At 35.4% G+C, this 60948-nt stretch overlaps 2 protein-coding genes and 1 long non-coding RNA gene across 3 annotated transcripts; all 3 read right to left on the bottom strand.

Moving 5' to 3' along the window:
* Positions 1–9294: 9294 nt before the first annotated feature.
* On the bottom strand, positions 9295–14084 carry LOC132638663 (uncharacterized). The gene is made up of 5 exons (XM_060355471.1): positions 13808–14084; positions 12726–12867; positions 11803–12029; positions 10046–10303; positions 9295–9847 (listed from the first exon to the last, which is right to left on the bottom strand). Exons 1-5 carry the CDS (start codon positions 14036–14038, stop codon positions 9527–9529), a joined length of 1179 nt encoding a protein of 392 aa, XP_060211454.1. The 5' UTR covers positions 14039–14084; the 3' UTR covers positions 9295–9526.
* Positions 14085–22448: 8364 nt separating this feature from the next.
* Positions 22449–25820, bottom strand: LOC132638651 (acid phosphatase 1-like). The gene is made up of 3 exons (XM_060355465.1): positions 25067–25820; positions 23845–24054; positions 22449–22754 (listed from the first exon to the last, which is right to left on the bottom strand). Exons 1-3 carry the CDS (start codon positions 25474–25476, stop codon positions 22577–22579), a joined length of 798 nt encoding a protein of 265 aa, XP_060211448.1. The 5' UTR covers positions 25477–25820; the 3' UTR covers positions 22449–22576.
* A 9377-nt stretch (positions 25821–35197) lies between these two features.
* Positions 35198–35874, bottom strand: LOC132605367 (uncharacterized). Its single transcript, XR_009569174.1, has 2 exons — positions 35660–35874; positions 35198–35557 (listed from the first exon to the last, which is right to left on the bottom strand). It is a non-coding gene; the product is annotated as an uncharacterized LOC132605367 (long non-coding RNA).
* Positions 35875–60948: the final 25074 nt, after the last annotated feature.

Below are 60948 nucleotides of genomic sequence, written 5' to 3'. Positions count from 1 at the left end.
CCCATCTTGAAATCGCTCAGCCCTTTAGTAAATCTTTACTGTTTAAAAATCAATCCATTCGACATTACGAAATTCTATTTCATGCTATTTTAAAGTGATCAAGTTTGAAAATATTGTAGGCGACTTTCCCATAATACTACGTATTTTCCTAAGTTCTAATTCCTATAGGGTTCCAATATTTCACATAGTTGTGCAATACACATACACAATATCTATAAATGCGAAAATGAAATGAGATAAGAGATTCATCAGACTGATGGGCCTACCCAAACCCATCAGTGGCCATTTTCACCCATGGCTGGGCCTTCAACATATATTAGCTTCCTTTTTTCCACGTCCTCGATCAAATGAATGGGTGTTGGCCTCAGGCCCATCAGTTTTGATCATTGTTTTAAAAGGCAGTGTCAGGACTCGCCCCGGGGCTCGCCATGGGGCAGAGTAGTGGCAAAATGCCCTGGGGCTAACGTGCGGGGCTTAGTTCCTATGAGGCTTACGCCCTAAGCGCCCAACCGTACGCACTAAACACACCTAACGCCCAACGCCCAGGGCTCGCCTAACAGTTCTTACACAAATTATATTTTAAATTCCTTAATTAAAATCATTCCCCCTCATAATTGTTTAACAAAATAATGATACCTAATAGTTTTTCATCTATAGAAATAGAAGATTGGGTGTAACTCATATAAGAAGTCGTAGTATTGGATATTTACTATTTGAGAACGTCGTGAGGGTGAATATCACTTATTTTTTTTTTAAAAAAAGACACATAGCGGAATTGTACATTTTCACTTATCATTCATTGGTCATAAGTCCTATGTATCAGAATTATCATATAATTTTATTTTTTGTTCATGAAGAAGTTATGTTTTAATTGTAATATTGATTATTTGCTTATAGGGAGATAAAATGAATAGTATGATAGTAATAGTGTTTTAAGAAACTGTGTTTTTTTCCGTGTTTGAAAGTTAAAATGTTAGAATTGTTTTGCATTTCATAATAGCTTTTATTTCATTGTATTGTTTATACTTGTAAAATTATGTTATATATAATTACAAGTTATAAGCGGTGTATAATGGGCTTTGATCATTTTTTTGTGAGGATCAAGCGCGCGCGCGCTCACACACACACACACACACACACACACACACACACACACATATATATATATATATATATATATATATATATATATATATATATATATATATATATATATATATATATATATATATATATATATATATTTCATTTATTTATAGTTTTCTTTTATTTTTTTTATGTAATTTTACCTATTTAAAAATATTTATTGTAATTATATTATTTTAAGAAATACTAAAAATTAAATACCCATGGGGCTTACGCCCCATGCCTCGAGGCTTACGCCTCGTCGAGGCGTATGTAAAACGCCCCGTCTTACGCCCCCGCCTTTTAAAACACTGGTTTTGATAAATAGGAATGGCCCAAGTGGCCCGCGATATTTCACATGCAACAAGAAAGGAGAGAAGGGAATTTAAGGTTAGAGGGTATCTCGAACTTAAACACTTACTCAAAACAAATTAAACATGACTGCAGGCACATATATGCTAATTTACACTTAATCAATTTTAACTTATATGGCACAGAAGGCCCAGTCCAAATTATAAAGACACAAAATCAAACAAGGCAAATACCTAAACGAACAGTTGGGGCGGAAGGCCCAAATGCAAATCAGACAATAGTAGAGGCAAGAAAAAAACCCAATACTTAAAGCAAAAACAAAGAAACCAGTCCAAACTAAATTCTTTGAACGTATGGGCCCAATTCTGATTATAACCGAAGGATATACCATGTATATGCTGGATATACAAGTTCATATATACCACGGGTATACAGAGCTTTTGTATATACTTAGTACATCTTGGTATATCTTCTGTATACACAGCTTGTACTCAAGTAAAACAATCATGTAGACTTCACAGAAAACCTAGTTCTATCCACTCATCATGTCATGACACATTTAGAAAGGACATAAAGGCAGTTTGAAAGACATGATACAAATGATATACAATATTCAAGAATCAGATACTAACAGGATGCAGTGACACATAAATAAAACTTAGCATGACTATATACACATAAGGTATCTGAATTACTCTAGTGAGACAAACATCAACTTTTGCTAAGTATCAACAAGTAACAAACGGGAGAAAGAAAGATGCAATATTATGTAAACCAAACAAACTAGAGGCATGAGTATTTGATAGCGCAAATTTGATGTGGTCAAGCTAATATAGGCTGAATGTTAACTATTTTTAGCATATGGCCATACATGAAGAAGGGCTGCCTTTATATGATCACAAGAAAAGGTAAAGTAGACATGATTTCATATATAAAGGTGGCAAGCAAATACCAAAGTTTAGGTCTAAACAGGGTTTTTGGGAAAATATGCACTTTCAGCATGTTCACATGATACCTGTAGAAGTGAGGAATAGGTCCAGACCCAGCAGAGGGTAACATAAGAGAATACAATTAACCATCTTGAATTCTTGACACTAGGCAGTAAACACAAAGTCTCAGGGCTCTTATGCAAATGATACTCCATATCATTGACATACAAAGGCTCAGATTGAACATTCAATTGGGATATGTGGAGATTCATGGTGGTCATACATTTAACCCAAACTCAAAGACTATGTGTAAGGTTCATGGTGATCAAACTACCAAGCTTAGAGCTCAGGCTGACTTATATTCAGACAACAAGTGAAGGCAAGCAATAATCCTCATGTGACATATTCAGTAAGCAGATAACCAAGTTCACTAAGAGCATCAAAACTATTTTAGACTCAACACAGACTCACACAAAGCAGTAGCATTCAATGGGGACATTTATATCAGCAAATGTACACATTTAACAAGTACAGAGGTGGGATATCATATCCAAATGCAGAGGCTTATCTCATTATACCATATTCAGCACAGTTCATACATGTATAACAAATTCTCAAGTTAACCACTTCCACATTTAAGCTTGAAACATGCTTATCATACTAGCAGCATATAGCCAAACCTAAGCCTTCTTTATTTAAATACTCATAAGGTACACCTAATGAGATATCAGACCCAATCTAGATAACTCAGATGTTACCTCAAGCTAATATTAAGCATATAGGGTCATGTTATAGTTTAACATATCATATGTCACTACCAGTTAACAAACTTTCAGTTTAAAACTCAAATTAGACAGAGATATAGCATATTTCATCAAGTCAACTGGTTCATTAGTAAAACAAGCCTTAACTAGACACAGGATGGCTCACAATCCCTTTAGCCATCATAACATCCAACCTATGTGAGTTATCAACCATGTGTATACTTAATATTAATCATTAAACATACAGCAACAGTCATTACTAGTGGACTAAAAACACAAATAGAGTCTAAAAGGGGAGATATTACTACTAATACCATATTCTCAACATAATAGGGATTGAATCATTAAGCACATAATAGAAAGGTGCAACTAAACATGATTTAAACTAAGAGCATGCTAAACAGAAGCTAAAGTAGGCATAATATCAATCGAACTAATTACTCAACACGTTGAATCTTGACTAAACAGGACCTAAGCTAACAAATAAGAAGGAATTAAATGCTTTTAAACATGATTAAACTTAGCAAATGATAAAAACACAACTAAACATAACTAACTTTAACATATACAATCCTAGTTTAAACTAACAAACAACATAACTATATTAACAACTTCAACATACGTACAAAGATACAAACAAACAACTAAAAAAAAAGAATATTAAAGGAAAGAAGTTTACCTTTTGTGAGTGCAGCCTCTGTCGAGAATTGGACTTGGAAGAACCCTTTACTTCCGTTCCTTGATCCCCAATACTCAGCCCCACACACAGAAACAAAGAACAACTTTTAAAACTTAAACTTTTCGAAAAAAATTAAAGGCCTTAAGCAAAATGCTAGAAACCCTAGGTATTTTCGATTTTTTGAATATGCAAGTGATATTCGATGTTGTTGGCCCTTAAAATGCAAATTGGGGGTTCTATTTATAGAAACCCAAAAATTTGAGAAACCCTAACTCAACCGATGTGGGATTTCATCAATTCTGGGAATTGCTTACTTCAAACAACGAATCAATGGTCGAGATTTGTATAAACAAACGCATCTACGACCAGAAACGACCTAGAATCCCTCAATCCTCTCAGTTCCTCACGAACCAATGAAAAGTGAAGATTCAAATGAGGGTAAGACAAAACCCATTAAGAATTTGTATCCTTTTGAACGTTAAAATGCAGAAAAGCAAAGGGAAGAGAGGAGTAATACCTTGTTTGGGAGGTGCAACAACGGATTTGGTTGAGAAATGGCAGAGCAATAAATGCTCTTGCCAATCTCGACTATACCAAGTTTAGCAGACATTGTGGCCCTCATTTTTTACTATTTCCAGCCATGTATGACGTAGGAAAGAGGGAGGGAAATGGGGCGGTTTGAGGAACGTTTTTCTATGCCCTGAGTGTCGTTTGGTATGAATGAAAGGAGGAAAAGGGGGTATTACCCCTTTATGATCAGAATGGGCTGGGTCAAGTCCCTGATGGACTGGGCCTAGCGGAGAAAAATAAAAGGGGAGGGGAGGTTTTGTATATACACGCATACACATATGATATATATATATATATATATATATATATATATATATATATATATATATATATATATATATATTGACACTATTTTAATAAATGACCATGATTAATAAAATCAATTAGTGTAAACTCCTTAATTATGGTCAAAACATAATTAATTAACCAATTAAATAATCTAATAATTAAGGTTAATTATGCAAATAGCCTTAAGCTACAAATATAGCCTTAATTGACTTTAAACCATGAAGTTGGTTATTTCAATTATGGCCATAATTAGCCAATCAAACAATTAAAGACTAGTCTTGTACTAATGACCTCAATTAAACTTAAGCCATGAGTTTGGCTATTTCAATCAAGGCCAAGGATAGCTAATTTGAGAAATTAAAGGCTAATTTTGTAATAATGACCATAATTGACTAAAACCATGAAGAATTTCTATTTCAATTAAGACCAAAATTAACCCAACAATTGATTATTTCAATTGTAGCCATATAATAAATAATTTATGGAATTAACCACAATTAAACACTTAATTAATTATGATTGACTCTAATTGAATTGTACAAATGCACAGTGGCTATGCAAAATTTTAGAATTGAGGGGTAAAATGATTAATTCATTTAATTAATCAGTTTCCTTGAATTAAATGGAGTAAAATACTGGCTAATTGATTCTTTGATAAATCTAACAATTAAATAAATAATTTTTTTAAATTACTTTCTTGATTAAAATTAGCAAATGTATCATAATTGTTGCAAATTAATTTTCAAATGATCTATAACATTGTAGAATTTATTTTACCAAATAAGTATGGTAAAATATTATCTAAATAATTTTATAAAATCATTTTGACTTCTAAAAGTACATATTCCACTCCATTTAACATTCAAGGACTCTGGGTAATAAAATAAATTATGGGAGGTCGAAAATTAAGTGTCAACACTTGATAGTTTATAAATAAGATATATGCTAAATCATTAATGGTAAGTTTGTAATATTAGTACTTTATTTTCTACGTATTAATTACCAATTATCATCACGTAATATATATTATTCTAGTTATTAAGTTAGAAGCCCAAAGAAATTTATAAGGAAGAGGGAATTTCAGCAAGCAATTTGCAGGATTGCCCTTCGCTAAGGGTGGTCTTTAATTTTTGTCCTTAAAGCCCAAATTCTGCCTTGCGATTTTTTTTTTCGGACTGGGGTTCAAACCCACAACCTCGGGGTATTAGGTGAAAGACAAAACTTAAAGACCACCAATTTGAAGGGAAAAAATTAAAGACCACCCCAAATGAAGGACAATCCGCGCAAAAAAAAAAAAAAAAAAAGAATTTCAGCCATTACACGACCCATAATAGCCCACATTTTAACTCAAATTCTATCCGAAACTCTTGTATTTTCTCTTTACTGTTTTTGCAGACTCATTTGATTCGAGGTCTGAATCTATTCATAACGAAAGAGTAGATTTGACAGTGACATGAAAGAGTAGATTTGACAGTGACACCACCAACAAAAGGTCAGATCTTGATCTCTGTCTTCCATTTTCATTTATTCATAGCCTCTTGTACGTTCGGAATGATGTGTTAAGTTTACTTTGATTTTTTCTGAAATTCAAGTGAGAAATATATGTGTTGTCGGTTTGGTAAAATTACCTTTGCTTTGTTATATTTTTATCTTCCTTTTCTTCTGTTGTAACGAGATAAGTAAGGTTTGGTTCGAATGTTGTAAAAAATGAGTTAATGGTACTATGTTTTCAAGGGACTGCTAGAAATCATGTGAGGAACTAGTGAGTTTCATAAGTTGTTGTATGTTTAAATATGGATATTACTAATGCTTTAACGCGACATACTGGAAACGTTGGAAATGAATCTATAAGTTTAGAACCTCCATTTTTTTTTTCTCATATAGAAAACCATTTTTTGATAGCTATTCAGAAGTTTGGTGAAAAAAAAAAAAACTTGAATTTGGTAAAGTCACTCTAAGTCATACCAAATAGCTTTAGTAATTAAGTAATTTAACATTACGTGAGGCACTCTGCTTTTGCTATAAATAGTCGTCCAATTAGTATAGAGTTTCTACAAGAGTCTCCTTCTATATTGATGATATGTTTTAGCATCGTTGTGGTTGTCGTGCTTTACGTTCTCGTTCTACCTTCGACTAGTTTTTGTATTTTAACAGAACCGTTAGCTTATATGGCTAATTTTTATTTCTCGCTTTTTTTACATGTACACTTTGGGAGCAAAATGGAGTCTTTATAAAAGACTCTCACTGTCCAAGCAGGTCTCGCCCTGAGACTCAACGGCATCGCCACATTGACTACTACTGCATTTCATCTCGTGTTTGAACCCATGTCTATAATGGATAAAAAACTTAACAGCCACAATTCTTGATTTCGGGAGCCTATATAAATGGCTTCTTACCTCTCTCTTTTAGCCCTTTTAATTGTTTATTTGCCTTATCTAAACTTCTTGTGTTAAATAGTTTAGTTGATCCACAGTCTGCTCATTTAGTATCATATTTAAGGTTTAAAATATAGTTTACATAACTGAACCCGTTAGAAGTAGTTAATTAAATATAGTTTACATAGCCGAACCCGTTAGAAGTAGTTAATTAATTAGTTTAGATATCACCTATTCAATGTAATACATACTCGTTTTAGCTCCTTTTTTTCCAAACAAGTTCGAAGGATTTTTTTAAAGGTGTTTGGTCCATTGCTTATATTCATTTCTTGAACTCCAAATGTTTTTGAAAACCTTTAGTCCGGGACCCAAATATGAAACGTTTTTCAAAGTGCAGATTTTGTTTTTGGCCTAACTTGGCGTGCTGGATAACTTTAATGATTTTTAAATGAAGAATTCAACACCGAAGTTGATTTTCTATACAAGACAAGATTTTAAAGTAATTTATCACCTTGCTATCCACTCTTGATTCTTAATTCCAAGGATAAAGCTATTTTAAACTCCACATCACATTTTTAATAAGGTCAAATGGACTTAAATATAAAGTTATTCACCGCTTTTCAATTTTAAGTACTAATTCCCTCTTGTTTTATAATTAACAAATTATTTTATACATTATTACTTATACTTTACAAGCCCTTTTAATTAAACATAAGTCCAGTCGGTTAACCATTATTAATGGATTTTAAAGGATGCTTAATTTATGATGCTTAATATCTTCCCTTTAGATTAATTGAACCCTTACCAATAATCTTTTGGTTTCGTAGACTTTAAAACGGAGTAACTTTAGACAATGACTTCAATTAACTTTAGGTGTCCTAATTCACCATATATAATTAGGTGGCGACTCCTTAACTTTAATTAACCTCGAAATTATCGAAATGTTGTAAACCATTTTGATCCTGGTTGAAATGGGGTCAACATGTCCCTCCACCGTCGAAAAAGGTTTAGTATTACCCTACGTTATACTATCGGTCCATATATACCCCCAACATTATACCATTAGTCAATATATACCGCTAGTGTTATAAAAGTGGCTCAAATTTGCCCCTACTCAGTTTACTCCATCCATTTTAGCTACATGGCATGCCAATTCACCACACCAACCCTTCTTCTTCTTCCACCAACACCTTTACCACCATTCGATTTATAATTAATTAAGCCGAATTTTATATAAAAATTGGGATGATCCTAAGATTGACAGAAGCAGTGCGTGCATCTAGGAAATGAAGATGAATGTGACCTGTGAACAATTCTTCCTCAATCAGGAATATATTTGGACCATCAGTAGACCTATGATATTTCAAAGTCACCATGTTATTTTACACTTGAGTAGCTACAAGCAGCACATCCCAAGATTTATTGACCAAACATAAAGAAAAACTAGCATCATTCTTTCCGGTGCCAATAACAATCATCAATTTTGATGTCAGTGGATTAATGAGCTATTCAGTTTCTAATTTGCTTCTATTGAGTTGGCCAATGTATTGAAACTTCTGTGCTTGCTAATGCTTACTTGACTCTGACTTCATAAAAGTAACTCAAATGTTATAATAGCTGCTGCAACAGCAACTCCAGCAGCACCTTGTGCCAATACCGTGCTATTCTTTACTACTGACTTGAAGCACTGAAGGTCCTGTGAATCCAAGCTCTGAGAGCTTCTCGTATAACTCTGCATAGTCGTTGAAAAGCGACTCTTCGTCTCGTCACAAATCACAAAGTATGTAGATGGGAAAGAAATGTTAATGGTGGAAGAACTAGTAGAGGGGGTAAAATGAGTTGGGACGCTGAAGTGGCATGCCACGTGGCATCCATCTCATTAAAATATCAGTGCCACGTAGGATTGACGGTCCTAACAGAGGAGGGGTATATTTGAACCATTAAAGTAACTTTGGGGGTATTTTTGTACCAATAGTATAACAGAGTAAAATCGATCCTTTCACATAGTAGAGGGGCAAATTTGACCCTTTCCATTGGCACCCTGTGGGAGGTCCAGGGGCAGGAGGACCGTTCTCAGCTTAATCTAAATTCTAAAACCTGCTTGGACTTTGGTTTAAAAAAATAAAAAAAAAACAGTAATCAGTAAAACTATTGGGTAAGGACCTTCAATCATTCGACCTGCAATTATGTAACTTAATGATACACACAGATTCTCCTAAAATCATGAGCCAAAATAAGCTAATCACGCTCAGCCAGGAAGAACCTGAAGGAGCTAGTATCTTTCACTTAAAGGCTGGAAATTGATCACAGCATCCACGCAAGTACAACACAATATTGCAACATAATGAGAAGTGAAAATTGACAAAGAATGTACAGAGGCATTTATTATGGTTCAGCTCAGACTTTAAGTCCACTATGCGCTTTCATACATTTCATGTTGGCAGTATATATAAAGTAGTATATATATATATATATATAGACACACTACTTCTCAGCACCATCTGGAATCAACACAATTGATCCAGATGTTTTCCTGCTCTCAAGGTCAGCATGTGCTTGTGCCGCCTGAGACAATGGATAAGTATGATTGACACGGACACGTAGGACACCTGATGCAGCATTTGCAAATACCTCTCCAGCAGTTTCCAGTAGTTCATCCCTCGTTATTGTGTAATGCATCATGCTAGGCCTTGTCAGAAATAGCGATTTCACTGCAAGAGCTGATAAAGGTACCACATCTGGTGAGCCAGATGACTGCCCGAAACTCACCATGTATCCACGAGTTTTTAAGCAGTCTAATGATCCCTGATCAGAGTAAAATTTCCTAATCAAAGGCTACTCAGGGACAGGAAATAAAGGCAATAAAATTCATTCAAATCCTGGTCACCCCCATCATTGTTTTCTTGTTCATCCTCAAACTTCAATAATTCTTGAAAGCATAGGTTTTCTGCAAGCTCTTATGGGACTAACTTGTTGATAAATAATGAATTTAAATGCAAATACCTGAAAGGTATCTTTCCCAACAGAATCATAGACAGCTTCAACTCCTTGGCCAGAAGTAATCTCCTTGACACGAGTGACAAAATCCTCTTCCTTATAGATTATAACATGATGACAGCCGTCATCTTTCGCTTGGGCTGCCTTCTCTTTAGTTGATACAGTCCCAATGACAGTAGCACCAAGGGCATTTGCCCATTGGCACAATAGGGACCCAATCCCACCTGCTGCAGCATGAACCAGTACTGTGTGCCCATGTTCAACCTGTAACACAATGCAACAGTGTATAAATTTGATGAAAGTAAAGAAGCTATATCCTAGTTTGCAATCAAGAAATTAAGAGACGTAAGCAATTCAACCAAAAAGGATTTGAAATATATAAAGTTCCAACTAAAAAGGAAATGACTAATGAAATTATACGAAGTCGGAAAATTCCAATTTGTTGCACAAACATTACATGCCAAAATCATAGAAAGGTCATTTCTCTTCCTGTCTGCTCGTTGATCTCTTAATTCAGTTAGTAGGGATACGAAATCACTAATCAGGGAAACGGAGCTGGTTAACGTTCAGCATGCAGGATCTATAGCACACTATTCTATAAACTCTGACTGTCTCAACCTTAAAACTTAGTTTAGAAGTTGTCCCCCTTCCCACGGTCCGGGATACCCAAGGGATTCTGTAAATCTCTAAGAATTCAATTTCTGGGGTACCTGACACTGATCAAGAGAGAGCAGAGATACTTTATGTTAACCACTTAACCTTGTAGAAACTAGAAAACAATGCACTCTTCTAATAAAATGTATTCCATAATCAAGCATTCAATTTATTTATATTTTAAATTTTCTGATTTTTTTTTTACTCCACTAACTAGCTGCAAACAATCAATTAAACCAGCAAGAAATCAAAGAATATCGGCCATTCCACAGTTCTCCAAAGTTGGTTTGCTATTCAGAATATCAGGATTTTAGAAGGAGCATAGCTATCCAGAACATAGATCTGCCTGATATCTGGAGTCAAAAATAGAGTAGGGATGGTGCTTTTGTCTTTGTAACACTGATCAGATACATAGTCTTCCATTATCTCAGAAAAAATTCATATGAAACAAATTCTCAGATGAAATTTAAAAGTTGGAAATCTTCAAAAAAGAAAGAAGAGGAAAAGATCCATAATCATCAGTGGTATGCCCATCCAGATTTCAAGCCCTCAACTTCTAAATCACACACCTAATATCACAAGCCATGATATTGGTCTTCTCAGGGCGTATCACTGGGGACTTGACTTTTACTTCTTCAAGTTGTAGTTACTCATGCAATAACTATGAGAAACGCGATGCAGATGTTCAAAATCAATCGGACCTAACAACCTGCTGGATCTCCGAGAAATAGATTGATTTACTTAATAAAAGGAGAATATGGATAAACAACGGGATATACATCTAATTGTTAATCATCCATTAGTACTGCAGTCATTATTTAAAGATTGAATTTAGTAAGAAGAGATAATCAAATAGTATTGTGTATCTTCCCTTAATGGTCCTTATATTATGATCACATTGATTAACATGTAGGCAAAAACATCATAAGTCATAAAACAGACACTCAATCATGCCCATGTAAGGGTTGAGGACTTCTTCTGCATTATATAATTCAAATCATCTAGTTTATAATATAAGCATGTCTACTTCAACAAAAGGAGGAACAGATAGGGGAAAAAAAAAAAGGACGAATGGAAACTTGGCTTCTGTAAGACTATGATTTACGTACTTTGAAGCAGCGGCGCAGTAGGAACTGAGCAGTCATGCCCTTGAGAAGTATGGATGCTGCAACAATAGGGTCAATAGAGGGAGGAACAGGCACAACTCTATCAGCAGGAAGGATCTGTTCCTCAGCATATGAACCCATTGGACTGCCAGCATATGCAACAATATCTCCAACTTTCCTCCCAGTCAATCCAGGACCAACAGCTGTTACAATCCCTACGGCCTCCATACCTGGCATAAAGAATTTAGTTCTAGCTTTGAATGCTACCTAAATAATGCTTCTATCATCTTCTATACCTTATAAGAGAAATGCTTCTATCATATTCTGTAACTCCAAAAGTTAGAATCTAGCAAGTCCCAATAGATGAGAAAAGAGGTTGAACCATAAAATACACACAGTTGATAACTTGATACACACAAAAAATCCCTCTCTAGACGAAACAAGAGCCTCACTGTGAAATGGTGATAATGAGATGTGCACAGCCCTGCCTGTTCTTTTTTGTGGAAAGTGTAAGGATCAGTCTCGTCACAAAGCAGAATCTTTGTGCATCTAATTCACTTCGCCTTTTTACTGCCTGTGAATCATTGCCTAAATTGCAGAGTTAGCTGTATTGAAAAACTAGTTTTAAGGTGGATAACAACGAGTTAGGCTGTGAGTGGTAGGGCGTAGTAATCGTTTTGCATATGATGTTCCAAAGTTAATCATAACCAGCAGAAGATAATCAAATTACATGATTCCTCAAACCAGCAGACTCTATTAGAGAAGGGTGTTTAATATATATCTTCATTTAAAAATAGGATCTTGACACATATAACACAAAATGTTTCCCCGATAAAACATCATTTCCAGCCGCTGAAGTTCATGAAGAGATCTTTAAACATCATATAGAAGAAGAGAAAATAATAGACAGAGGAAAATAAAAGCACCTGGTGTAAAAGGAAATGCAGCAGCTTTGTAAACCCCTTTTCGGAAATATACGTCAATGAAGTTGAGACCAATGGCCTTATTTTTCACCCTGATCTCTCCATCTTTTGGGTCTCCCACTTCGACGTCCTCCCATTTAAGGACCTACAAAAAAATGGCCTTGTCGTTAATTCTTTAATGTATAAAAAAGATGCCTTGTTGTCAATATTTTTTCTCTTGCTCCCTCTAAACACATAAAAACGCGAACTGCAAATTAATCACACTAAACTTTAGTCTGATTTACAAAGAATTGAAAGACCCATCAAACAAATAAGTTTAAACTGTCTTGTTGCTCCTGGCAACAAACATGCATGAACCATTTCACGAAGTATGTGTCCTGATAGTCCAAAGTCTCGATAGTAGACCAATTTAGTCACGTTTTTCATGTTCCAATTGAACATTGTCCATTTTTTATTATTCTCAAAGGATAAGATTATTCTCTTTACCAAACATATGCGGATCCAATCGAATGAATGTTACAGCAGATCCGGGGGCGTTTAAATTCACTTATCCAAGCGCAGGGGTGTTTTTGATATTAGGCACATTTCGGGGACGAAAGTAATAATCCGCGCCAAATTTTTGATACTAGAATGTAATCATGATCCTCCTTCCTATTACATAGTATCAGAATTTAAGACCGAAGAAGGTATCCTCAAAATACTATCAAGAACCCCAACTCACAGATTATCAGTGTAGAATCATGAATAAAAATCACAGACAAAAGCTTTACTATTACAGAGAATCAATGAAATACGCAGATAAAAGTCCAGTAATTGAAAGCTAAAGGACTAACCAAGACTCAATTTATGTGGCACCTTTCGGATTTCGAGAGTTTTTCTTTTGACCACCATTTTTTCATATGAATTGTCAATTATAGTGACTTATATTAAATTTTAAGTAGTGTCCGAATATATAAATTTATTTCAAAAAATTTAAGGATTTCGCGTTCAAATTCAGCGCCAAAATTGAAAAGAGTTGAACTGACAGAGGGAGTAAAATTAAAGATAAATGAAATTATAGGGAACAAGATGATAAAGAGAGAGACCTCAGGGCCACCAAGTTGATGAATTCTAATTGCTTTGACCATTTTCGGTGATACAGAGTGAGCTAATCTGTTAGCGGATGATAATAAAGGAATAAATTTTCTTTTATGGTTAGTGGTAATAGTTCTTGTTAGTCCACTAGAAAGAGAAAGGCTAGAAATGAAAGAATTTGGTAGAAGAAGAAGATTGTGAGTATGGTGACAAGTAAATGCTGCTAATCTAGAAAATCCCATAAAGCATTATTTGTCAAAGGAAATCACAGGTGGAGAGTGACACATCCGCACCAGTGGGAGGATGTAGAGGCCGCAATGAGAAAATTTTACTCTCTCCTCGCTTTTATTTTATTCACTGTAATTAAAAATAATAATTCACTTTTACTTGTTCATTATATTATATTAAAAAAATAAAATATCTCTTTTAATTCTAAACATTATCTACTCGTTTTCCAAATAATTTTTTGAGTTCATTGAAATTATACACCAATCGATGAGTATTATAATTGTTGGAAAATAGCATGCTATAAACGCGGAAGCAGTTCAAGAACAACTTACATGTAATCCAGACAACTAGTAATACCGAGATACATAAAGCATAAACTGAGATACATGTTGTAACAATCCTGCCGGTCGTTATGGAAAATCTAGGATCACCCTACCAAATAGAACTCTTCCAAGGGTAGAACGAGCTAATAGAACTCAAATGTAGAAGTCTAAGAACTTAAAATTGTTTGGTTGTGTTGAGTTCATTAGGGGGTGACGTAGGAAATTAGAACTCTGTTGGGGATTCCGAGGCCACGGGTGAGATTGTGTGATGTTTTTACATTAATGTGCATGTTTTATTTGTGTTTGTGAGGCCTCGGATGAAGTGTTGGGTGGTAGAGTGAAAAACTGTGGAAATTAGCGAGCTTACTTGCTCAGTGGTACCGTTGCAACGGGAGAAGTACCGCTACGGCGACGCCGCTATCGCGGTGGGCCTCTCGTCGCCATGGCCACTTGGGAAATGGGGTGTCCATTATGGTGGGCACTGGATCGCTGTAGCGCTTGTGCTATAGCGGGACCAGGCTTGCCACAGCAGACAGAAGGTTTTAGTGAGGTCCGCTACAGCGGGCACTTGCCCGCTATAGAGGGACCGTTGTAGCGACAGTTTGACTGCCGCAGTGGTCGACGGGGACAAAATCCTGGTTTTTAAACACTTAGTTCCGAATTCTTTATTCATAAAACTCCAAAACAGTTTCCAAGAAGCACCTACAGCGAAATTCTAAAGCTAGGGCAAGAATACTCTTGAGAGGTAAGTCTCAACCATTCCTTCCTTCATTACGCTTTCATCTTTAAAAGTATTATCTTCTTAATGGGTCAATAATGGTGAATTGGGAATAGTAACCCTAGAACTTAATAGACTTTCAATAATTGGTGGGTTATGAATGTTGTAGTGTGATTATCATCTAAAGGCTTGGGTTATCACTTCTTAATCAAGAATTGAACAATTAGAGGCATGAACTAAGTGAATAGAGACTTAGGGTTTCATAAAAATGGTAGCTTGACCATAGAAACTGCTTGTAAGAAATAACTTGATTTAATAACCTTATGAATTGATAGTTTATGGCTGCTAAGGCCAATGTTAGGATGATTTACGCCTAGTAATCATTCACCCATTAGAAAAGGGGTAAGGTGGAAGGGTGTTCATTGTATTGATATTGTATCGATATTGTTGACTAGAGTGCTTATGACTCATTTAGCATCTTAATTGCTAGACTTTGAGCGTTCCGAGGCATTACGAAAGGGAAAGGCTATAGAGGAGTAATTTGCATTGTTCCAACTCTACAGTTGAGGTAGGTTACAATCTACTTGAGTTAGACTTTGCTTAGTTGATTGTATGTGTTGTGAAATTGATAGGAGAAAGCATGTCTAGTCTTCAGGCATAATTGTGTGCGGTTGAAATTCCTGTATGCTATTGCTTGAGTGATTATGTGGGCTTAGTGCCGCCATTCGATATGTTGTGACCTACAGGTTGATGATATTTGTGGTGAGAAGTTAATATGATCTTCTTAGTGAAATTGAGGTACAAATTGATAAATCGATTATTGAAGGCGATGAGACAATAAATATGTATAGCTATGAAAAGGCACATTTAACTGGGGGTTAGGATGTGACCTACATGTATGAACAGGCACATTTGACCGGGGGTGAGGATGTGGCCTAGTTGTGAGCTCGTGGTCCGAGGTTCGTTCCGGAACGAGTGGTACATGGACACTATGGCTCTCCTGCAGTCCATGACTATTGGGTAATGACACCAATTAGCATGTATGTACACGAGTGATCAGTGACTGAGTAGTGAGAAAGTTGTCGGAGACTTATTTCTATTGACTTGATTTTTGATATCATTGGGTGACTTGATTGTTAATATCATTGGTTGACTAGTTGTTGGGCTATTTGATTATGTGTTGTTGATTGGTCTGTCTGTTTTATTGATTTTATAGTTCATGCACGATACTAATCTTAGTCGGCCTATGATATCTACCGGTACATAGTGTTTGTATTGATACTACCTTGCTGCATTCTTTTGAGTACAGATTGTGATCCAGAGACTGCTACCCGACCTCACATGTAGCATTAAGGCCATTTGCTGACAGATTGAGGGTTAGCTTCTATCAATATCAGGTCGCCCGAAGATCTTCCTCATCTAATGTCTATTTCCATTCCAGACATTGATGTTTATTTGTTTTAGATAGTACGATCTCCTTAGACATGTTTGGATTAGAGTCCTTTTACGGTGACTTTCGAATTTTGGGATTGTAATAGTTAGGACTTCCGCACTTACGTTATTATTTTATGGCATGATTATTTTGATTTATTGTGTGTTTAACTTGTTATAAATTGGTTAATTAAAAATGGACTTGAATGAGTAGATGGTTAGATGTATTGGTTCACCCACTAGGAGTTAGTGTGGGTGTCAGTCATGGCGGGTTGGGTTGTGACACATGTTGAAGCCTAAACAAAAGTCGTCAATGATATGACCCTGCAGTTCTACTGTCTTCTGTTGTGTTATCCGAATAGTTCTTGGAATATGTAGTACTTGTATGGGCAAGCACCTTTTTTTTCTCTAAAAATTCTTGTCAATTAAAGATGGAAGAAAGACCCTTTATATAGAAAAACTTTAGGGTCTTAAAACGGTTTTACAAAATATAACGGTTTCCCAAACATAACGATTTTCGTACCATATCAATTTTCCAATCGTAATCATTTTCAAAACGTAGTCGTTTTGTCTTTTCCACCCAGAAAACTAAATTTCAGTAAATTCTAATTATTCAAGCACAATAGGGACCACATAATTAATTAACGAGGCTCCCTATTATGGCATTAATTCTTTTCTTGCTGAAATAATCCTACTATAATAAATTACGAATTATTCCACTAAAAATTCATAATTGTACTCCTTAGTTCAATTTCAAATTCTCCCATTAAAACTTATTTAACTCCCCATGCTAAGATTACAGTTACCAATCAGTTAAATTAAATTACTGACAATTTAATTCATTGACTAATTAAATCCTTTATACTTCCGCTGAACTTATTTCATGTGACGGATACAAAATCCACCTGCGGGGTTTTCACATGAAAACTTATAAGCATCCATAAGGGGGTATCATCAATCTCAAAGTTGAGATATGGATTCTATCAACTAATTATTATTTCTCAAATGTATTTTGCAATTATTCAATTTGCTAGGAATACATAGACCCGCAACTGAGTCGTACCTTTTAATAAATCAAAATAATGAACAAATCACATTGATCATAATAATCATATCAAGGTTAAGAGTATAAATACATTTAATGAGCTAGAGAGGTTGTTTTATATGCACTTATCTCTACTTGGTCCGTTCAATACATACAAAATTTACTAGCACAAGAAGTCGGAACTATACCGTTCCCACAATGAAGATAATTATATTTAATCTTGTGCTACAATCATATCGATAGCTTTTTCCAGTTTCCATCTTAGATTGCGAACATAAACTTTATACTTATAAGAACCTATGATTTAATCTTATTCGTATAAGCTAAACTTTATACACTAAATCATCTACTATATAAGTAAAGGACACACAACTAGTACATGAGCTATTTAACTCTTTAGTAAAATTGAATAAATAATTGTTCTATAATAAATATTATATCCAAACACATGGTTAATAGTGTATGTGTGTGTGTGTGTATTATTTTTTAAAGTGAAAGGACAAAGTTAACTGTGGACAAGTAAAAGTGAAGAGAATGAGTAACTCTTTGGATGAAGAGTGTTTAATTTATGTCCTCATTTTCTAAAGGGCAAAGGTACAAATATACCCCTCAACTTTGCGATTTAGAGCAGATATACCCCTCATTATAAAAGTGGTGTATATATACCCCTGCCGTTACAAAATGGTGCAAATATACCCTTTTCGCTGACAGATTTTAAAAAAAATAAATAATTTAGGTTATTTTTAATTAAGAAAATGTCACGTGACTTTACAAAAAAGTCTTACCCATTTTTTTTTAGTAGACATACCCCACCTAGTAATTTTTTTCCTGCTGGGTTGGGTCTAGTTACTTTAAAAAAATGGATAGACTTATTTTTTTTAAAGTCACGGAGATATTTCTTTAAACGAACCATACCCGACACACCAGAAAAAATATTATCATGGCTTTAGAAAAATATGTCTACTAAAAAACAATAGGTAGACTTTTTTTAAAGTCATGTGATACTTTTTTTAATTAAAAAATAACCTAAATGATTTAAAAAAAAAAAAAAACTCCCGTCAGCAAAAGGGTATATTTGCACCATTTTGTAATTGCAGGAGTATATATACACTACTTTTGTAAGGAGGGGTATATCTGTTCTAAATCGCAAAGTTGAAGAATATATTGACACCTTTGCCCTTTTCTAAAATTAGTTTTTATGAAATTTATATACTCAAAAGACTTCTTTATTAAATTTACCGGCATAAAAACCCTCAAACTACACTATAATATTTTTTATGTCAATGTTATACAAATGTTATGTAACTTAACTATAATACCTTCCATGTTACGTTTTCGAATGCTTAGGAAAATTAGTTAATTATAGTAATTCTACTTTTAACTGAATTTACATTATTATGAATGTCCACAAATTTGTTTGACAAATATTGAAGATGTTCGTTTAGAGCAATTTGTGAACTCATTTTTACAAAAAAACATAAATAAAATTTGCCAGAAAATAGAATTCGTCAACTCTCTCTAAATGATTGGGTGAGTAAGCAGTAATGAGGGAATTTCGCAACTATCGGTTAATTTCCTACTTTTCATTTACTGTTCTTGTTACCATCTGGTCCTTGTATATCATAGTACTTAAGTATTCTAGATAGTGATTAATGGTAACTTTTTATGAGCAATTTGCTGACGGTATTCAATCAAGACATGCAGCGTAGCGAAATTCATTCACTGTTCTCGTTACTATCCGTCTGCTCCTCAAAATCGTAGTACTTAAAGTATTCCAGATAGTGATTGATGGTAACTTCTTATAAACAATTTGCTGACGGAAGTTCATACATTGTATATTTGTATTCAATCAAAAATAATGCAGCATAGCAAAATTTGCTTCAAACTCTGTTAGAACCGTTACTGCTTCCATTTGTTTTGCCAGTTTTTGGGGCTAAAAGTTGATCTGAAGGCAGCAAGCCATTTGACTTCAGTTTTTTTTGGCACAGAGTGGTCACTTGACAAAAGCGACTTATTTCTGTTGGAAGCTCTATGATAGAATAGGAAAAATCACACTCCAAAAGATAGCTATTGAAGTGGGAGAGATGGAGAGTCCAAGGTTATATAAGCCCGACATCAGCACATTTCTATACCGACGTGGGACTCTAAGTCCTATACCTAGCAATGGACCATAACATTCTCAATGGGCAACACTTGCACAAAAAATATTTTATTTAGAAGCTTTCTGCAAACGGCACTTGTGTTTTGCAATCAGATATCTTTCTCTTGCATTTTTTCTTGGGAAAAGGGTCAAATTTACCCCTCTACTATGTGAAAAGGATCAAATTTACCCTCCGTTAAATATATTGGACTCAAATATAGTTTGCAAACTCAAAGACTTCTTTGTGCAAACTTTGATTTTGGAATTTTTGAACAAATGCCATAAAAATCTTTGATATATTTCAAGCTGTTGAAATGTTACAAGAAGACGAGAAACAAAAGAATTAGGCAACAGTCTAAAACTATAGAAGTTCATGCTATGACTACCACAACATAGGAGCTGAAGTTTTTCCTCTTTTTTTTTTTTGTTCTTTTAAACTCGTGTTAGTGTGGACATTACACTGCATTGCAGCCTTGTCGCCAGTTTTTGTATTTTAGCAGTTAGCCCACAACCTTGGGAGAGGAAAAAGGAAAGTCCCAAATGATAACAAGCATTGTTCAAAAGGTATTTTGAGTCCAATTCTTCAGCTTGTGGATTAAGTACTTGCATTAGGCTCTTCATGTGAGGGCTAATTTCAACGTTAATGGTGACAATCGTGGGGAGGGGAAGAAAATGTTAGTGGTGGAAGAAGAAGTGGAGATGAGGAGTAAAATGGGTTGGGTCACTGAGGTGGCATGCCATGTGGCGTCCACCTCATCAAAATATCAATGGCATGTGAGATTAGATGTCCATCTAGGACATACTTAACGGCAGAGGGGTATATTTGAATCATATAGATAACGTCGGGGGTATTTTTGAACCGATACTTTAACGGAGGGTACATTTGATCCTTTTCACATTGAGCAAATTTGACCCTTTTCCCTTTTTTCTTTCTATCGGCATCGTGGTTAGCTGCCATGCAATTACGTAACAACAGATTCTCTTACTTGTAGATGTGATAACCAAATGCCCTTTTAAAGGTAAAGCATGCTAAAAAACCTTAAATGACTTATGAGCCCTTAGCTATAGATCATTTACTCCTTTGTTGTTGATTGTACTACAAATAATAAATGCGTATAAAAGTGTGTTCTTAACTGTTGAATTTAAGGCCTGCAGTGGAGGATCTATTTCCAAACGTGCAAGATCAATGCAACTATGCAAGAGATCAGAATCTAATGACAATAAAGGCATGGCATGTATTCTGGCTCTTGGTATATATCCAAGAAAATCCGTCTGCAAGAATGTTTGTGGTCTCCTTATATTCTATTTCATATCTCTAACAAAATACTCAGAGCCTGCTAATGTGTGCAAACACTGAAGGTGGACACCCGTTTACATTTACTCACAACAAATACTATGGATGCTACACACACTATATTGTGTCTTACAGAGTGATGCTATCTCATAGAGGTATTCCATTCACCACCAATCATTCTTATAACTCTAATATTTTTTGGATCAAAAACAATTCAGTTTAACTTCCATCCATCTCTCCCTCGATTGAAGATAAAATAATTTAAGCAAAAAACAAGATTTGTCAGTATATTTTCCTCGCTAAACTAAGACCATGAAGATGGAAAATATGTGTTCTGTGGTAATCCACATATTAGTTTCCAAATACTACCAAGGCTGCAAAAAACATAGTAAATTACGCGGCAAACTTCTCAAAATGCGCCGACCTCATAACGTTGCTATGATACAGCAGTGGAACTAAAATAAAACAATTTAAGAGTTGTTGAGATTGAGAGAGAGAGAAAAGATGGAAATGGTGGTTACGCACAATTGTTTACGTTAATTGAATCATCAATAATCCAGTTCAAAGGATCACAAGAATTACACAGGGGTGTCAAAAAAATATGAAAAACCGACCGAACCGATTTATAGTGTTTTTCCAATAAAACCGTGGATTTTTATTTAAGCTTATAACCGTCCCGAACAATTAAGGTGGTCTTTTTAATTTATACAAAAAATCGAAAAATTCCCGAATCGAACCGAACCGCCTTGCATGTATGAAATATATTTTATATATTACAGATATGTTAAATTGAATATATAAAATATATTTTATAAGTTCTATTTCAAATATAAAAAATAATTTTGGCCACTAAATTTTGGGCCTTTAGTTGATTGGATTTAATTTCAAAAAGATACCTCATATACATAGTCATACGGTCATAGATTTAGATGATTTAAGTAAGCATTTTTTGTTATAGTTAGGACTAACAGAAGTTTACCTCCATCTTGGTCTCCTCTACTATGTTGCTTGATGTATATGTAACAACTTCAAGCTGTGGTTTCTGTGGCCTATAAGCTAATGTTTGTTTTGGCTCAATTCAACATTGTTGTTTTTGACAAGTTATTCTTCTCCCTGGTTAAATCAATGAGGATTCACGTCGTTGTTGTCTTACTACTTGACATAACACATTTCAGTTTAATTACTTTGTGTAGTTTTTTTATTAGCTTTTACATTAAGTATTTCATAAGAAACAAATAGAAACTTTATTTGATGGTGTACTACAAACAGGTTTGTGGAGGTCTATGTCGTTACGTTTTAATGGTGGTGTATTCTTAGGTGACACTTTAAAACTAAAATAACCGAAAATTAACCGAACCGTACCGATACCGAAGAAAAACCTAGATGATGGGACGGTCTCGAAAAGTCTAATTTTGGTTCTACAAAATAAAATAACCGAAGAGTTGGGATGGTATAATTTTTTTAAAATAACCGACCGAACCGTCCTAATGACACCCCTAGAATTACATTTCCGTTATTTATAAGATAGCCATTAGCCAGTGAAGAAAAACATTGGCATGTTGCATCAACCTAGTGAAAGAAGATTAGATATAATTTTTGCTTTAGGGAATGTAATACATGGGGTTTGGAAGCTTGAATGAGCGACTAGACATAGAGGAACCAAGCAGGTCACTCCATTGGTCTCCTGAGTTGCCCACTATCCGGAACCCCTCTTCTACCATCTCACTTCTCCTCTCTGATTTAAAGGTCGCTGCTTTTTTGCCATGGTCGTCCGGGCCTCTGCATAGAATCATAAATCAAAATTTCACTTCCGGTATTTATGTAGATTACATAGAAAGGCATGATACAGTAGGCACATTCGTGTGATGGCTGTCCTGACTATGAGAAAAAGAAGAAATATCACATGTTCAAATACTAAGTGCAGCCCCTTGAGATTGCACAAAGTACATAACTTTTCCCTCCTCAAGCCCTATCCCCTATTTTCAAACCAAGAATCGACATTCATGTTTTAAACTACAAATTCAACCTCCCTTTTATACAAAACTAAGGATTCAGACAAAATAAAAGTTGACCATCTGTTATTCTTCAGCATCAAGAAAACGAGAACGGTGATATATATGCTAATGCTAATGATCATCTGATATCAGATGGATATATGGGATAAGTAAAATGTGCCCAACGAGTACTTAAGAAGATTTACAAGGGTTTGCAGTATGGTAAAGTTTAATTCAACTTGAAAAACATATGGACTTAGTACAACAATGGTTCACCTATGTGAAACCACATTGTGATTGGGATCGCTTCAGTTATCAACTCACAGATACTACATAACGAAGTACGGTTTTGAAGCAAATATATGTAATTAAGCAAGCAGCAAACTTAGAAGCCAAATCCTAAATTAGAGATTGTCAGACACGTGTTTCTATTGAAAAATGATCCTCGAAATGGATCAAGCCGAATTTTTTGTATAAATTTCCAGCTGTTGACTGATTTCAAAAGTTCAAAGGGGTATACACACAATGATAAACTTCAGCAACCAACCAAACATGTGAAAGAAAAAACATAGCTAACTGCTATGAGTTAATGGACTAGTGTTGGTCCTTCTGAAAATACTAATCGTGTGCCTTCATACATGTTAAGACTTAGTAGGGAGTAGGGACAAAAAGGGAAATCAAATACAGGATAAGCAATGGCATGGTTGGTGAAAACTCTTATGGCATGTTACAAAGGCATCTTCACAGGATACCGAGCACACATTCAAAGAAATTTCATTCTAGGTGTTTCTTATCTCACTCATGATTTTCCTTTTTTTATCGCCATGAATGAAATCAACAAACTTTAATTGATAAAATCCTACTCATAAACTCACCTCAGAATGAGCTTGTGCCAATCGTGGAATCCAGCAGTAACCAAATTCTCCATCGTGACACTTCTAAGTCTTTCGCTGCGCCCAGTCAGCAAGAAAACTTTGAATCGCAGACTCAGAACTTCTTGATAAAGCTTCAAACTGGACCCTAAGGCTGGCGCCTTTCCCTTCTCAACCCATTTATCGAATTCCACACTATCAAATACCTCCAATCTACAATATAGAGATCAACACAAATCACCAATAGCTTACCATTACACATTGCATAATGCCCTAAAGGAAATCTCATGAACAGTAATATCTAAAATTGTTTAGAAGCAGATTCATATCTCTAAGTAAGCGTTTGGACATGATTTGAAGTTGAAATTTTGTTTGGACATGCAATTTGGATCTCAAAAATTGCACTTTTTCTCATAAACATGAAAACCCCACAGTTTGTAAGAATTATCATAACTTCTCCAATTCTTATACGATCTTACCGAAAGAGCAAACCATAGTACATAAACAAGGTATCAGAATATCCAAAGGCGTTGTATTAACAAAACACAAAATTTCATGTTCCTTTTACGGATAAATGCTTACGATTATGCTATTACAAACTTTCAAATACACATAAATTTACAAAGATCCATTGCTCCAATAAATTAACAACAGTAACTAGCTATCTCTTCACGTGAGTATGAGTCTTTTTTACAATATTTAAAATTATGACCCTTTTTTGCAAAATGCAAACTTATGGGTCAAGTTTTAAATTTTTTAAAAATTGAAATCAGAGACTTGGAATTGAAACCCTATCTTTTTGGTGAATTTGAGATTTGAAATCAAAACTTCAAATTGAAGTTGACATTTTGTTCAAATGTCATAAACAAACACAGATTTCAAATCGAAACATCAAATTTGAAGTCCAAATTGAGTGACCAATCGGAAGTAAATAGAAAAAGTCCCCTTCAAAATGGAAATCAGCAAAACTAATCCTCAATCTAAAGCATTCTACATAATGGATGTTGACTGAACAGGGGAAATTTTCATTATTAGACAGTTTTAATTTGTTTAAGAGTGCTATAAGGCAGGGTCTATCGGAAACAATCTCTCTACCCATAAAGGTAAGGGTAAGGTCTGCGTACATACTACCCCTCCCCAAACCCCACTTGTGGACTACACTGGGTATGGTATAAGGAAGTAAATTTAACAAAAAATGCAAAGGAAATTAGTCAAAGAATCATACCCATAACCATGTTCAGAATAATAAGGAAGATTAGAAAGCAAAGTTTCATCAACATCAAAAACCCACACATCTTTTCCATCTTCACCCAAATTCACACTTTTAGCATAAGCTCCAGCCTCATTTGAAACTCTATCAATGTCCATTTTATAACCCCTACCTTCAATATATTGCCTCACATAATCAGCACATTCCTCTGGAATAGTCTTCCATGGACTTAAATTATTAGCTTCAACAGCAAATCTCCAGCTTGTACACTTCAACTGAAGTAGTTCATCATATTCCTTCAATTGGGGTTCATTATTTTCAGGATACTCGATAATTAATGGCCGAGGAAAGGCATGAGAGTTGATATTTTCATTTCCAATGGCAAAACTGAACAACACCAAGAAAATGAAAATTCTCAAGATCATTCTTGGGTATGAAGTAAGTTCTTCCAACTTTCCAAGAATCTGTGAAATACTGAAACAAATGGAATTCTTGATGGGATTTTCTTGATTTTGGATAAAAAAAGTTACCCTCAAATTGTAAAGAGTAACTTTATTTATGCGAGCTTCAAGAAAGATAAAAAGTGAAAGGGGAAGAATTTAGAAAAGCTGAAGGTTTATATGGGAACTTAAACTTGCAAGTGAAGTAATGAAGTCAATGGAATGGGGATAAAGAATACGTATAATTGTACCTAGGTGTGACAGGAAATCTGGTTAGAGAAGCAATAGTAGGTGGATGGGTCAGGCCGATAAGATTGCTGCATTACCTTGCGGACGTTTAAGTGCACTAGTGCTGTTATATTCCCCGCGTTTTTGTTTTATTTTAAATTTTTGTCCGGTGTATCGTGATTCATGCGTTTCCTTTTTCACGTGGTCTTTTAAAAAAATGAAATATATACTGCACATAGTCCACACGTATGGGCTGATTCAAACCATCAAAATGTCCAAATTGATCCGATCCTGTTGAATTTCAGAGGGTTGGATGCCGATTTATCTTCTTATATAGATTTTGCACAACTTTCACCTTATGAGTTGAACTGTCACACTTCCGTGGGTGAAATGTCAATTTGGTTTTTCATACATAAATTAGTGTTTGGGGTTGAATTAAATATTCGTTTTTTATGCTGATTTGGAGGGTTAAAAGTCCTGAAAGAGTTAGGTAAAATTTCGCACGTGCTTAATGTATAAACGACAACCAGGTAACCGCAATACTGCTATTTCTTGTCCATTTTTTTGCGCGGATTGTCCTTCTTTTGGGGTGGTCTTTAAATTTTGCCCCTCATATTTGTGGTCTTTAAGTTTTACCCTTTCGTTTGAAAAGGTGGGCGAATACCTGAGGTTCTAGGTTCGGACTTCTGCTCAGGCATAAAATAAAAAAATAATTTCGCAAGGCAAGACTGGAGGCGTGCATGTCGGATTTGGCATATACTCCTTAAGGAAAAACTATCCAGCATAACTAAAGTTTGTCCCATAAGGCAGAACTTTTTCTTAAGACATAGTTTAGTTATGCTTTATGGGGCAGACTTTTAGTTAAGGCATAACTAAAAGTATGCCCCATAAGACAGAACTTTTCCTTAAGCATAGACTTCGCCTTATAAGACAAACTTTTAGTTATGCCTTAAGGAAAAGTTCCGTCTTATGGGGCATACTTTTAGTTATGTCTTATGGGACACACTTTTAATTAAGGAATAACTAAAAGTATGTCTCATAAGATAAAACTTTTCCTTAAGGCATGACTAAAAGTTTGCCTTGAAAAGTAAAAAAAAAAAATATATATATATATATATATATATAGTCTAAAACTATTTAATCCATATATTACAGCTAAAATTTCTGCATCTATACTACTCATATTTCTCTTTTCTTTGTACTTACCACTTTGATAAGCACATATCTTTTTTTCACTTTTATTACTATATTTATTGGGTTTTGCTTTTAGTACTGCTCCCCATCCTTCAAAACTACCGTCTGTTTCTATAATTAAATAGTTTGTTTCTAGAGGCATATTTAAATCAGGAATGTTCTTGCTCCTGGTAGTTTATTAAATAACTTTTTACCTAATTCTTGATCAAATGCATTTCCACTAATAGTACAGTAGTAAAAATAATCGTTTAAAAATTTCTTAATATGAAACCAACTACTTATGCTTAGTTGTTCTAATTTTATTACTGCATTTCTTTGTAGTACTAATAATCCACTATTTGGATCTTCCCCTGTGATCAAAGTATGTATTTTATTAGTAAAATTATATGGGTTTGCTCCCATGGATACTAAGTGTTGAAATTCCATTGGAAAATTTTCTTTATAAGCTTCCCATAAAGCTTTGGCTGATTCTCCTAAAAAGGTTTCTAAATATTTATACATTGTTTCTGCGTCTGTATCACTATATGTTTTTATATAGTCTGCTACTACTATTCATTTCCAAAGATCTATTACTGAATTCCATCTTTGCGGTTCATGTGCTGCTATAGTTAATATTTTACCTTTATTACCTCCTTCTTGAAGAATAATGGGTTCTTCTATGGGCATTCTTTTCCCTGATAGTTTGACATTGTCTAGGGGTTCTCCTGTTGTTCTAAAAACTCTTCTTTTAGGTACATTTCCTGTACTAGTATCTACAGTATATTGTTCTCTCGTCGTTCTTTGAAATGGACTAGAACTAGATGCACTAGATTAATTTATTATTTCTAAATATGCACTTAAGGCTTTTTCTACTTGTTGATATTCTCGTCTTTTCTTTATATCTCGATATAAATACCAATGATTAATATGTATTTGTCTAACAAAGGGTAGTGTTCTCATACAATTAATATGGTCTAAATCGCTTTTGGTTTTTTGAGGTCTTTCTAGATTTTATATATCCTAGTAATTTATATTCTAATCCTGATATTATATCTATTAATTCTTGTAGTCTTAACTGGTTTCCTTTGGTACTACCTAATTTAGTATATTCCGGATATAGGTTTTCTAGCTCTTCTTTTACAGCTAAATAATTATCTTGCATTACCTTAAGGGGATAAGTTTTTACTTGTTACTTTAAATGTCTAACTTATATTTTGAGTAAAACTAGGTTGTAATTTTGTCTAAAATATAGGTTTAAGATATAGGTTAGGTCCAAAAATCATTTCATCTAGTATTTTTATTATATTATCTAGGTCTTTTTGATTTTTTATTATTCCTATTTTTTCTATTCCTGTTTTAAAATTATATAACTCTGTCTCTATGTCTATTAAAGTATAATCTTTTTCTAACGAATCCTCTTCTCCTAGAATTTCTTTTTCTTCTAGAGTTAAATTTTTTATTTCTGGTTTGTCTTTACAACATGTATTATTTTCTTGACATTCTTTACAACAACTATCTTTTTTCTTTTGCAGGTCTGTGGTAGGGATCTTTTTATGCCGGATCCTTGTTTTAGTCTTAAGAACTTGTACTGGTGTATGAGTAATATTTTTTAAGAAAATTACTCCATCTCTTGTAATCATACAGCTGCCATTATTATGTAACATAAAGTCCAATCCTATAACAAAGTCTACATTTATATTAAGGTCTCTTACCCATATCTTATCCATTTTATAACTTGGTTTGTAAAATTCTGAACATGTATTTATAAAGGTAATGTAGGCTTTATGAACATAATGTCTATATATGTTATGGGTTCCATCCATTTGCATGGCCACAACTGGTTTTTCCAGAATTTTTATTAAATTAGGTGAAACTATTCTTTTATTTATTATGCACTTTGTGCACCCTGAATCTACTAATGCTTATGTTTCTATCTCATAGTCATCTATTTTAATTCTTGCAAGTATTTTTATGGTTCCTAATTTTTTATCTTCATTACATACTAATGCTTCATGGTCTTCTATACTCATTAATTCTGCTTGAGATTCTTCTGGTATTATTCTTAATGGTTTCATTATTGGTTGTATGTTTGATAATCTTATTTCTTCGTCTTCACCATCTACTTCTTTTTGTTTTCCTTTTTCAAGGCTACATAATCTAGTTTCTAATTCTGGCGACTCCGGGGTGTGGTTAAAGAAGACGGATATTAAGAACCAAGATTAAGAGAAAGAGATGAACAGTGCAATAAAGATTCATAACTAAACAGATTTAAAAAAAAACGAAAATTATAAAAATTGGGAGAATAGGCAGAAAATAAGAAATACACCTACATGATAAGAAGAATCAAGGAGTGAGGGAGTACTGAGTAGAATTGTTTAAAATATTAGTAAAAAACCACATAATATTTCTATCCTAATTTCTATTGAAAAAATATAACTCCCCTATCACTTTGGTATCAGAGCAAGAAGATTTTTGGACCTAACCTATATCTTAAACCTATATTTTAGATAAAATTACAACCTAGTTTTACTCAAAATATAAGTTAGACATTTAAAGTAACAAGTAAAAATTTATCCCCTTAAGGTAATGTAAGATAAATTTAGCTGTAAAACAAGAGCTAGAAAACCTATATCCGGAATATACTAAATTAAGTAGTACCAAAGGAAACCAGTTAAGACTACAAGAATTAATAGATATAATATCAGGATTAGAATATAAATTACTAGGCTATATAAAATCTAGAAAGACCTCAAAAAATCAAAAGCGATTTAGACCATATTAATTGTATGAGAACACTACCATTTGTTAGACAAATACATATTAATCATTGGTATTTATATCGAGATATAAAGAAAAGATGAGAATATCAACAAGTAGAAAAAGCCTTAAGTGCATATTTAGAAATAATAAATTCAGAAACATTATCATCATTAATACAAAATAGACACTTACAAAGTCAGATTAACGAAGAGACAATTTCTGCTATAACGTGGAAATTACACTGTCTAAGCGAAGATATAGCAAGACTTACAACTATTATAGAACACCATAAGAAAGCTTGTAAAATAACAATTCCGTTAGGATAATAAATAAGCCTAGAAAAATAGATACCTTAAAAAATCTAGAATACTTAGACTTAAGAATATACCCAGAAAAGAAATATAGAGCATTAACGGACCATAGTATTATAAAGTGTAATTTTAGTAACGGAGATCATATATTACATAGTGAAGACAAACAGTTGAATACATTAGTAAATTTAGTCATAAATTTCAGTGAAAAAATACAAGAAAATAACAAAGATATCACTAGAATATTAGAAGTGGTAGCTGCATCTCAGACTAAGCAAAAGAAAATCTTTAAAAAATTAGAACAAAACCTAGATTACTTAAAAACACAAGAATTAGAATTAGAAAAGAAAATCCAGATTCTAGTTAATAAATTTAATCTAGAAAAATTACCTACAAAAACGGAAATAGAAAAGTTAGTTAAAATTATTACCGAAAAACCAAAAGAAATAGAATTAAAAACAACCCACATAGTCTCTAAAATAACGCAACAAGTAGAAGTTTTAACTAGTGACATTAGAGAATTAAAAAAGACAGTAGCAGAACTAAATGAAATCACTCTTTAATGAGTAGACCAACATTAGCTCAAGAAGAAGCCGCGAAATTAATAGAAAAGTCTATACCTTTACCCGCAGACTATAAAGAGTATATACCCAACGCTAAATCGGACCAAATAATACTACAACAAAATATTACTATAATATCATTAATACTAGAACTAATAAAGAAAATAGAAATAATAATACCAAGGTTAGAACTATTAGATGGACGCATTTGGTGGTTAACTGAACAACAAAAAGAAAAAGATAAAGAGACGTTTAAAAATAAAGAAGTTGAAGAATTAATAGACCAATTAAAAAAGGTAGAAATAACACCTCAACAAGAAAAAGTTAAAGTACTTAGAAAACCACAAAAATGGACCTTCTTTCAGCTAGACCAAGAAACGAAGGAGGATCAGAAAGGCAAGAAAGACAAAGAGTAAATTTTTCAGATAATAGAATAGGTAATAATTTCCTATCAAGAATTTTAAGTAGAAGAACACCAGAAGAAAACAATCAACAACTAAGTGAAGTAATAGACGTAGACAGAGATATACAAATTTTCCAACAGAACCAGTTAAAACTATTAAATCCAAAAACTTTATACAATATAGGACAGTTTTCAAGTACAGCTCAATTATATAGACATTATAGAGAACAACAAATATCAGCCATAGGAACTAAAATTACTACCATAAATTTAATAGACCCAGTAGCCGTAAGACAAATAAAAAACACTGGAAGAAGTTTAATGCATATGGGATTAATAGTAGTAGGATTAAAAGGACTAACTAGAAAGAACTTAGGAACTAAAGTTTTAATAGTAATTTATGACGATAGATGGTCAGACATGAAAAAATCAATAATAGGACTCACGGAAGTAGACATGACAAATAATGGAGGAATATTTTATATTAGCCCAGATTTTATAATGAATTTAGCAGAATTTGAAAAACACATAAAAATAGGAATACAGACCAAGGGATATGAAGAGATGTGTGACGGTAATAATCTATTAATATGTGTAGGATTTCTAGGAAACTAATAATAGTAATACAAAATTTAAAATTAAGGTAGAAGATGTAGTAGAAGTAATGGGAAATAGAGGAATAAGACTAATAAAGCCTATAAAAATAAATCCTGAAGAATATGCAGGGATGGAATGGAATCTAGAAGATTTTAATAGAAAAAAGATTTTACAGCCAGAATCTCACCTAATGTACACTAATTCTAAGGGAGAGACATCTGTACGTTTTACTAATTATAATTATACGCCACAAAAAGACATAGAAGAAGAAAGTACTTTAGACGAAAATGAAATTACAGAAACAACTTTTATGAATATAGAACTAATACAAGACGAGTTTGCGGTAGACATAGCTATAGAAGAAGCAAAAAGACTTCAAAAAGAAAACAAAAATATGTTTTTTAAATGTAAAGGATGTAAGTTAGGAGCCTTAACAATAGAAGAAACCATACGTCACTTTAAATTATGTGAAGCCCGAACTGATAATTGGGGATATAGAGTAGAACAGATATACCAAAAGAAATCAGACGATTTTGATAAAATATTAGAAGATATGCAAAATAGTGATGACGAAATAGAAATAGACTTTATAATAAGTCTAAAAGAACTAATGGAATCTAGTGCATCTAGTTCTAGTCCATTTCAAAGAACGACAGGAGAACAATATACTGTAGATACTAGTACAGGAAATGTACCTAGAAGAAGAGTTTTTAGAACAGCAGGAGAACCCCTAGACAATGTCAAACCATCAGGAAAAAGAATGCCGAAGGTGGCAAAGCAAAATTCAAACTCTGTCTTGCGATTTTTTTTATATTTTTAACTGAACAGGGATTCGAAACCCGAAACCCATGGGCTTTAGGCGAAGGGTAAAACTTAAAGACCAGCAATTTGAGGGCAAAATTTAAAGAAATTGCCCATCCTTGTCCACCCTGGTTTGGAGGATTAATAAAAGTCTTGAAAGAGTTTGGGAAATTTATATAACTATACAATCTTAAAATACACATTACATTTCATACCATATTCTAATTCATAAAAAGGATTCCAGCTGGACCCCAAACCAACCCCTTTTTATTTTCTAGCTAAAAGAATTCTACTTCTATATTCTCTTCCTACCAACCCAAACAATCCTTTCATTTCGCGAGTTATTTTATTTTTCCTAACTTTGATTCCACAGCTTCGAGGATTACACATTACTTTGCATACTTCCAAGTTCCAAGAGATGAGGACAGAGAGCTTTAAAAGCTGCTTCGAAAATAGTAGAAGTGACAGATGAGAATTTTTCTTTTTCTCCCAGATGGTAGACTATATGCACCGTATAACTGTAAAACTTACACTAGGGCTTTAGACATCCGAACAAAAGAGAAGAATCCTCAGCTGGTTTTGAGTTCATTTTGAAAGTACAAGAGGGCGGGGGGGGGGGGGGGGGGGTTGTGTGAATTGTAAGTCTGTTAAAAAATCTAGTCGACTACTGTTTGGTGTCAGTCGACTGATAGCGAGACAGCATGCACAAAATTATTAGTCCTTCGATTTGCACAAGTATAAACCACAATAAATAGTAAGGGTGCAGAATATATTATGAGAGCAATAAAATAAATGACACCAGGAATTTTTATACTAGTTCGGAACCAATGTGGTATCCTAATCCAGTCTCTCTTTAAGGTCTTTGTAGTTTGAGTTGAGTACAACCTTTGTGGTTTTCCTCGTTCACCACCAACGTTTACAAGGTTGGTTCTCACTGGCTCACCAACAACGAACAAGGGTTGGTTTTAACACGATCACCAACAATGTACAAAGTTGGTTTTTCACTCGCTCACCAACGACTCTTTGGTTTTCACTCGCTCACCAAAGAAACGAACAATGACACAACCTCTCAATACAAAGCCTCACCAACTATACTATATCTCTCCTCTTTTTTTTTTTTTGTTTACACAGTAAGTCACTTAGGATTACAATACTTATGAAAAGTAGAGCAAAGAACTTGAGAAGGTTGAGACGAAAGTATAAGTGGCTGTGTATCTCATCTCGCTTCGCTTGCTCCTATTTATACTGGTTCATTTGAATTTGACCGATGTAAGAATCTCTTTCTGTTGCAGTGATACTATCCACCAAATCTCTTTCCATAAAATTGATTGCTTACTTGAATTGCTTCTACTGGCTTGAACTTGGACATCCTTGTCTCATTAAGAGAGAATCTTTATTTAAGGAATGATAATTGTACTCATTCCTTTAATAACTTAGTACTGTGTTGCATTGCCCTTCTTCGATTGCCTTACGTTGACTTGTAGAATATTCCAAGCAGAATAGATGCCAGCAATAACTTAGTACCAAACTTTCCCTTTTTGTCCACTTCTTCTTAAATAGATGCCAGCAATAGTTTATTTCCGTTTGCTTGTGCCTTGAGCCACAACTCTTATTTTCCTTGAACACATGCATTTTCCAAGATATAGAATATAATAAAATATTCTCTCATAAATGATGGTAGTAATTTGAACACCCTGAATCTTCCATTCTTGATTATGGAAAATAGATTGAATCTTTTTCAATAACTGATATTCACTCAATATCCTCCTTCCATAGTCAACAAATCTTCACAATAAACTAAATCTCCACGGTCTTCACGAGATCTGCAACTGTAGACTTGTAGTAGAGATCTTTTTTTCCGTAGTAGATGTATATTCATATTTGAAATGCAAATTCAAATATTTCTTTTCTTTTATGGCTTGTACAAATATGAGCTTTTATTTAATCAACTCAAAAAAATTTCAAGATCCTCTTCATTTCACCTTGGATCTTGATTTATACTAATTTGAATGTAGTCACATCCATCTTCTTGAATTAGGAGTTTGATCACTCTGAATATGGACTCTTTTGTAAACTTGAATCTTCTGGCATATCTTGATGCTCCATAGATTTTGGACCTTTCTTAAGTACCAGATCGATCTTGATCTTGATCTTTTCCTTTTGTAAAATATTTTTCTTCGATAGGATCGTAGTAAATATTCTTCCCGTAATTCTTGTACCTTGATTTGATTAAGTATTTTTCTTCCACATCTTCTTCCGTAATTCCATCTCGTAATATTTTCTTTTCCATAGTTGATTAGATCTTCACCAAATCCTTCTTCATCAAATAAACCTATACCAAAAATAAATTTACCACAAGTAAATATTCTTTTATTAATAATTATGTTAGTTTGTTATCATCAAAATTCATAGGTGAAACCTTGGACCTAACACATTTATCCAATAGCTAACACAGGACAACATGATGCAAGAAAAATTCAAAGGAAAAGACGACATTAGATGGATAGTTCCTAAGAGTGACACTTCTTTGAGAGACCTTTGGATTAGTTGACTTCTTTGACCAATAACTAACCAGGCGAAGCTACAATTTCAAAGTAGAAAGAAAGGGCCACTGAAAGAAAATACACTGAACGGAATGGAAACAATCTGTTTCTAAGTGTGGTATGAGAGGGAATTAAAGAATCGAAAACATTACACACTCCAGAAATTCCCTTTCAACAAGGCATAGGACAAGACGAGTACTTATAGAATGAGTTGACATACATCATTATCAGCAATCAAGGTTGGGCCCCGAAATCAATTTAAGCTGTAAACTCAACCCTCCTATATTTCCCCTAAACAAAACAGAATTACATATCGCTACTTCCATAAATCCAAATCTTGAACTCTCGTATATTACTTTTATGATTTAAAATCAAAGCAATTAGCATCTGACAGTAGGATATTTTCATCCAAGTTTCATACTGGGGAACAAAAAAACCAGCTGCTTCAGATTTATACTAAGTTTACTAAAGATAGAGAATAGTGGACGTCACATCTCTTGCTTAATTAAGCAATCTGTAATTTCTTCTTATAATAATCATTGATAAGAAGGCCTGGATCTCTACCATGAATTTTGGTGCTGTTGATGAGCACGTGTGGTTTTGATCTCTCTCCTCATTACACTTTATCAGCTGTGGTGTTTCCCAATGAAGTGAACATGCAGTTTCCAGAAAACATAGCTTCTTTATCTGACAAAACAAAACCATCATACTGTAATGAGTTAAATTTCCAGAACTATCATTGCCATAAATTGATATATACATAATATTTGTTTGAGGCGGAATTAGTACCTGTCAATGACAGACAGTTGCATTCCCTGCGAACATATCTTGACATAGCCTGCAATAACACAATTAAAGGAAAATAATAAGATGGTACATGCAGATAGTTTGAATGCAGTACGCCTTAGGTACAGAGCTCAACCCCAAAAAAAAAAAAATGCATTTGCAAAGAAAAACAAGAACGGTATGCAGAACCGGTGCATACTATACCTCAGGTACCGAGCCCAATAAAAAGAAAAATAAATGCACGTAAAACCATTTTCTTCTATTCAAATCGTAAGAGGGCAAGGGATCTCATTTCGTCGTTCCTTTTTCAGTACAAAGATGTTTAGAGATAAATAACAATCACTATGAGAGTAGACATCCATTAAAATTATAATTAAATTAAAGAGCAGATAAACACCTCGTGCATCTCAAATTAAAGATTTTTAAATCGAAATAAAAATAAATAAGAAATTACCAGAAAATAGAATCCAATTTTGTTTCCGTCAAATCCGCCCACTCTCTCTAAATGGTTGTGTGAATAAACAGTAATGAGGGAATTGCATCTATCGGTTAATCTCTTGCTTTTCTTTCATTGTTCTTGTTATTATTTGGTCTTTAAAATCGTAGTACTTAAGTATTTTAAACCGTGATTGATGGGAACTTCTTATGAGCAATTTGCTGAAGAAAATTCATAAATTGTATTCAGTCAAACAAAACTTAGTGTTGCAACAGGAGGGATTGATCAAGTGGTAAGCATCCTCCTCCTAACCCTAAGATTGCAGGTTCAATTCACTAAGGGAATAGAAAACGGGAGCTCCTGGAGAGAGATTAAAATACTAAGGGAACAGAAAACGGTAAGCCTGTTAACCGGTCCGGTTGAACCGGTTAAAACCAATAACCTGAACCGGTCGCCGGTGTTGACACCCAATTTTGTCCCGTCTCTCCTCCGAAATACCTATTTACGCTTCTAACATTTTTGAAAAATTAAAAAAAAAATATATATATATATTATATCTTACTATAATTATTAGCCTCTTATCAATACCGGCATTTCATTATTGTATTACAGTTACTAGCCATCATTATCATCATCATCATTATTATTACTATTATTATTATTATTATTATTATTATTATTATTATTATTATTATTATTATTATTATTATTATAATTCACAATTTTTATCATTTCAGCATTTTACCAGCTTACGCACACGCATCGCATTTGTCTTTGCATAATTAAATAATAGTGATTATTGCGCGGCTATTACGACGCCATTTTTTATTATCTGAGCACTAATGATTGCATATTTTATATCGAGTAATATTTTAACACAAGTTATTTAAATAGGTCTTTTATTTAAAATGTAGTAGCCCAATCAACCCATACTATTTTCGGACCAATTCATAAAATCAGCCTACATTTTCAATTTAACTGGCCACATTTTAAAACAACCAACCCATATTTTAATTACCAGCCCAAACCAACTCATACCCAGTCCAAATTTTAACCCGACCCACTACCATTAAAACCCTAAAACTCTTCTTAACAAAAGAGAGAGAGAGCAGCCGCAGCTCTCTCCTCTCCCTTCCCTTCTCCTTCGTCTCCGTCACTCTCTCTTCCACCTCTTTCTCCCTCGATTCTCTCTCCCACGCCTGTCCCCCACGTTACCTCTGCCACCCCACTACTTCCTGTTCCCCCACACTCACTGTCATCTCTACGTCCCTCTGTCCCCACGCTCCTCTCTCTCTTCTTCACACGAAAAACCTAACAATCCCCTATAAATAATCGTTTACCAGTCGTTGAAAGGGGAGGATTTTTGGATTGGTGAATTTCCCCAAGAATAGAGGATCTTTGTTCGATTCATAAAATTCCTCCAAGAACCTGTTTTCTTTTAGCCGTAGAAACCCCCTAGAAATTGAAGTTGAGAAACCCCACAGTTTCCAAAATGTCAAATCTGCAGTGGTTGTGGTAGTTCAAAATATCGAGTCGAAATACTAAAACAAATTTCTTTTTTTTTTTGTCTGTTCTGTGGTTGTTGTGAATCCGAGTCTCGCAACCTCGATTGGGTAGTGTTCGAGTGTAGATCGAAGATTCGCACCCACTTCGCTGCACCCGAAGAAGGACCACCGCATACGAGTCCGAGGACTCGTTCTTCTCCTGCATTCGCTGTTGGGCTAAAAGCCCAACGAAATCCTCTTGAGTCATTCTCCATCAGTCCATCCGCAACAGCGTATAAAAATTATTATTGGGCCAAAGCCCATACAGCAGCAGCAGACTGCGGCCCTACAATGAAAGTTACCGGGCCGAATCCCAATGGCAGGAATAGTCCGCAGCAGTTGGGCCTGAAAAATGGGCCAGATCCATTCAATTTTCTTCCCCTCTACCTTATTTTACTGTTGTATATTTTTATTTGTTTTGTATGACTAACCTTATCTTATTTTATTTTTCTTAACTTAGATGAACCTTAGTAGAATTAGTGGGGTTTAGTCTTAGTCATGGGTAGTTAATTTAAGAGAACCTAACAATTAATTCCATAAGTTTCCCCCCCCCCCCCCCTCCCATTTTAGGAGGATTTATAGTGTTTCCACACTTCCCCTCCAGTGTGACTCGAACCCAGGACCTACCGGTCGTGGGTGGCGGTGCTTAACCACTGAGTCATCCCTCACTTGTCATTAATTCCATAAGTTATTCTCTTCTTTTCATGCTTTTATTTTATTTGGAATAATTGATTTGCAAAATGACATGACTATATATTTTAAGTAAAGGGAATCATATTTTATCATAAACGTTTCAAAACGTCACTAATACGCAATTATAAGTATGTTTTATAAATAACTCTTCAAGTTTGAATCAACCATGCATATTTTTAGCTAAGCATAACTAATAAGAAATAATAAAAAAGGAGAAAGAAAACTCATCATCTCTTGCACTCTATTTTAAAATAAGTCCAGATTTTTCTTCATCACTATACTCATATAATGTAATTTTATCCTAAGTTTAAATTGGTTAGGTCTTCTCTAAAAGCTTCTATCCATATACAAATCATTATATTTTGCAAATCTCATTTCCAAATAAAATTATTATTTAAAGCTTAACAAGATTTATAAGTTTTATTTTTGAGTGGACTACTATGTATTTCTTCAAGTTAGTTTAAATAACATCACTATGTTTTTCCTTTCAAACCTCAATAACATTTACAACCTATTTTTCTTAAGATTTGAGCATTATATTTAGTCTAAATTAATTAACCTAAGTTTGGCCGGACAACCGTAGTTAACGGATTCTAAAGGATGCCTAACCCCTTCCCTTTAGGATAATATAGAGCCCTTACCTGGAATCACATTGGTTAAGCAGACTATTAACGGAGGTTTAGTTTTAACTTTACCTTGGTTAACATCTAGGTGTCCTAATTCACCGTTAAATTAATTAGGTGGCGACTCCTTAAATAAAACAAATAGGAATCACCAATATGTTGTACTCCTTACTTTAACCCGGTTAAAAAGGGGTATGACAGCTTGGCGACTCCGCTGGGGACTTTAGGCTCTAACCATAACAGACTTAGGTTAATAGTTAATTTATTGAATATTTTGTTTGTTTTTCTTTTTTTGCCTTTATTATTGCTTTTTCCTTATATGCTTTTGGGTGTTTGTATTTTATTCCTTATGTAAATTTTCTATGTAATATGTATGTTATTGTTTTCCTTGAATTGGCATTCCGCTCATACTTCTTCCACTCCTGGAAAACTCACACATATTCACACACTTAAAACGGCTTCGCAGTTTGCGCCCGTGCACTACTAAATTACCCCTTTAGTTGGATTGGTCTAGTGAATTTAGTCGATCGACGGTGCAGTCGACGGCCACGGACTTTCCACTCCCAAGTTGTCCACTTGGGGGAGCTTTGTGTCATAGGAAAACCACTCTTAGTCTACCTAGGTAGAGCGAGAACCAAAACCTTGTAAGGACATGCATCATTTTAAACCTAGGAGGCTTGATACCCTTGGTGTATTAAGTTAATTAGTCAACCTTACCAAATGTCCAAATGAGTCTATGACTCTAAGTGACACTATTCACTATCTATATGCATTATTTGAAGGACAAATATGTGGAATATGTGGACCTAGGACTCTATAGATAAATATTTCAGGAAAAACTGACATTTTGTTGCAGGTTGTTGTGGAGCATCCAATTAATGTCGGAGGGTTGAAGACAACTAAAAGAAATTAGTGGAGATGAAGTCTTAGATTAACTTTGAATTGTATTATTAAACTGGCATGTAATAAATTTTTATTATTCTCGTAAATCAGTTTTAGGAAGAGTTATGGAATGATACATAAAAGACATGTTTGTCCTTCAAATGTTCGTTAGGCCTACCTCTGGCATAAAAAGGTCCCTTGCATTATAGAACGCGATGTATTATGTGCAATAATGTGTTTATGTGCAATAATATGTCCTTACCGTATACTGACTCATTTTCTTTTTCTTTTCTTGTTTTATCTTTTTTCTTTTAAACTTATTTTCAAAACAAAAAGGTTGACTTGTGCTAAAAGGGGAACTAGCGGAGTATCCATATTTCACACGATCTAAAGTCAATAAATCAGACTCTGACTCATCACTAATCACCTGGTTAACCAAAAAGACTCGTTCTAAAATGGAGCAAATTTTGATCAATGCAACCACTTTATCTGAGCCATCTCTTAGTTTATCGATCACGAGTGATCCCACATCCTCTAATGAACCAGAAATACATTTGGAGATCATTGCTCGTCTGGAGCGACGAATTGCTGAACTAAATCACATAGTACTTCAAAATCGGTCATTTTCTCAAACCCCGCCACGTATGACTCCATCTCATGGGGTTCGTCAGACTTTGCCTATGCCAGATTCCCAAAATTTAGATGAACTTAACCAGCAAGCTATTTTACCGCTTCTCGACCAACTCATTTTGAACCAGGCACCCACCTCATAATGCGGGTATTTTAAATTTCAGTTCAGGCACCCACCTCATAATGCGGGTATTTTAAATTCCAGTTCAGGCACCCGCCTCATAATGCGGGTATTTTTAATTTCAGTTCAGGCATCCACCTTCTAATGCGGGTATTTTAATCTCAGTCAGGCGCCCTGCGGGTATTCTATTTCAAAGCTCTAGCACACAAAGCAAAGTATGCATCAGGATCCAGGCACACACACGATTTTGTAGTCCCTTTCAATCTATGGCTCTGAGTTCGGTCACCCCTCTAGCAATGAATCATTTTCCTCCTCAACAAGTTTTTAATGAACTACGTGTGGCCTGACTTCCTTTTGGATACGTAGGCAGCCCATATCGGGTTCGGCCGCTCTTTTCAAAATATTTCTGTGTCTTTGTTTTGTGGGTTGGAACTATGTGTGGCCTGATTTCCTTTTGGATACGTAGGCAACCCACATCGGGTTCGGCCCTCCTTTTAAATAAAAAAAATCCCTCAAAAGTTCTTATTTTATTCACGAACTACGTCTGGCCTGATTCCTTTGCGGATACGTAGGCAACCCAAGGCGGGTTCGGCCCTTCTATTTTAAAATTTTCAATATCTTCGGTTTGTCCAGCCATTTTGGTTCCTATGAGATACATAAGGATTTTTATATAAGATTTTCGTCTTCCCACTGTTTAAATTTATGTGTCTTAGTATCTTGAAACTGGGACAAATTTTTGAAATCGGTCAAATCTCTTCCAAAACCTTTTCATTATAAGTCCTCACTTTTCAATTGTTTAGAACCAAGCGCCTCCAGGACTGAAAACTGGGACAATTTTTAGAAGTACCACAAAAGTGGTCTTAAATGTTCAACGATTTTAAATAAAAGTCCGCCCATATCTTTCTAAAAATGTTGATAAGTTTGAATTCGAATCATCACAATTATTTTATCTATTAGAGTCACTAAGTATTTCCTTTCGAAGTCATCCAATCTCGTATTCTCAAAATACACTTTTATTACTTATAACTGAAACTCCCAGGCAAAGCAAAATATCTAGTGGGACATCGAGGATGTGGAGGCAACCGAAACAAGAATCAATTCAAGGGCCAAGTTCCCCGACATGCACAAATCAACCAATTTTCTTTTAAACTCACAATTTTTCTTTGATTGAGACAGGTTCAATTAACATGAATGTGGTTCATATTTGACTCTTCTTAAAATTTTAATTATGGACGTGATCAAAGAGTTAGCTTTCTTCAAAAGGCAAATATTCTTCAATGTGGATGCGAAGGTAGCTTGCGCTAAACGGTGGACGTTGTTCCACTCGTCATGAAATTTTGATCACACCAGTGGACATGAATTTATCTTCTCAACCAAGGGCTTTCGTGGCATTTCTCGACGGATCAAGGCCACATAATCGTGGATTTAACTTTCTTCAAGGTGGATACGGACATGGTCACCTATTATCGGGTTAAATTCCTCAACTATTTCATCACTTTATATATACTTATTTATTTCAAGTCGATAAGAAGTTATTTTTTTTAGAATGTGATATTTACTAAGATGACAAGATCGAAATCTTGCATCATATATTAAATTGTGGGGATAATTATAGATTTAACTTCCGTCACAACGGGACATGGATTAGGATGTGGATATAAATGTGGATACCTTTCTACAATACTATTTTTAAAGTGGACGTGGATTTACATTTTGTACATTGTGGATGTGGACGTGGAAGTAGATGTATATTTGTAAATTATAAAAAAATAAAATTGTGGAAGAGGATGTGGATTCATATGAACATTGTGGACGTGGAAGTGGATTTATTTTTAAAGTTTGTGAAAGTGGAGGTGGATTTATTTTCTTGCACCGTGGATGTGGATTTATTTTTTGCATTGTGGAAGTGGATGTGGATTTATTTTTTGTACCGTATAATACGGACGTGGAAGTGGATGTGGATTTATTTTTTGTACCGTATAATACGGACGTGGAAGTGGATGTGGATTTATTTTACCGTGTAATACGGACGCGGAAGTGGACGTGGATTTATATTTTTGCACCACGAAAGTGGACGGGGATTTACATTTTGTACAATGAAAGTGGATATGGATTTATATTTTTGTACAGTGGAAGTGGACGTGGATTTATATTTTGTACCACGAAAGTGGACGTGGATTTATATTTTTGCACCACGAAAGTGGACGTGGATTTACATTTTTGTACAGTGGAAGTGGATGTGGATTTATATTTTTGTACAGTGGAAGTAGATGTGGATTTTTATTTTTTGAAGTGGATGTGGATTTATATTTTTGTACAGTGGAAGGGGATGTGGATTTATATTTTGTACCGTGGAAGGGGACGTGGATTTATATTTTTTACCGTGAAGCGGATGTGGATTTATTTATTTTACACCGTGGAAGTGGATGTGGATTTATATTTCGTTAAAATAAACGTGGATGTGGATTTAGCTCTCGTTAAGGTGGATATCAATGTCGACTTAATTCCTCTTCAAGTGGAAGCCATAATTTTAATTCATCTCCAAAGCATGTTGTGGATTCAACTTTCGAAACAAGGGTTACAAGTGTAAACTTCTCAAACCCTGTCTTATTTACACATATATTTCTTTATTGCTAACAATTGTTTTTAGCTTGTGGCTTTTGACAATATTAAAGTTGGCATCACACATCAATTCGTGGAACTATTTCTTCGGCAGCGAACTGGGGCAATGCGTTGGGAATGATAAGCAGACTTCCCGACACCGGTCAAGGATCTACCTCGAACACTCGTCTCCAATCACAAGTATCCTACTTGCATTCCAGAAATTCAATTTTTAGAATTCTCGAGTTCTATCATAATACCCAGTGTCATCATAATTCGACACTGGGACAATATTTTACAAAGATTCGCGCCAAGCGGAATTCGTTAGTCATAAGGTGTCGTAGTTGTCCCAGAACTACACTCGACCTGATTCTCGTGCAGCCCGAGATATGTAGGCAACTCAGAGACCGGAGTTCGGTCATAATCCTTTCAGATTTCCTTTAGCCGGGACAAAATAGACTATTGAGTCAACGTCTTTGCCCGACAACTCTTTTCATCATTACCGGGCAAAGAGGGACAAGTTGTTGACACCCAATTTTGTCCCGCCTCTCCTCCGAAATACCTATTTACGCTTCTAACATTTTTGGAAAATTAAAAAAAATATATATATACATTATATCTTACTATAATTATTAGCCTCTTATCAATACCGGCGTTTCATTATTGTATTACAGTTACTAGCCATCATTATCATCATCATCATTATTATTACTATTATTACTATTATTATTATTATTATTATTATTATTATTATTATTATTATTATTATTATTATTATTATTATTATTATAATTCACAATTTTTATCATTTCGGCATTTTACCAGCTTACGCACACGCATCGCATTTATCTTTGCATAATTAAATAATAGTGATTATTGCGCGGCTATTACGACGCCATTTTTTATTATCTGAGCACTAATGATTGCATATTTTATATCGAGTAATATTTTAACACAAGTTATTTAAATAGTTCTTTTATTTAAAATGTAGTAGACCAATCAACTCATACTATTTTCGGACCAATTCATAAAATCAGCCTACATTTTCAATTTAACTGGCCACATTTTAAAACAACCAACCCATATTTTAATTACCAGCCCAAACCAACTCATACCCAGTCCAAATTTTAACCCGGCCCACTACCATTAAAACCCTAAAACTCTTCTTAACAAAAGAGAGAGAGAGCAGCCGCAGCTCTCTCCTCTCCCTTCCCTTCTCCTTCGTCTCCCTCACTCTCTCTTCCACCTCTTTCTCCCTCGATTCTCTCTCCCACGCCTGTCCCCCACGTTACCTCTGCCACCCCACTACTTCTTGTTCCCCCACGCTCACTGTCATCTCCACGTCCCTCTGTCCCCACGCTCCTCTTTCTCTTCTTCACATGAAAAACCTAACAATCCCCTATAAATAATCGTTTACCAGTCGTTGAAAGGGGAGGATTTTTGGATTGGTGAATTTCCCCAAGAACAGAGGATCTTTGTTCGATTCATAAAATTCCTCCAAGAACCTGTTTTCTTTTAGCCGTAGAAACCCCCTAGAAATTGAAGTTGAGAAACCCCAAAGTTTCCAAAATGTCAAATATGCAGTGGTTGTGGTAGTTCAAAATATCGAGTCGAAATACTAAAACAAATTTCTTTTTTTTTTCGTCTGTTCTGTGGTTGTTGTGAATCCGAGTCTCGCAACCTCGATTGGGTAGTGTTCGAGTGTAGATCGCAGATTCGCACCCACTTCGCTGCACCCGAAGAAGGACCACCGCATACGAGTCCGAGGACTCGTTCTTCTCCTGCATTCGCTGTTGGGCTAAAAGTCCAACGAAATCCTCTTGAGTCATTCTCCATCAGTCCATCCGCAACAGCGTATAAAAATTATTATTGGGCCAAAGCCCATACAGCAGCAGCAGACTGCGGCCCTACAATGAAAGTTACCGGGCCGAATCCCAATGGCAGGAATAGTCCGCAGCAGTTGGGCCTGAAAAATGGGCCAGATCCATTCAATTTTCTTCCCCTCTACCTTATTTTACTGTTGTATATTTTTATTTGCTTTGTATGACTAACCTTATCTTATTTTATTTTTCTTAACTTAGATGAACCTTAGTAGAATTAGTGGGGTTTAGTCTTAGTCATGGGTAGTTAATTTAAGAGAAACTAACAATTAATTCCATAAGTTATTCTCTTCTTTTCATGCTTTTATTTTATTTGGAATAATTGATTTGCAAAATGACATGACTATATATTTTAAGTAAAGGGAATCATATTTTATCATAAACGTTTCAAAACGTCACTAATACGCAATTATAAGTATGTTTTATAAATAACTCTTCAAGTTTGAATCAACCATGCATATTTTTAGCTAAGCATAACTAATAAGAAATAATAAAAAAGGAGAAAGAAAACTCATCATCTCTTGCACTCTATTTTAAAATAAGTCCAGATTTTTCTTCATCACTATACTCATATAATGTAATTTTATCCTAAGTTTAAATTGGTTAGGTCTTCTCTAAAAGCTTCTATCCATATACAAATCATTATATTTTGCAAATCTCATTTCCAAATAAAATTATTATTTAAAGCTTAACAAGATTTATAAGTTTTATTTTTGAGTGGACTACTATGTATTTCTTCAAGTTAGTTTAAATAACATCACTATGTTTTTCCTTTCAAACCTCAATAACATTTACAACCTATTTTTCTTAAGATTTGAGCATTATATTTAGTCTAAATTAATTAACCTAAGTTTGGCCGGACAACCGTAGTTAACGGATTCTAAAGGATGCCTAACCCCTTCCCTTTAGGATAGTATAGAGCCCTTACCTAGAATCACATTGGTTAAGCAGACTATTAATGGAGGTTTAGTTTTAACTTTACCTTGGTTAACATCTAGGTGTCCTAATTCACCGTTAAATTAATTAGGTGGCGACTCCTTAAATAAAACAAATAGGAATCACCAATATGTTGTACTCCTTACTTTAACCCGGTTAAAAAGGGGTATGACAGCCGGTCTACCGGGTATCTCTACCGGGCCGGTTTTCAAAATATGGGACCGGTTAACCGGAACCGGCCGGTTAAAACCTGTTAATCGGTAAAAAAAAAAAAAAAAAATTGCTGCCAGTGGACTGGACCGTTGCAAAAATGACAGTTGGGCAACGGTCCATTTTGCAAAAATGGTCGTTGCCAACGACTCCAAACGGCCATTTTAGCCTCCCAACCACCCCCCCCCCCCCCAAACTTTTTTTATACACTTTAACCCATCCCTTACCTCTATATAACCCCTCTCCATTTCCAATTTTAATCCACACCAATTCCCTCTTCTCTTTCTCTCAATTATAGTTACTTTGCAACAATTAGCCACTTCAAATTTCTCTGAATTAAATATTATAAAGTTTTATTCTAGTTTCAATTATTAATTTTGCAATTATAAAAAAAAAAATGTTGGTGGAGTTGATGATTTTGCAACAATCCGAAGTAACTCCAAAGCTTTGGTGGATTTGCAATTCTAGCCGCCTTCACTTTGGAGGAAATTAGTCCGGCAATTTGGAACCTTCGTTCCAACTCTATCTTTATTTTTCGCTATTTAATTTACGCAATTTAATTTGTTGCAATTTATTTTCTTGTGATTTATTTGCGTGTCATTTAAATTATTGCTATTTAATAATGTCGAAGAGAGTGAGACATGGTGGCGGTAGTAGTGGTATTGTTAGGGGTGGGTTTAATGAGGAAACATTTATGAAAGAAACACCTAATTTAGGTATTAATGTTGGTGGAAATAATCTACTTTATATCATGCGGCAATGTAACACTTTACCGGCACTTTTAATGAAATTGATTATGATGAAACACAAGCCCCTAAAATCCCATTGGAGATACAGATCCTGCACAATCACATACACAAGACAAATCGCAAGAACTCGTAGGCCAACAGCTAGAATTTGGAAATTTATGACTAAAGATAAGGAAAGACAAACAACTACATGTAATTTATGTAAACAAGAATTTGTTTTTAGACAACAAACTAGTAAGGATGGTGGGACGGGTTCACTAACGGGTCATATGAGATCTAAACATAGGGATGTTTGGGGAGAGAAAACGGGTTCAAATGTGGAGGGTAATCAACAAACAATAGACCCAAAAACCGGTAGAAATTTTAGCTATGACAAGAAAAAAGATCATATAGAAATAGCTAAAATGGTTGCTTTTGATGCTCTATCATTTTCCTTTCCTTCGGGTTTGGATTTGTTACTTATATTCAACGTTGTTATAATCTGTTATTTGAAGGCATTCCTAGAAGTACTTGTAGAGCGGATATTATAGATTTATATAAAAAATATAGATTTTATTTGCTCCATGTATTTAATTTAAATTATAGTGTTTCTCTTACCGCCGATTTGGGTCTTAGTTGTTACACCTCGTAGTCTTGTACGTAAAATTTATTAGGCGTTAGTTGTTTAAGCCTAGACGTGGAGCATTTATCTCATGGTTACGAGGGTTTGAGTTCATATAATAAACTATGGAAGACTCTGGGACCAAGCAAATCAAGGGAAATAAGTTTGTCGAAAAATTTTGAAATAGAATTTTGAGTCAACTTTGGAGGGGTATATCTCCATGTATATTAGGAGTTTTAAAATGTTTCAAAATCCTAAAATGAAGTTCGTCGAGTCTAGTTTCTAATGCAACAAACCGCTCGTCGATAGCACATCGGAGTAGAGAATTATAGACGTTACAAACTGAGCTAACAAAGCAGAAAACAGAGTTGCTACAGTACCGCTACAGTGCAGCCGACCTTAGCCACTATAAAAGGGGTTAAAATTCCATTTTTCTTCATCAAAATTCCCCAAAACATTCCAGAAAATTCAGCACACAAAAGGGCTCTTGTACCACATAGAAGTAAGGATTTTGAGCAAATTTCAAGCTACGGAATACTAATCGAAGTCCGGACAACTTGTAGTCGCGATTATCATTTCGTTTTGTGTTGGAGTGAGCTTGGAAACAAGTAGATATTGAAGATCTTGCTACTTTAGTAAATATAAGGTATGAATCATTGAATCTCTCTATTTATCAACATTGATTAAGGAATATTTACAAGAATAAGTTATAGTTTGTTGTGTTGATATTGTTGGCTTATGGATTGAGGTTTGAAGAGAATTTTGGATGAATATATATATATATATATATATATATTTGTCTTGTAGAATATTGAGGATGTTGTTGTTGATGTTGTTGGTATTGTTTGGGAGTTGTTTTGGTATTTGGAGGAAGTCGATGATATAGGGGAAATGTTGTCCAAATTTTCGTAACCCAAATTAGTCTTCCATAATTAGTACTTATAAGTTGATGGAAATGCGATGAAAGTATGATTAATGATATATTTCTCGATATATAGGCTCGGGTGAAGGGCAAGCTTCGATATAAGGAATTCTTTAAGTGGTGGCTCGACGGATAAGGTATGTAAGGTGTTCGTTTCCCTCTTTCTTTGGCACGAATCCAACTAGAATATAAACACAAGCGTTCCATAACAAATCCAATCTATTCCCATGCCTTATATTTCAAATCTTAATGTCTTGATATGTTATAGATTCTTGAAATATTATTTTATTTATCATCATCGATTACTTCTTTGGACTCGATACGAATTTCATAAGTTATTCGGAGGCTACCGACCTTATGTCACTCCGAAAGGCCAAGATCAGATCATTGAATTATCATCCAAAATCAGCTCCAGGATCAGGCTTTCCTTCCGCATCGCGGAAGAAAAGCGGAAGGCCTCAGAACATTGCGCTTTCCGTCCGCATCGCGGAAGGAAAGCGGAGTCCTGCACAGTTTCTTTTTCTTCCGGTCCAGATCAATAATGGTATATACGTATGAATAAATGCATTGTATATATAAATGTATTGCACTATTTTACTACACCGTGTCGCGCTATAGTCGGTCGGGCATGGCGCGTAGATGCGCACACCACTGCAGTGGTCATGTTATGATATTGCCCCGGACGCGGGAGGCCCGAACGCGGGCTAATGATGATAACACCGAGCCTTAATGGCCGGGCATGATTTTACACATATAACACCGAGCCTTACGGCCGGGCATGGATACATATATATATGTAAGCATACCAATGATTTTATCATGCATAGTCTCTTGTGCTACTTCCAGATGTTCGGTTTTCTTTTGTTTTTATTAATGTTACATTACATCTTAATTATGTTGTTACTCTCCTGCCTTACATACTCAGTACTTTCATCCGTACTGACGTCCCATTGCCCGGGACGCTGCATTTCGTGCTGCAGGCTCTGACAGAATTATCGAGGAGCAACCGCAGTAGGATTTTTTTCAGCTCCAGCGGTGTTAGCATGTACCACTACTCCGGGCTTTCTATCTTTTGGTACTTTTCTGTTAGTATAATATATGTTCATATGTATACTCTTAGAGGCTCATGGACATTGTGGGATATGTAGATATTATGTATGGCCTTGTCGGCCTTGTTTTGGCTTCTTGATATTTTTCTGATAGCCTTGTCGGCTTTATGAAATACTTTATGTTGTAGCGACCTTGCCGGTCCGCATATGTACATATGTGTTGAATTATCGAATATTCCTATGTTGGCCCCTTTTCTGCGAGCAGATATTCTTTGAGTCAGGTGACTCTCGGCCTACGGGTCGGAGCCTGTCATACTCCTCGTTGGGGTGTGACATTAGTCTTAACAAGTTAGATTTTTTTGCTATTACATGTCATTGAGTTGATGATAATTGGGTGATGCAAAAAAGAATTATAGCTTTTTTATATAATGAAGGGAAAGGTCGTCATGATGGAAAATTTTTAGCGGATTCAATGTCAACTATTATGATTTTTTTTAACATTTATAGAAAAACACTTTGTATTGCTTTAGATAATGCTTCTAATACAAAGGCGGTTGGTCTTTTAAAAAGGGAATTAAATCATCCGCTAAAAAATATTTTTCATGTGAGATGTAGTTGTCATATTTTAAACTTAATTGTTAGAGACGGTCTTGACTTTTTTTGAAGATTCTATTCAAAAAGTTAGAAATGCGGTTGCTTTTCTTTTTTGTAATGCTAATAAGAAAAAAATGAGAGATTTTAAGAATTTTGTGTGCAAAATGGCCTTAGACCTAGGAAAATTCAAGTAGAAGTTGACACTAGGTGGAACTACACTTACATTATACTACAACAAGCATATGATTATAGGATTCCATACAACAAGTTCACAACCATTTTAATAAGGATAGTGATGATTGGATAAATATTAACGATTGGGAAGATGTTAACGAATGTATTGACCTTTTACAAAAAATTTATAATGCAACTCTTACTTTTTCAAGACAATTCTATCACATGGTAACTAAAATTTTAGCCTACTTAGCGGAAATATCTAGAGTTTTATATGAGTGTAAAGATAAATCCGGTTATCAAGCGGCTATTTTTTCTATGACAACAAAATTTAAGAAGTATTTTTTTTCCATCCCAACTTTATTTATATTGGGTTCTCTTTTAAATCCTTGTTTTAAAATGTCTTATACTAGAGCATTGGTTGGTCAAATTTATAACTATTTTGAAATAGACGAGGGAGTTGAACCATCTTTACATGACGTCGAGCTTGCGATTGATGTCGAGTTTAGAAAAGTTTTTAGTCATTATTCTACTTTGGAAGAAAGTGCTACACTCATTGCTAACGCCCTACTACTTCTCAAAGTAGCAAAAAGGGCTTGTCGGGTTTGTCGAATTTAAAAGATTTACATTCACATCCAACTCCTTCTCATAATGCAAACTTTGATGAATATCACCTTTATTTGATGCAGCCAAATGTGGATATCAACTAACTAGATGATTTGAACGTCTTAGCATGTTGGAAGAAATACAAAACGAGTCATCCGGTACTTTCAAGAATGGCTCTGTTATAGCCCGTATTTTATACGTTTAGATATTTCAAAGTCGTCGTGGAAAGTTAAGGGCGAGACCATTTTCAAAAATTATATTAATGTACAAGTTGTTATGAATATTGTTTATGACTATTATTAGTATGAAAATATTGTGAGAGGCTAAGGGAAAGAAGAGAAATTCGCAAAATGGGTCATGGAAATAATGTGGAAGGCTAGGGGCAAAATGGTAATATTGAGAAAAGTCGAGGGGAAAAACGGGAATTTCCCATAAGTTTCTTGAAAGTTCAAAAAGGGCCATATTGGCCATTTGAAAAAAAAAAAAAAAGAAAGAAAAAGAAAATGATGACAAATAAGTCATCTTGCTAGAATTTTTAAGTAAATTCTAGAAATGGGCATGTGCCCCTCACATGCCTACAATAACTAGATATATATATATACATATATATGAGTTCCTCTTTTAATTCAAGACAAAAAGAAAGAACAAAAAAAAAAAGAGGAGAAGGAGCAAGACTAAAGGCCATTCGGCCAAGGTTCCAAGAAAGGACCCTATGGAAATTGATCAAGAAAATTTTTGTTCTTCTAGTATTTTCCACTAAATAGAGGCCCCTCATTAACATGGACTGGTTGTTGGAGCAAGAAAAACATTTGTTGTGCAAGTTGGAAACCTTAGCCAAGCCAAAAAGGTTGAGTGGAAAAGGTATGTGTTCAATCCTTTTTTACACATGTTATGGTGATTGTGAATGTCGTAGAATGTAGAAATGGATGAAATTCATGAAAACATGGAAGTTGTGTTTTGGCCGTGTAGGTGTTGGTGTTGGCCGAACCTAGTTGCTTGGTGTAGGACAAGTAAATTGATTTTATTTAGTAGTTTGATTGTGGTATTGTGGATTTTATGTTGCTAATAAAAGCTTAGTGATCTTAGTGAAATTTGTTGTAGTTGAAGACTTGTTTTAGAAGTTTATGTATATTAAATGTAATGTTCTTGCATGCATGGAAGGTAATGTTGTTAGTGTGGAGTGTTGATGTAGTTTATAAATTTGGAAGAAAGAAATGTGTTGCCATTATTCTTGTTGAGTTGGGAAGATTGTAAGTTGGGTTGTTGTGACTAAATTTGGAAGAAGGAAATGAGTTGCCATTGGTTTTGTTAAATTTGGAAGATGTTGGATGGAGTAGTATGTTGATTGAATCGTTTTGAAAGTTATTGAATTGAATTGAATTGAATGTTGAAGTGTTGCTAGAATAATTGTTGATAGTTTGGCCGGGTTGAATTCCCGGATTGTTGTTGATTAAAATTGGCCGAGTTAGAATCTCGGGGATGGTGTATTTATAGGGGAGGTGCTGCCGAAATTTCGGCAGACCATAAGTGAATGTACTTGAAAGGCTAAGACAAGTATATGTTGATAAATCTAACGATAGTGTCGATCTTCTTGAATGTAGACTAACAAGTTGGACGAATAAGCGTAGCTAGTAAGGCGCGACACAGGTATGTAAGGCTTACCCTTTCTTTCAAGGCATGATCCAGATGTTATGATTTCATAAGTGTTTCCATATTCCCCTTGTTTTCAAAAGTTAGAAGCCTATGGTTCTCAGGCCATGATTACTTCCTCGATAACCCGCTAATGTTTTCCAAAAGGTCCGTGTCCTTCCAAAACAAAGGTTTATGGTATTGTAAGCTGTTACGAAAGTGCTATATGATATGTGTACAATGACATTGATGATGCTAAGGATAAAAATGTTCATATGATGACTATAATAAGAATGATTGTCCAAAAATAGCTTCAGAAATGATCATAGAAAGTTCTGTACTTCAAACACTCCTAACTTTCTTATACTAACTCGGATTGACCCGAAATTTGTTTCTGAGCCTCCAGGTGTCGTAAGTATCTGTGTCCATTGAGTCTTCCATAATATATTCGGGGGCTACCGACCTTACGTCACCCCGATAAAGTACAGTCATTCTCGTGTCTTTCTACATGTCCTATGCTAAACATATGATGATAGAATTACACTGCACATATATGAGCGGGCAGTTATATACACCACTATAGTGGGCAGCATGTTCTATGTGCATATGTATATGAAGTGACGATGGTATTACACCGCACCTATACGGGCGGGCAGTTACATACACCACTATAGTGGGCAGCTTGTCCTATGTGCATATGTATATGAAGAAACGCCCATATGATCTTATTCTACGTTCTCATAATGTTGTCCTTCGTTGATAGTCTCATCTTATAATGATTGTTCCTTCAAGGTGAGACAAGCGACCATGATTATTCCATAATTTAATCGGAGGTTACCGACCTTACGTCACTCCGATAGAGTCGTAGCTTTCACTTGGGCTCTCATGCATGCTTTATAATTATGTGTTTTTTTAAAAATATAACACTGCGCCGTCTATTAGGCGGCCGGGCAGACACACCACTGCAGTGGGCAGATTATTATTACCCCGGACGCGGAGGCCTGGACGCGGGCTCACACACCGATCCTACATGGACGGGCAGCATTACACCGTACCTATATGGTCGGGCAGTTTACTTACAGATATTTATATTTTTTTTAAGGAAAGCTAGCATGCATGGTATTCGCCCTAAGGGGCACTCAGATGTACAGATTACTTTTATCTCATGATATGTTCAGGTAGCGTCACACCGTACCTTTATGGTCGGGCAGTTTACCTGTCATTACTTATATGTTGTCTCAAAGGTAAAGTTAGCTTACATGATACATGCCTTAAGAGGCAGATAGAGGTACAGGTTATTTCCTTACTCTATGTTATGCTTTACGTCCCTTACCATGATCTTATGTTATTACTCTTGCCTTACATACTCAGTACATTGCTCATACTGACCCCTCTTCTTCGGGGGCTGCGTTTCATGCCGCGCAGGTACACCCAGACGATGCGAAGTTAGCATAGAAGATGTTCCAGCGGAGTTGGTAGGCTCCACTTGTCATGGAGTGCTGCCGAGTCAAAGTATATGTACTATGACACCTTGTTCGAAGTTACAGACTTTGCAGGCAGAGTCGTAGGTATAGGATGTCGGTATTGTGAACAGCTCCACCAGCCTATGTGTCATTTTATGTTATGTTATAAAGTCCATATGATCACAGATTGTATTTGACTTGAGTACGATGAAAAGAAAAAAAAATTGAAAACTTTACTATGTTTTTCACTCCTTATTGATGTAAGAGTCTAAAGAGGTTAAGTATGTAGTAAGAGTCAGCGGGTTCGCTCGGCTCCGAATATGGGGTCGGGTGCCCATCACACCCTAGTAAAGTTGGGGTGTGACAAAGTGGTATCAGAGCAGGTCGGTCTAAGGGTTGTCTGCAAAGTCGTGTCCAGTAGAGTCCTGTTTATAAGTGTGAAGCCGGCCACATTTATAAACTGGAGGCTGCGGGGCATCTAGGGATTGTTGACCTTCTTTCTGTGTTAGATCGTGCGATAGAGCCAAGTCATAGGAAATAAGATTCCTGATACTAATCGTTTATTTTCGTAGACGTCCAGTAGCGACGGAGAAAGGCGAGTGACGACATGGCAAGTCACAGAGGTAAGTCTGGATGTCTGATCTGTTACTTGGAACTGGAAGTTCTGATGGTTGGAATATGTCATATAGCCATATGTTTTGCGAAGTATTGTCGATATTAGCTACGTACAGATCTTGAATAGTAGAAATGGTAAAGGAGATTCTACTAGCATGGATACGCTTAACAGAAGGAAACATGGAAAGGAAATGCCGCAAACAGACAGTAAATGGGATGTGTTGTTCTAGAGGGCCTATGGGTCTGGCGTGGCGATGAAGGTGCGATCACTACTATCGGGAATCTGGAAGTCCAGGATAGGAGGTAGCCATACACACAGGTGGAAGGTGAACATTGGAAACCAAGAAGGGCAAAATAGTAATTATGAAAGAAAGGACGTGTTACGAAAATGTCCCGGAATCTGTAAGACTTCGACTTGCTCCAGATCATATAATAAAGTCCATGTGAGGAAGTGGACGTGAAAATATCGGCATTAAGGCACCGAATTCCAGTGAAGTTTTTGGGTTAAGCGTGCTCAGGTGGGAGCAATTCTATGATGGGTGACCCCCTGGGAAGTTGGTAAGAAATTTTATAGATTGAGACATAAGAGACAAATGAAAAGCTGGGGTAGTCTAAGGAAAACTAGGATATACGGAATGGTTGGAGACCATAGGAGGACGCGTAGGACGAGGCAGACTAGCTCAGTGAAGGGACAGAAGGTACATCACAGCCCTAGAATTAGGATAGGCTTGAATAGCGTTTGGAAGCATCTTGTGGGCTAGTTGATAGTAAAGATATATATATATATATATATATATATATATATATGAAGGCGTAGGATATCCCATACGTGATTGTATCAGAGGATATGCCAGTTCCAGCAACCGGCGCTACGGTAAGGAAGGCATTGACCACGTAAGGGTACCGAAGATCGAGGGACGGCAAGAGTAAATGGTACAAGTGTTGCAAAGTAAGCTGCTATCATTTTACTATAGGTGAGAATGGAAGTTTTAGTATAACGATAATTGGAAAAGGAAGGGAGTGAGTAGAAGAAAACGAGGAGATCAAAGTGTCGAAAGGAGGTGAAAGGAAGGAAACCTCAGTAAAGGAAGCTCCCGAGGGAAACTACCGGCTAAGCATGAGACTATTTGGGTAAGGTAAGAGAAGGAATGTTTAGGCTCTGCAATAGTATTAAGAGACTTGGGCCCTTGAAAGGAATAGATATGTGGCTATATTAATATAGTCAAAGGCTCGACGAATTAGGGTAAGGAGAGTGAAAAGTTGTAAGGATTCTGTGTTAAGAGCAAAGTAGCGAAATGCTTAAGGGAAATGGACGCGCAGCTACAACACGAACACGCAGTTAAGGAAGAATTACGAACAAGTGAACTAAACAAGTGAAAAGATGAATAGTGGATGGGAATGTGGACAAAATGAGGACATAGACAGAAAGTAAAAGAAAAAGTTAGGATAAGAAGTTTTCGACATGTTAGGTACAAAGTTGGAAAGAAGGTGAGGAATAAAGTATAGACAAAGACTTTAAAAAAAAAAAAAAAAAAAAACTGTTGGCATATAAGGAACTCCTTAAAGAGGGGGAGAACATATTATAGGCTTCAAGTCCAAAGGAAGGAAACTTATTAGCCTGGAGCCAAAGTTTGAAGCACATCGGCCTATCAAGAGGATATGTGAAAGAAGTAGAAACGAGTTGGTGCAGTGGATTAGGGAACCTATGACAGGAAATAAGGACTTGAGTAAAGACCCAAGAGTTCGATGATAAAGAAAATGATAAGATTCAAAGGATATTCCGGATAACAACGATTGTTATAATGAAAGTATCAACAATTGGTAGTTTGAAGACTTTTGAAGGAAGGAAGGAGTGCAGTGCCTAAGAATGAAATAAAAGAGTGAAAGACAAAGAACGGGCTCAAAGAAAAGAACCACTACAGGAGAACCCCCCCCCCCCCCCCCCCCTCTGAAAAGTTATACGATCCCATAAGTTCAGTTGAACATTCGAGGACGAATGTTCTAAAGGGAGGGAGGATGTTATAGCCCATATTTTATACGTTTGGATATTTCAAAGTCGTCGTGGAAAGTTAAGGGCGAGACCATTTTCAAAAATTATATTAATGTACAAGTTGTTATGAATATTGTTTATGACTATTATTAGTATGAAAATATTGTGAGAGGCTAAGGGCAAGAAGAGAAATTCGCAAAATGGGTCATGGAAATAATGTGGAAGGCTAGGGGCAAAATGGTAATATTGAGAAAAGTCGAGGGGCAAAACGGGAATTTCACATAAGTTTCTTGAAAGTTCAAAAAGGGCCATATTGGCCATGTGAAAAAAAAATGATGACAAATAAGTCATCTTGCTAGAATTTTTAAGTAAATTCTAGAAATGGGCATGTGCCCCTCACATGCCTACAATAACTAGATATATATATACATATATATGAGTTCCTCTTTTAATTCAAGACAAAAAGAAAGAACAAAAAAAAAAAAAAAAAAAAAAGGAGAAGGAGCAAGACTAAAGGCCATTTGGCCAAGGTTCCAAGAAAGGACCCTATGGAAATCGATCAAGAAAAATTTTGTTCTTCAAGTATTTCCACTAAATAGAGGCCCCTCATTAACATGGAGTGGTTGTTGGAGCAAGAAAAACATTTGTTGTGCAAGTTGGAAACCTTAGCCAAGCCAAAAAGGTTGAGTGGAAAAGGTACGTGTTCAATCCTTTTTTACACATGTTATGGTGATTGTGAATGTCGTAGAATGTAGAAATGGATGAAATTCATGAAAACATGGAAGTTGTGTTTTGGCCGTGTAGGTGTTGGTGTTGGCCGAACCTAGTTGCTTGGTGTAGGACAAGTAAATTGATTTTATTTAGTAGTTTGATTGTGGTGTTGTGGATTTTATGTTGCTAATAAAAGCTTAGTGATCTTAGTGAAATTTGTTGTAGTTGAAGACTTGTTTTAGAAGTTTATGTATATTAAATGTAATGTTCTTGCATGCATGGAAGGTAATGTTGTTAGTGTGGAGTGTTGATGTAGTTTATAAATTTGGAAGAAAGAAATGTGTTGCCATTGTTCTTGTTGAGTTGGGAAGATTGTAAGTTGGGTTGTTGTGACTAAATTTGGAAGAAGGAAATGAGTTGCCATTGGTTTTGTTAAATTTGGAAGATGTTGGATGGAGTAGTATGTTGATTGAATCGTTTTGAAAGTTATTGAATTGAATTGAATTGAATGTTGAAGTGTTGCTAGAATAATTGTTGATAGTTTGGCCGAGTTGAATTCCCGGATTGTTGTTGATTAAAATTGGCCGAGTTAGAATCTCGGGGATGGTGTATTTATAGGGGAGGTGCTGCCGAAATTTCGGCAGACCATAAGTGAATGTACTTGAAAGGCTAAGACAAGTATATGTTGATAAATCTAACGATAGTGTCGATCTTCTTGAATGTAGACTAACAAGTTGGACGAATAAGCGTAGCTAGTAAGGCGCGACACAGGTATGTAAGGCTTACCCTTTCTTTCAAGGCATGATCCAGATGTTATGATTTCATAAGTGTTTCCATATTCCCCTTGTTTTCAAAAGTTAGAAGCCTATGGTTCTCAGGTCATGATTACTTCCTCGATAACCCGCTAATGTTTTCCAAAAGGTCCGTGTCCTTCCAAAACAAAGGTTTATGGTATTGTAAGCTGTTACGAAAGTGCTATATGATATGTGTACAATGACATTGATGATTCTAAGGATAAAAATGTTCATATGATGACTATAATAAGAAAGATTGTCCAAAAATAGCTTCAGAAATGATCATAGAAAGTTCTGTACTTCAAACACTCCTAACTTTCTTATACTAACTCGGATTGACCCGAAATTTGTTTCTGAGCCTCCAGGTGTCGTAAGTATCTGTGTCCATTGAGTCTTCCATAATATATTCGGGGGCTACCGACCTTACGTCACCCCGATAAAGTACAGTCATTCTCGTGTCTTTCTACATGTCCTATGCTAAACATATGATGATAGAATTACACCGCACCTATATGAGCGGGCAGTTATATACACCACTATAGTGGGCAGCATGTTCTATGTGCATATGTATATGAAGTGACGATGGTATTACACCGCACCTATACGGGCAGGCAGTTACATACACCACTATAGTGGGCAGCTTGTCCTATGTGCATATGTATATGAAGAAACGCCCATATGAACTTATTCTACGTTCTCATAATGTTGTCCTTCGTTGATAGTCTCATCTTATAATGATTGTTCCTTCAAGGTGAGACAAGCGACCATGATTATTCCATAATGTAATCGGAGGTTACCGACCTTACGTCGTCACTCCGATAGAGTCGTAGCTTTCACTTGGGCTCTCATGCATGCTTTATAATTATGTGTTTTTTTTAAAAATATAACACCGCGCCGTCTAATAGGCGGCCGGGCAGACACACCACTGCAGTGGGCGGATTATTATTACCCCGGACGCGGGAGGCCTGGACGCGGGCTCACACACCGATCCTACATGGACGGGCAGCATTACACCGTACCTATATGGTCGGGCAGTTTACTTACAGATATTTATATTTTTTTTTAAGGAAAGCTAGCATGCATGGTATCCGCCCTAAGGGGCACTCAGATGTACAGATTACTTTTATCTCATGATATGTTCAGGTAGCGTCACACCGTACCTTTATGGTCGGGCAGTTTACCTGTAATTACTTATATGTTGTCTCAAAGGTAAAGTTAGCTTACATGATACCTGCCTTAAGAGGCAGATAGAAGTATAGGTTATTTCCTTACTCTATGTTATGCTTTACGTCCCTTACCATGATCTTATGTTATTACTCTTGCCTTACATACTCAGTACATTGCTCGTACTGACCCCTCTTCTTCGGGGGCTGCGTTTCATGCCGCGCAGGTACACCCAGACGATGCGAAGTTAGCATAGAAGATGTTCCAGCGGAGTTGGTAGGCTCCACTTGTCCTGGAGTGCTGTCGAGTCAAAGTATATGTACTATGACACCTTGTTCGAAGTTACAGACTTTGCAGGCAGAGTCGTAGGTATAGGATGTCGGTATTGTGAACAGCTCCACCAGCCTATGTGTCATTTTATGTTCTGTTATAAAGTCCATATGATCACAGATTATATTTGACTTGAGTACGATGAAAAGAAAAAAAAAATTGAAAGCTTTACTATGTTTTTCACTCCTTATTGATGTAAGAGTCTAAAGAGGTTAAGTATGTAGTAAGAGTCAGCGGGTTCGCTCGGCTCCGAATATGGGGTCGGGTGCCCAAAACACCCTAGTAAAGTCGGGGTGTGACAGGCTCGAGATATCCTTACGGTTCAAATGTCAACCGTGGCTTTGGAAAGTGCATTTAGCCAAGGAAGACAACAAATTGGAGACCATAGACACTCATTATCCGGATTTAGCTTGCAAGTACTAGTTTGCATTCGCGATTGAATTAGATTGGAGCGACGCAACCAAAACTTAGAAGCGGTGGAAGGCGAAGAGAAAGAGATTGAAGATTTGATAGCAAGTGGAATAGACCAACTGGAAGACTTTGAAGATATCTCAGTGACCGAATATAATATTGCGGATATTAGCCAAATGATTGACACTTTTTGATTTTATTCTTGTACTACTTTTTGCAACTCATGTATTATTTTTGTAAGTTAAAAAAAAATTACAACTTGCAAATAAATGTTATCCATGAATGAATAAAATATATGGCTCATTGAGCTTTCTTCTATTTACTTGTGTTCATATTTTTACTTATATTAAGTTAGGAATATACCTAAAATATACTTATAATATATATCTACTTAAATTAAACAATAGAAAGTTATATATTTGAAAAAATAACTTAAGTTATAATACATATAACTTAAACATATATATATTACTACTATATATAAGTGTCAATATGGGACTTTTGTAGTCCTCACATTATTTTTTGACCAATGATGATGCTACACGTCAGAAAGGGCACCATTGAAATTTCAACATTTGTGCTTACACGTGGTTGGCTCCAATTGGATTTTCCACCTTTTCTCAGTTTTGCAGTTGGCTTAATACCTAGATAGACCCCTAAACTTGACATGTTTTGTAAGTTAGACACTCAAACTTGTCTAGCGACCAGATAGACACTTTAACTTGGCAAATATGTATTTTGTGAACCCCTGCTTCCACAAGACCAAGCCTGTGAAAAAAACTTGCTAATGACGTGGCAAGTGAACCGATTATTTAATGACAAGTGTAAATAAAAGGTTTTAAAAAATAAAAATTGGAAAAAGGAAAACAAAACCCACTTGTTCTTCAACCCCACCCTAATCGTTCCCCCCATCCCCATGTCGTCCACTCCGTTC

This window comes from Lycium barbarum, chromosome 1, assembly GCF_019175385.1.
Source record: "Lycium barbarum isolate Lr01 chromosome 1, ASM1917538v2, whole genome shotgun sequence".
Lineage (NCBI taxonomy): Eukaryota > Viridiplantae > Streptophyta > Magnoliopsida > Solanales > Solanaceae > Lycium > Lycium barbarum.
This window is presented reverse-complemented; position numbering and strand designations above follow the sequence as displayed.

Coding starts and splice junctions, on each gene's coding strand:
- LOC132638663 (XM_060355471.1), bottom strand. CDS start 14,038: ATGGGATTTTCTAGATTAGCAGCATTTACTTGTCACCATACTCACAAT. Junction 12,868..13,807: donor ATCAACTTGGTGGCCCTGAG/GTCTCTCTCTTT, acceptor ATTTTTTTGTAG/GTCCTTAAATGGGAGGACGT. Junction 12,030..12,725: donor TGCATTTCCTTTTACACCAG/GTGCTTTTATTT, acceptor TCTTTATGCCAG/GTATGGAGGCCGTAGGGATT.
- LOC132638651 (XM_060355465.1), bottom strand. CDS start 25,476: ATGATCTTGAGAATTTTCATTTTCTTGGTGTTGTTCAGTTTTGCCATT. Junction 24,055..25,066: donor TATTCTGAACATGGTTATGG/GTATGATTCTTT, acceptor TCTATATTGTAG/ATTGGAGGTATTTGATAGTG. Junction 22,755..23,844: donor TGGCACAAGCTCATTCTGAG/GTGAGTTTATGA, acceptor GATTCTATGCAG/AGGCCCGGACGACCATGGCA.